The sequence below is a fragment of the Clarias gariepinus genome, chromosome 13, assembly GCF_024256425.1.
Source record: "Clarias gariepinus isolate MV-2021 ecotype Netherlands chromosome 13, CGAR_prim_01v2, whole genome shotgun sequence".
NCBI lineage: Eukaryota > Metazoa > Chordata > Actinopteri > Siluriformes > Clariidae > Clarias > Clarias gariepinus.
The window spans coordinates 21,765,439-21,816,056 of record NC_071112.1 but is presented as its reverse complement, the minus strand read 5'-3'; the positions used below and the strand labels follow the sequence as shown (position 1 = coordinate 21,816,056).

The window sequence follows — 50,618 nt, the reverse complement described above, 5'->3', positions numbered from 1 at the left end:
TTATCTGTGTTAATAAATTTATAGGCACTTTTTAGCAGGCTTCAAGCCACAATTTATGATCAGAGAGCATAAGGAGTTGTTTCATTGTTAACTTAATGAATTACAGTCTTAGTAATCTGAACATTAACATTAGACTATATTTTAGACTATTGACTTTATTATTTTAAGCTGTGTTTGCACTGTACCTTCTGATGAGCAGTGAGCCAGTGGTCGACCAGCTGGATTCGTGCTGTGAGTGCCCTCTACAGACGAAAAGATTAAACATGCATTTTGTAAAGGAAATGTAATCCTTTTAGTGCTGGAAATTAGGAAGGGTTTAAATAAAATACAAAATAAAAATTCTGTTGACGAACAGTAGTGATGAATATACATGCACTATTCCACGGAAAACATTGACAGGATATTGTGAATGCATGGTAAAGAACTTTACTTAAACTGATTTAAAATTGTGAGAGAGTGTCACGGTGGCTTAGTGATTAACACTGTTGCCTTGCATCTCCAGGGTTGGGGTTCGAGTCCTGGATTGAGTCTTTTTTTATGGAGTTTTCATTTTCTCCTTGTGTTTGGTGGGTTTCCTTCTGGTGCTCTGGTTTCTTCCCACAGTGTAAAGACAATGCAGATTAGGCTAACTTTCAAAATGCCCCAAACTGTGTTAGTGTGTGTATGTGTGTATCCCCTGCGATGGATTGGCATCCAGGGTGCATCCCACCTTGTGCCCTTAATCTTCTGGGTCTTTTTGCCATTAAAAATATATATTTTTTGTAAAATGTACTGTAATTTTTGCTGTTAATGAAGAAAGTGCATCAGACTTTGTTGTTGATGTTAACTTGTTAACTCAGTTTTAAAAAATTGAATATATTGTGGAAATACCTTTTATAACTGTACACTAATCCGTCTAGCTTATATTCAGTCTTATGAGATTATATTGGGATTTGATGACAATAATTAGTAGTAGTACTTGAATGCTAAAACTAAAACACCTTTTTTTGTTCCTTTTGCTGCTAATATTACTTAAAATAGGGTTTTATAATGATTATTGAGCTTACATTTCGTTTCAGTTTTTTCCCCTTAAAGTATATAACAGTCAGTAATCACTAGGTGTGTGTTGCCAGATTTATTCCTTCTACACCTCTTTAGCACTTGATTGGATTCTAATGCAGGTGTGAGGTCAATTTAAATACAAATATCTATAAAATACACACAAGTGGTTGTTGAAGATGCTTAATTTAATGAGAAATTGTATAATTGTATAAAAAAACAAAACAAAGAAAAATATTCACCCATATGCAGAGAAGACTTTAATCATGTTCGGTTACAACTAATAGTTCCACGGCATGTTAACAACTTGTACACAAACACTCAAACATACATTTTTAACACTTAGGTTTTACAAAATAAAACAAAATAAAAAGCATTCAAAATCTAAACATTCAGGTCATACTTGGCCATTCACTGAAAGAATTCCAGTAGAAAGGCAGAGGAATATCCATATCAACCTTTTTGCTGGTTATCTTTATATATGGCTGTATATGCTGTGAAGCGTTCTTTGTCAATTCAATAAAATTTTCAGCGCTAACTCTAAGGTGGTTCTCTACGACTGAAATTGATTCACTAATTCCTGAGTTAAGGTTCTCCATGGAGATGTCATTGAAGACCTCCTTGACCTTCAACTGTGCCTTGTCTTTGTACTCAGCTGCATTTGTTTTCGCCAACTGTATCTGCCTTACAATTTCCTGCATTGCTGGTTTATTGCTGGTCTCAGTGTAAATTCCCTTGAGATGATTCGAAAGCTCATCTAGTTTCTCTGCATTTAAAGAGGTAATAAACTCGCCTGCCCTCTGGATACAGAGTTTTACAAAGTCACTTATGTTCTGCAGCAGTTTCTCTAGCTTCAGACCTTCCCACTTCCTCATTGCTTGAATAATCCAATCCTGTGTAGACTTCACAGCAGACTTAAAATTCCTTAAAATATCTTTACCGTTAACAACTACATTTGTAGTGGGAATACTGAAATTTATTTTACTGACAAAACTTTCAATGGTGTCAACTATAGTCTCCATAAGGCTGGTAAATCTACTTGCAGCTCTCTTGACTGCTGCTGAAATCGACCGTCTCATCTTGTAGTACATCTCTTGACCAGTGAGCTTCTCTTCCAACCCTGGCAACTGAAACTTGGTCTCACTCAGGAACTTCATTATAGCATCTAATAGGACCCTGACATTGGACTCATAATGCTGAAGCAGTACTTTGACTTTGGTAGAAACCTTGGAGATCACATCCTGAAAGTTGATCTCTGGGATGTTCTTTATTGTTCTTGTCATCATTTCTTTACTCTGCTGGCTGAGGTGCTCAATTGAGTTCTGAATCGCATCAAATGCCCTCGGGATGTTACTGTAAGCACTCTCGATACTGTTAGCTACGGCATTCTTAAGTTTCAAAGCAGCACGATTAAGGTCAATGCCAAAATGAGCTTTGTGATATTTGTTGACAAAATCATAAATAGCCGCTGTCATATCAGGCAGCTTGACCTTAATCCCATTCACCATGTCAAAGAACCCATTAAGATGCCAGCTAGTTTGGAGATTCAGCTTTTGAGAGTTTTTAAGTGTAACCTTGACGCTCAGCAGGTCTGTGTCCTTGTCAGGAGTTGTCTGCATGAAGAAAGAAAGACAATATTTCGATTACAATAATCTTAACACATTCAACAATCTTAACAAGTTCCCCTTGATTTCAACCTTTTAAATTAAGGGAACTGTAACAGCGGGAACGGGGTCAAAATAGAAAAATGTGCATTTATCAAGTTCATTCTACTTCCTAGCTATGGAATTCCTTTGCAATCCATCTGTTATGTTGTCACTAACTTCCTATCACACAAATGATCATTTGCTCACCACGACCAATGAGAGCAAACCGAGGTATGTCCAATCAGATCGCACTACACTCTTACCAGGCGCTTATCACATGCTCACTATGTTCTTATTGTGTCTGGCTGTTTGGTATAAAGCATCCACAGTGCTTTTCATCACAAAATGATGGTGTGAATGATTGGATTGAGAATTTATAATACATTCTTTGAATGCGTTGCTAATCTGCGGCACAACCTGTCTGTGACATGCCTTTGGAATGGCAGTGAAGTCCCCATGAGTCATTGTTAAATGGTCAATCATATCATTAATACATCCTTATTAAGTTCTATCGCATATTGATTTAACTACGTCCTCACCAGGGATTTTTTGAGAAACACTGTCCAAAAAGTTGGCAGTTCCAGGTCAATACAATTCAACGCCCTTAACTGTTTCTATAGCGTTCTATCAAGTTGGATAAGTTCTTACTGCATTCCACAATTTTTTGCAGACATAATGGGAAGGTAGCTCAGTGTGTGGGAGGGTGTTGGTGAGGGATAAGTTTTGATATAGTAAAATTCTATTACTTGCCATATAACCCTAAACACATCAACCTAAAATCCAAAACAATACATTAAAATGCAAATGAAACAAATTCTTACCAACGATCTGGTGAAGAGTTTTGCGTAATACTGAGACGGTGACCTCTTAGTTAACTGAAATCCAACGAAGCCATCTGGGTAGGATACTGAAGATGTGATGCCATTATTGTGGGAAGCATAGCGAAATTTCATATCAGCAAAGGTTTGGCTTGTTACATCAATGTCCAGTGTGTGTCTTGGGGACCTGTGAAATAAAGTCAGCATTAGCTAATTTGTTTGAAAGTGATTCTGATAATTCTTCTAAAATAAGCCATAATACAGATTTAACCATAAAGCTTGATGGAAGTAATAATAATTTTGCACAGGTACCTTGAGGCAGGAGGCTCCTCACGTTTAATTCTACATGGAAGAAAATAGGCATAAAATAGGACATAAAATAGTATTACAGAAATATACTAGTGCACAATATAAATTCTAATATAAAAGTATCAATATGTCACTCACTCAATTTCCACCAATACCCGATTTTTTAACTTTGTGGTCAAAATTCAGTTTAAAAACAAATTTAAGATTTCAAGATTGAAAAGCCTCTATTTAGATCTTTCCTATTTGTTAGGGGTTCTTGAGAAAAAAAAGCTTAAAACGGTAAGCAACAGGAACTGTAGCAGTTCATAAGAGTTGACCCATTAATATGCCAGGCATGCTGCATTTTGCACGTACACATACAGTATCATTACCTTAGATTCTGATGGAGATCCTGCTTCCAGTTTACCTTTACATCATTATGGGAGAAGGTGCATTTCCCATCCAGACTCATAGCTCCATTATCAAATACGACGTTGGCAACAGCTGGATAAAGATTGTACAGAATGATAGTTAGCATGGCTGGAACATATTACTTGGCATTTTCTGTGCATATATGATAATATTTTATTGTTTAAATCAAACAGTCCTTACCTTCCAGGTCATATGCTAGGAAGGTCATGGTGGATGTGCATGAGGATTGTGCTGTGTAAACAAAGCCTGGGTCCTTGTTCTCTACTTTTGCAGTCCATGTATTGTTGTAAATTGGAGAGGAAACTTTCACAGAAGTGGAGAGGGCACCAAACGATGGTATAAATACACTGATAGGTATGTTAAGTGAAATCTCTGGGATCTCAATTTTTTGTTCTGGGATTGTTATAGCTGGCATCTCAAAATTGCATATTGCTTTAATGGGGTCATCCAGACTAAATGTGTATTCACCAATATTGAATGATTTTGGCAGGGTAAATGGTGAGATTGTGATTTCATATTGAGGTACCTTCAAAAGCAGGAAAGCCACTTTGTCCATCATGTATTTTGTGTTGATTTCAAAGCTGGGAACTTTAACTTTTGGCAGTCCGGGCAAAGTTATATCAAAAGAATCCATGCTGATAGAATCTGGAATTTTCAGGTTTTGTAGATCTAAGGTAAAGGATGGCACTTGAAGAGTTGTAAGCGGCACACCAAAAGTTGGAACAGTGATGACAGGTGGGATAGAAACAGAATCAAGCATGTCAACATTTTCAAATCTCTGATCCACTTCTCGTATCATCTCTGGAATTTGCTTCATCCAGTTGGGTATAGTCAGTGTTGTTTTTGGAATATTGAAAACAATTCCATTTTCGAATATGATGGCAGGCAGTGAAAATAGTGTTCCATCCATACTCTTGGTATATACCAAGTGAGTAGCAACATTAAGGAATTGTAGTTGGTCGGGGCTGGTAGCCTCATCAAACTTCATCACATCCCATACATTTTTCTGATAGATAGGCAGTTTGACAGACTTTAAAAATGCAAGATAACCTTCAACAGATTCTGCAATCTCCATGCGTATCTCAGATTCATCGTTGGACAGCATGATATTACTGGAATGTTTAATTGTTCCTAATTGTTCCTTGCCACTACAGCTTAACTTCTGTTTACTTGAGGTGATAGCTAGCTCCACATTCTCCATTATATTTACAAGACCAAGATTAGATGGCTGCGATATATCAATATTTAGACTAGCAGACATGGTCGTCAGTGGAACAAACTCAATAGTTCCCTTCGCAGTGTGCTTTCCATTAGTTGAGAAAGAAGCGATATTCACCTCATTATTATTTGTATAATTGACTGTGGCATAAATGCGTCTAAGAGAAGCCTCAAGTTCAAGGTTCTCGGCCATATCCACATTCCAGATTTTAGCCTTTTGGTAATCAAAATCAGAGATTAATCCTGTTTTTACAGTGAAACGTAGACCATTGGAATTTAGATATATTATTCCATTATTGTCTAAAGATTCTGTAAAATGCCCCTTTTCCATCAGCGTTCCATCTGCCTTTGCCCTCAAAGAACTCTCCACAGAGAAATAGGATGAGAGTGCGTCAAGCTCAAGATTATGTTGCATGTTTCCTTTTCCTTCAGTTTTTAATGATGGTAGAGTGTAAGTGTACTCAACCTTCATGTTTGAGGCAAGATTAGGCTTGGTCTTGGTATTTCCACGAAGTTGCTGATTCAGATCCATTGTAAAAACAGGCAGGTTGATTTTCATAACATTTGCGAGGGAAGTCTCTATACTCCTCTTGGTGAAACTGACACTGCTGTCATGGGTATATGCTGCATTTTTGTGCTCTAGTGACAGAGTTGTAGCCACTTTCAGACATCTTTTTCTAGTTATGCTGGTTGTACCATCAAGTTTACCCTTAAGGAACTCGAACACAGAGGTGGAAGATGCTCCCACTTTAACCACAATGTCAGACTGGTTGTAGAGGCCACCATTAGAATTTACAGTAATCACTGGTGACTTGAATGAGAAGTCATATGTCACATTTCCTAGAGCAGGTATCATGATGTGGTTCTGAATATCTGGTAAGGTGAAAGTAGGTAGCGTCAGCTCCCTGAGGGTCTCAGGCACATACAAAACAGGCAGTTCTAGAGATGGAAGTACTAGGGTATAGGAGGGCACTGAAAAACCCATCATAGGGACTTTAAAACTAGGTGTGCTCACTTCTTTAGGTATGAAATAGCTGGCTGCAGGCAGTTCAGCTCTAAAGGCAGATACTTCAATATTAAACAAAGGTACAGTGTATCCAGGAACAGTAAAATACCTTGGGGGCTGTTTGGATGTGTCAATATCGAATTTTTCAAATTGAGTCCTGGCTTGGTTATAAGAAGATGTTAAGGCATCAAAGATTTTGTCACGTCCAAGTTCAAAATGTACAGCCAAGATGTGAGCATTTTCATTAATATATTCGTAGACAGGTTTAAGATCCAGGTTAAAAGTGTGTTTGTCCATGTTTTTCTGATACTGCAGATTAAAATCAATATCAAATGATTGACGAGGTGTGCTCAGTAGCTTTTTTAGGCCAAAATCCTCCCACAAAGAAAAGTCTTTGATCTTGGGTGTGGTAGTTTCAAGCCATGGTAATGTCATCTCTGGAATAGTTAGTGGGACAGTCAAAAAGTCAAGATTAGCCTCACCATCCACTGATATATAGATTCCTGCATCTTTTTCACCGTTATCTAAAGTGAGGTTGTGGTTATATTTGTACTGGTTAAATCGAATTAGACCCACCCAACCCAAATGTTGTTTTTCAGAATTCAAAATCATATTATAGTCTTGCTGGAGATCAAGCTTTCCAGTTAGTTTAAAGGGCAAGACTATTTTAGAATGTCCTTTATTTTTGCAGTCAAGTGTGATCTCAAATGGCTGGGCCAAAAATTCACAAGAATTTGACAGGGTTCCACCAACTTTTCCAGTCAGTTCTGCATTGTGTGATGCTGTTAGTTCAATTCTGAGACCCTCCATTTGGGCTTTACCTGTCAATTTCATTACACTTGTCTTCATTAAGGGAGTCTCTGTCTCAGCACTAGCATCAATGATAATATGACTCAGGATGACAGATTCAGCCTTGACTGATTGTTTTGCTTTCAGGATTTTGCTGTTGGTCTCACCATCAAAGGTTAGCTTTGCAGTACCTACATTGACACTAAGTTCCAGATTGCTTTTATGGATGCCTTCATCAGCATAGTCCTTGATTGACCATTTTCCACTTCCTACATTTCTGCAAGTCACAGAGATGGTTCCAGATTCAAACTGAGCCTCAGCTTTTTTCGTAAACCTGGCCTGGTTTGATATTTCCATAGTGGGGATGTTTAGGTCATGGTTGTAGGTTGTGTCAATATTGACTGATATTCCATTCTTTAGGACAATTCCTACATTGTGTTTTAAGTCAGCCTCATATATTTGCGTTGTAGCTTTAGCATCTGTCTTCGCTGTTGCCTCTGCTGATGGGCCACTAAAAATAAGTGAACCTTCATGACTGATAGTAAAAGCCACGTGGTCGGCTTTTATGGTCTCACTGATCACCATTTTCTTCATGTCAGGGGCTTTAATTTGAAGCATTGCATCCAAAGAGTAACCAAGGACTTCTAGAGTTGACTTAACCTTTGATGTAAGAGTAGCTTTGAACTGTGGCTCTAAGATGGTAGTTGTTGTATTCTCAATTGCTGCCACTGTCATTACTGTGTAGTGTGGGGAATTTAACCGGAATTCTCCATGCAGCTTCCCAAAAGCAGGTATGCACGGTTCTAGTGTAAAGTGAGGCAGTTTGACTTCAGGAATAGGCAACATGGTGATTTCAAAATTTTCCATATTCAATTTTGGTATATGAATTTCTGGAAACTTGAGCTCCACAAGTCTGATCTCTTGGAAACTAAAGTCAGGCAGGTAATACCAATAAAGTGCTTTTAGGTCACCAAATGTGGCTTCGGGATCCAGCTCTGGAATTTCAACTGTTTTCAGTTGGTCAATAAACTCAATTATCTTCTGTTTAATTTCTTCAAAAGTAATAGAGATAGATGACACATACATGAAATCCAGAACTTTGAATTCAGGTATTGCAATGTCGGATGGAATATTAACATCTTGAAGCCTAGTCAGATTTATTTCAAAAGCAGGAACATGAAGTGTAGTAAACGGAATTGTAAAATCTGGCATTTCAATTACAGCGTTTTTGAAAAAAATGAGAACTTCTTCCATAGCTTGTTGAATCTGGGTAAGAATGTCTTGCTCACCAGATACCTTGCGTATCATCGTAATCAAATCATGCAATTTTGATGAGATGTAGGCAAGCATATTGTTGTAGGATTCACTTGCTCTTCCCAAGTAAACACGGATTTCATCTCTGATGTCCATGTCCTGGATTCTCTGTCTCATATCCTCAAGGGTGTCCTGGATCTTCAGTTTAATATCCCTGTAAGCTGTTCTGTCTATTACACTCTTTATCATCCTGTAAAGCTCAGATACCTTAGTGTTTTTTAGTTGCTCCAAATACTTAACAGTAGAAGCATGCATCTGTCTTAGAAAGTCCCTGGATGCCTCTATTTTTTGTGGGATCTCATAGAGCATTATTTGTTCATTAATGTAATTGATTACTTTTCTGACATTCTCATTGGCTTTGTCGACAAATTCATTATAATCAAACGTCTTGAGATACTTAATAATCATTTGAATATAATTATTTAAATCATCAATGTTTTGCTTAATATCAAGTAATTTCAGTTCACGCTCAATAGTATGAAGTAGTTCAATGATCTTGTCTGAAAAGTATTCAAATGGAATGGATTTAAAATTGTCTACCACTGCCTGAACTGTCTTGTGAATTTTGTACTGCTGGATAAGAATGGTTGCTTGTTCTATTAATATTTCCATCTTCTTTTCAATTTCATATCTCTGAAACAGCTCACCTATTTTTGAGTAAGCATAATTGATTTTTTCCAAGATTTCATATTCCTCAATCCAGTTGACAATGACATCCTTGATGGACTCTAACACTTTTTCAATGTCTTCAGCTGGGATGTGATCAGACAGCTCATTCACATACTGCCCCAGATCAAAGGCGCTTATATAGTTGATCAAATCCTGAACAAACGTTGTAATGTCAAATGATTCTATTGCTTGTCTTAGTTCCGTTAGTTTTATTTTAAGTTTTGCTCTAATATCATGTTTGGCATCAAGAGTCCTCAGCCAGGTCATGCTGCTGTCCTGCAACTTTTGAAGATCAATCTGACTGATTACATCTTCAAAAGCATTTATGACTTTAAGTATTGTACTAGTAATGCCATATTTTTCATCGAAGGTTTTGAGTACATTGCCAGCTTGTTCCAGAATTTTTGTCCATGATCCACTTTCAATAACATCTTTTATGTGGACCTTAATGTCTCTTATTTTGGTAGCAAAACCAATTAAGGTTTTTTCTAAAGCAATCTTTAGCTTCTCCATAGAGTCTTCTAAATCATCCAAGGTAATAGCATAGTCTTGTGCTAAGGAAATCACCTTATTCTTAGCCATGTTTAATTTGTTCTGTAGATCAAGTTCTTCCATGTAGTAGCGAACATTTTGTGGAGCTTTTTCCAAGTTCTCTCTGAACTGTCTGACTAAATCATTGATATCCAAACCATTGAGGTACTGCTGAAGGGACTCAAGAATATTTACAATTGTGGTTTTCATTTTTTCAAAGGCAACAGGAAGGCTCTCAATGAAGGGCAAATCAATGATGTGACAGTTACTGTTTTTATCATACTTAAGGAAACCAGAAATGCCGAATTCTTGCATTTCCAAAGAATTGTCACTTGATCCACCAGATAAGAGATTTGTGTGGAGCACACTCGAGAGCTTAATTCCCATATCTGCTTCCTTGTTGTAAATACTGACATCTTGGTTGTATGCATTGTTATTTAACTTTGACTTGAATATCCACAGAATGGACTGCTCATTGGGCATCAACAAGCCATCAAACTTGTTTTCAATATGAGTTTCTGCTGATTTCCCATTTGGTAACATATGTGTAGATGAAGCTCTCCAGTCATGAGACTTAGCAATTGCAAAAGGTTCGCCTTTCAAGAGGAACTTGCTATAGAATTGTCCAGTGTGCTTACCATACCAATTTACTGAGCCATCAATATTCAAAATGCTATCAACAGTAAGGCTGAATGGCACTGCCATTGTACGGATGACATTTTCAAGCCGCAAAGTTTTGGAATTTAAAAGGGTCTCACTTTTAAAAATAGAGGACAATCCAGCAAATTCCATTTCAGTGTTCTGGCTGATCTTGGATTCCAAAACTTTCCCAGTTGAGTCACATTTTACTGAACCACTCAAATCAGAAAAAACGATTCCACAAGTGGTCTTTATGGTATTCTCCTTATATTTTCCAGTAATGCTGCCAGTTCCTTCTAACTTAAATGGCTCCAACTTTAGAGAGCCATCATTGCTGAATGTGATGTCAAACATTTCAACTTTATTGTTCAAGAGCACAGATGTAACAAAAGGCTTCATGTTAACATTAATATCATGGTTGTACGATGCACCATCACAGATGAAACTGTCTGTTTTGGAGCGGAATGCCAGGGTCCATAGTGTTACAGTCAGTGTATGAGTGCTTTCAGTCTTCATCTTCTGTAAGTTGCCTGTCATAGTATTGGAGACACTCAGGCCCTGCTCATTCAGGGCCAAATTCATTGTGTTTCTTGTATCACCCCCAAAAGCATTGGCTTTTAAAATGCTGTTTAAGTTAACTTCAGTCTTAGAGATCTTGCCCTGGACATTGAACTCAGCTGTACTGTCCGGACCTAATGCTTTAGTCATAAGAGACAGGGAGGCTCCATCAGTTGCATCAACACCAGCATTTAAGACATTCTCAAATGTCATTGAACTACACTGTAAGGTTGTTGTACAACTTGTAGCCAAGCCATTCTCTCCAAATGTCAGTGTACATTTGTGTGTTCCATGGCTATTTTCCATGTTTAGGGAACCATCCAAGTTTACTTCAAGTCCTTTGTCATTCAGAGAGCCCATGAGCATGGCGTAGGCTCGATTTGTTGCATCGTGAGCCTGGGTCTCGAATTTTAAGTTGGCTTCTTCATTTGTCATACGTAGGTCAGCCTTCATCTGCAGTGCTTTGTTAAGTGCTGTTACTGTAGCATCTGATTTTAAAGACAGCTGGCCATCTTTGTACTTCACTTCAGCTACATGCTTCAGAACATCCCCATGTGCACTTGTTTTGGACAGAATGGATAACTCTTCATTGTGATATTCTATCTTGGTAACAGTTTGGCCCTGGGTAAATGAAGAGTTAAATCTCAGAACATACTCTGCTGTTTTTTTATCTTTAAGGAGATCAATGTTGTAGGATTCGGACAGTGCAGTGCTGGCATACAGGGGTCCTATTTGGAAGAGTCCTTCCAAATTTCCAACTGCAGTGAACTCATAGTCTGTTGCAGAAGCCTGAGTAGAATAATGCAAAGAAGTTTCTAATCCAAATGGGCTTTTTGCTTGTAGCTTGTAAGTTGCCATGGATTTGGAAGCAGTCATGCTTTCAAAGAAACTTAAGCTAGCATCAAGAAAACAGTGGTTCAAGGACCCATTTGCAAGTATCTTAAAGGTGTCAACAGCTGTTCCAGAAACTAGAGCTGTACCTTGATGGAAAAAAAAGAACATAATATAAAAATGTAATAGACATTATATTTAATAATAAGCAATTGTGGACAATTTATTCATCAACAGATAAAAAAAACATTATTTTATGGAAGCATTTAGCATGTTTTCAGAACTTCTAAATGTATATTATATATAAAATACCTTCAATTTTATGTGAAAGAAGTGTCACAGGACTGTTGGCTATAACTTTGTATTTAGCAATAAAGCTGGGAACATCTTCTGTGTAATTCCCCCCTTGGATTGAACCTTCCCAGTCGAAGAAGTTGCTATTTATTTTAGCAGAAATCTCTCCCATGCCAATCAAGGGCAATGAGTAGTCCAAGCTCTCGGGCACAGTAAAGGAAGGGATTCTGTACTTAGTTTCAGGCAAATCAAGCCCAAGCCATGGCACGTTGACAGATGGGAGTGTTATCACAGAGGGAATGTTTAACTCTGCAGAGGACATTCCACAGAAAGGAAGAGGCAGTGAGAAGAACATTTTGCCATTGTTGAACTGGTACCGGAAGAGTGCATCACTAAAAGGAACAAAACAATGAGTTTTTGTTATGATGATGTTAATGTTCATTTAACATTTGTTAAAATGTTTTAACTAAAAATTTAAATGATAAATCACTCACGAATTTAAATACAAATTCTCTGGTAGAGAGGGCAGAGTGAATTCTGGGATATTTCTTTTGCTTCTTAGAGTTTTTATATATGGAATATCCTGTCCGAATTTGTCAAGCCAAATGTTACCTGCCTAAAGACACACACACACACAAACACACACACAATGTTAAGATCTAAAAAGAATATAAATAAAAAAATATTAAATGTTGTAACAGTAATATAATCAATATTATATATTTTTATCGTTTCTGCAAAATAATTCTTCACATAAAATCAAATAATTACATAGTAAAAAATTCTCATTAAAATGATCAAGCATTTTAACTGTTAAAATTACACAAGAAAAAGAATCACAAATGCCTGTTCTATAAAAGCCTAAAATAAACAAAAATAATTTTTTATAACACTTACCTCTATAACTTTTGAAACAATATGTCGAAGTTTCATATCAGTCTTGGCCACCTTTTTATCAAGGATGTCATCAATTAATAACTGTAATTGGTTGCGGGTGTTTTCAATGTCTGGGATAAGTTTGGTAACCTCAGAGTTCATATCTAATTTCATTTCCAGCTCAATCTTGTTCTCATCTGTGGAAAAACGGTGCAGCATAGACAGTGATTAAAAAAAAAAACATCTTTTAATTTTTATGTTATAAACAGAAAAACAATATGCATTAATAATACCATATCTAAGAATGGCTTTCTGCAATGTTGAAGCCTGTGGGAGGTTAAAAGCTGTTTCAAGTTGTAAAACAAGGCCATTCAGTTTCTTTAGACTGGCTGTGGCAGAAGCATCCAACTGTAGGGCAGGTACTGACATCTCTAGTTCTAGCATCCCATCTGACATAGACTCCAGTCTGCACAAAGACAGAAAAATTCAAACATCATGAAATGTAACTCGACCATATTATAACAATAACATTTTTACTAATGAAAATATACATTTTTAATCAAGATTATTCATAATTAATCAGAACATCAGCTGAACCTATTACAATCAGACCTACGTAAAACAAATACATTAATTTTAAGATCGTATAATACAGTATGTGTCAAAAAGGTGGAATTACTTTGTATTAGTGTGATTTTAAATGATAGTAGCTTACACCGTACCTGGCACGTCCAACCAAGGACAGCTGTAGATTCTTTTTGTTGCTTACATCAATTGTAATACCATGCATCTTTTTCCCTTTGCCAGTGTTATCCAAGAGTGCCAGCTTAATACCCGCCTCAACATCAAAGTCTGGTATTTGAAGCTCACTGGTAAAGATTTTCTTGTTACGGTTATATTTCAAAGTAGCAGTAGCCACTGTAGGTGTAGTGCCTAAAAAGGCAAAGTTAAATTTTTGGCATTATTTTGGTATACAAAGAGAATGAACTATTTATTCCGAATATTTGGTAAAAGATCTTGGATGACTTACCGTCAGCCTTCAGAGAAGCAACCAGTGTGTCTACCTTATGGCGACCTTCCTTGCCCTCTTTCAAGACATCATACGAGAAAGTTGCACTGTATTCTGATACATCCCCAGTGGGCTGAAGCTCTAGTGCAAACCTGAAAGAAAATAGTTTTTTTTTTTTAAACTTTAAAAGTCTGTAAAATTTGAACTCGTAGACTGTGATCAATTTAAAAAAAAAAAGGTATTTTAAATCAATATCAAAATACCAATGATTTATGGTGGTGGTAATTCTTCAGCACAAAAGTGCTGGTCAAGTGAAGATCAACACATTTGAATGCATTACTAATGAATTTTGCAGTTGTTAGTCTTGCATAATGATCATGGTTTTAAAACAGGAACGAGTTTGTACTTGTGTGTAGTGTTTTATCAATTATCATATATTGTTGCGTTCAGTATTTAAAATGCTCAGTATTTTGAATCCTCTCCCCAACTATATTTCAGATCTGAGACACAGTGAATGCAAAACACAAAATGAAGGTACAAGGTGTGTGATGTTGACTTACCTGCTTTCTCCAGTTAGGGGGAAATAGGGGGAATCAGCAGAGTTGGCATTATAGTAGCGAAGTACAGTGCAGTACTTCATTCCAGGGAAGATGGGGCTGCATTGTGTGGAGTCAGTTTTATCTTCCTCATTAGGAGACACTTTAGTGGCCGTTGTGGAAGTGATTGAAAATAGCTCATTGCTGTTTTTAGAGAACATCATATAAGATTATAAATTCAATATTGTTTACTGTAAGTTATATCTTATACTATCAAGATCATTTCATTTTCATGTTTCTTAGTCATAAATGTCTTTTACAGATAGCAAAAAGGCCATTATGTTATTTAAACTAGGTGTGGCATGTGCAAACTGCACATCTGTATAGCGACCTATTCCACTTTCTCTCTTACTTTTTCCTTTTCAGTAAAACAGTTTATAGTATACTTATTATATATCTACAGAAATGTGTTGTTAGGGAAGCAACTGCTACTGTTATAAATATGGATTTTAAATATGACTTTTGTCGTACCTGATACTTAGGAGATTGGTGTTTTCCTTTGTCACAGGGAAGGAAAACTTGACTTGATTGGGCCTCAATGTTATTTCGGAGTCCAGGCTACTCTCATGGTACATATTTGTGTGCATTCTAATACCAGCATCTATAAATTCTGGGAAATAGACACCCATCTGGGTAACAAACTCCACTCCCATTGATGGCTTGAATGCAAGTTGTCGCTATTGACAATAATAAAAAATATATAAAATTACATGACAGCTCCAGTTTGTATGCATGCGCATATTCATCCAGCATTCCCAAATATCTAAGTAAAAGAATACCCAAATATACACCAATCTGCCATAGTGTTACAATGCAACATATTACAGTATCAAAAAATATTCTGCTGTTTGTTCATCTTTGAGTAGATTAATGTTGTAGGATTTGGACAATGCAGTGCTGGCATACAGGGGTTCTATACCACTCCACAAGGAATCTGACACTAGGAGGTTGACAGTGTATCCTTCGGATGCTGTGGGTTGTGGGGTGGAGCACCCGTGGATTAGACTTGTTTGTCTGCCAAATCCCAAGGATGGTCAATCAGATTGGGATTTAGGGACTTTGGAGGCCTTGGTCTCTTTGAGTGCTAGGCCTCATAGAGGTTACGATGCACTTGGTCTTCTGGTGCAGTACTATCATGGCCAGCATTGACTTTTTTGGGCAAGTTGTGCTGAATTAGTTGTTCTGTGGGTTTGGACCAGACAGGTTAACCTTTGGTCCCCATAGGCATGGGTGAGCCTTGGGTACCCATGATCCTGTCAACAGTTGACTGGTACAGTATATAATTGATAATGTTAATGTTTTGTGAAGTCAACATTATGGCTGATAGGTGTATAATTGGCAATTATAAATGGTGTTATTATATGCACAGTAAACTTAACCTCATATAGTAATTACAAATATATATTCTTAACACTTCTTAACTCCTTAACTACAAACTACTAAGTATCGATTTACTAAGTATGTTATTTAGTTTTTTAAATCGAGTTAAGAATTGAGAATTTATTAAAAAAACTTACCATGCCAGCTTTTAACTTCAGGCCTCCAGTTGCACCAGGGGCAAAAACTCCAGCCAAAGAAAACTTCAGAGGGAAACCAGAACCTGTGGGTAAGATAAAGGCTTCATCCAGGAACATGTAGTGGGCATAAACCTCATTATCTGTTGCAGATAACAGTTTCTGTAGAGACTGCAGACATTGGAGAAGTATGATGTTAGTTTTTAGGAAAAGAAACACTTAAGATTTAGAAATACTTGTATAGTGTATCAGCTGGTACAGTGGAATTTTTTGGGGGGATTCTTATATTACATACTTGTGATAAAATGTCCTTGATGAAATGATTTGTGTACACCATCATATTTTCAAGAATGCCTGTAAGTTCACTTGTCTTCAGATATCCCAATTCTGTTCCCATCAACTGGAGGTAAGCCATGGCTTTAGGGGCATCTTTGTTCTCTTTGAGGGATTTGAGGTCTTGTTTAAACTTCTCAAAGTTGTTCTTAATCTGCTCCAAAATGTTTTGGGAAATCTGTAGGAAAACTAGTCTGTAAAATCTATTCAACATGAAAAATATATCTCCACTATACATTATGTTTTTTGTTATTAGTATACCTCTCTCTTCTTTCTGCTGTCTTTCAAAGGAGCAATCCATTTTTCGAGAACCATGCTGATTTGAGGTGGAACCTGGTCTTTTGCCCAGTACATAGCCTTGGAGATGGTATCTGGAAATAATCCATTTTCACCAAACAGGGCCTCAATGGTTGGCTCAAAACCTTCTCCCTCCAGACCAATCTTAAATAAACAAGATGACATTAATTTAAGGACATTTAAAAGCATTATTTAACATAACAAACTGGAAAAAAAAAATACCTCCAGTAGCTCAAAGTTGAAAATGTCGAGGGTAGTTGCCAATGTGACTTCTCTGGGCATATAACTGGTAGAGTCAAAGATGACATTGCTCTCTACAGAACCAGTCCATGGTACATTAATCTTGTAATTATGAGAAAACTTGGTGAAATCCATTGGAGATAAGTCATCACTTTTCAAAGCTTTCTTAATGTAATCCTTTGCTCTGTAAGACATGAAGACAAAACAGTGTGAATATAGAGTGGAAAATGGAAAAATCTTTCCTGTAGTTGTAAGGCATTTCTGTGTAAAACATAATAAGATGTATAGGCTCGTCGAACATACGTCTGGAGATTGGGATCATCTGTGTTCAGTAGGTTGGTGATGTGAGACACAACGAAGCTCTTGACCTGTAAATCCTTCTCATCTTTCAGTGTCTTCAACACCTCTTTTACTACATCAGGGTTCTTCATTAACATTAAATATGCAGCAATACGTTTCTGAGCTGGTGCTTGACGGTCCTTGTACTGCTCTAACAGGGCGTTAGTTACCTGAATGCCATGACAAGACACATGTTTTGGAAATGAAACAATAATGTAAAAGATATTGTTCTGGAAATGACTGTACTGAATGTATGAGCATTATTTCCATCAGAGTCTTACATCAGAGTCAAGTTCCATCAGCCTGAAAGCATGGATTGCTGATTTTTGTACTGACAAGGAAGCATCCTGCTGGCGCATACAGCTTAACAGTTTAGATTTTAGTGATGGAAAGCCTTCCATATATTTCCCCATGACACCAATGACCTGCAAAACAATTCTGTTTATTTTCAGGGATTCTTATCTAAATTATAATTCTACTACAATTTTTTGACTAGAAATGCTAGTGTGTACCCTCAGTGTAAGAAAGGTTTTATCCTCATCTCCTGAGCAGTCTCCCAGCATAAACTCCATAAAGTCTGCTACATCTTTCACCCCAGGAGCATTAACAGTCTGGGAGATTCTATAAAATCACACATTTAAACATACTCAGCAAGACATTTAAATAATCTTACATAGTATAATTTATCTTTCATCATTAACTACATGTTCTACATGTTAAATAAATCTGCATGAGGAAAGTGTTAAACAACAAAAAAATATAATACTCACTCTTTTACTGTGTTAGCAAGAGCATACATGATGGGCTTGCTCTGGCGGTACTGGGCCATGCTAAGCATGTCTTTAAGGTGCTGTGGACTTTCTTGAGGCAGAAGACTCAAGGCATACGTTATGGCATCTACCTCCCACGCTGGTTCATCAGTACCTCTCAGGACCTGCAAAATGGCACTAGTGCATTCACTGGTTCCACACTGGAGCAGAGTTTGCCAGGTCAGCCATTTGGAAATCCCTGTCATCTCCTCAACAGCTAACGACAAGGTCTTGTTCTTCATTCCACGGATCTGCGAAACAAGTTTATGAAATAGACGTGCCCTCTCCCGGTTCTTTCCTGAGCGAGGCAGGTCATTGAGGGTTTTCATCAGGGTAACAATGTCCTCTTTGTTCTGGATAAAGGATGTGTCTTCCAGTTCTTCTTGGAAAAGTGGTTTAACAGATTTACCTGTTCAAAAAAGAAAGACAGGAAAAGGTGGGTTTTAACTTCCTAAACAGGTTCTACTTAGAACATTCTCTGACAGGAAAACAATGTTACAATACCATTAAGAGGTTCCACTAGATGGACGGAATAGAACACTTAACACTTCTAAATTTAAATCTTTTTAAATGATGTAGATATATACAGGACATAGGTGACAAATGGGCAAAAATGTGCTTAATGAAATCACAAGCCTATGGAAAACTACTGGAAGATGGAAAAATCCTTATGGTGTTGATCACTTTATATTAATCTAAAATCTCCCACTGGTGTTCACATTGGTTGACGAATGGTGACTTAAACGGTCACCGCATATGATTTCCATTTCCATTTTCATCCTCATCAAACCTTCCAGTGAGTCACTGAGATTTGGTGATGGGAAATGTTTAATTACTGGTTTAGTCAGAATAACTTTGCACCTATTTGCACATTTAAACTACATGTAGGGTATGAATAATTCTTATGTCCATTTCAAACCCTCGAACCTTTTATGCATTTGGAATTGAAACTTCTTAATAACAGAATACAAAGATAAACCAAAATGATTACATTTATAGTTGGGCTTATGACAGGAGCATTTGAATACATTTGGAACAACAGGACACAAACCATAAGAGCACAATTATCCTCCTTTTTTTTCTTTACATTGTCACCCACATGTAGCGAGGTACTTATAAGATATAGGAACACTTTTTTCCATTTGAGATTACATACCATCTATGTTGAAATATCTGTTGTTAATCTTCACTGAATCTCGCAGAACCAGACTCTGTTTCACCTCAGAAGAAATACCATACTGGCCCCTAAAGAAAATGGATTCGATACTTTGATATGATACTTTTATTATAAAGGGGATGAATAATGACTTGTTATTATACTGCAACAAGTGGAAAGATATGCTGGCACTTATTACTCACTCGTGAGAGAATGGAATGAAGATGTGCTTCTCTGTGCATTGGGCCTCTGTCATGTGCTTTTTCTTGTTGTCAAACTTGTAGTTGCAGGTTTGGGTGCTAGTGATGAACTTGGTGAGAAGTTCATTCTGGAGAAAAAAAATTGTGGTTGGTCAAATTTATACATATATAGAAAGAGAAATTAAGATTTTAACATTAGAAATGCTTTCAATTTTTTTCTTTGTATATAAACACTTTAACGATCATTAAAAAGTTCAATCTTACCAGATCAAGCAGAAGAGATAAAGGACTAGTGGGGAGGTTGGAGGGATAAAAGTGACTGCATGTTGACAAATCTCTGACCGCGGTGACATCAGTGTCTATGTCGTTCCTTGAGTTGACAGTGAGGTCAGTTCGGCACTTGCCATGAATGGTACTCTTTTAACAGGAAAAGTGAGGCATTCATGAAATGATGGCACAGTAATAAAACATAAGCATCACATTCCATAACAAGACATGATTGAAATTTACACATAAGCCCTCAAATAAACAATACAAATAAATGAAGAGGTCTAAATATTGCCCAAATCTTACCATTATCTTATTGTGCTCCTCCTCAATGACAGGCACTAATAGAGCAGAGATGATTCCCTTCTTTATGTTCACTATATTCTCAGGTTCGTCCTTTTCAGGATAGACGGAAACTTGAATCACCTTCTCCACCACAAAACTCAAGGGGCTCCTAAATATACCAGTAATTCACTCCAATTAGTAATCAGTCAACATTAGTAAGGATCATTCACATTATTCACTCATCCTTTGGCTTCGTTGTGAAAAAAACACAAACTGATTGCATTCACCTCTCCATGGCGGCCTTGAAGGACTCAGTTCCAGGAGCTGATGTGTAGACTGGTTGGCCCTGAGCGTCGATGTCAGTCACCTCGCTCAGTGCACACTCAGTGGTGCGCAAGACAAATTTGCAGGTTTGAGGAACCTCAAGTTCTACCTAGATAATAAAACAGGTAAAAAAAAATAAAATTAAAAACATAACTCCTAATAATATAAAATATATTATGAATATATAATAATATTCATTGTTTTTTCACTGATATGGTGAACACCTCAGGTAACAAATATTACACAAGATGTTTTTACACAAGTAAAACAGATAATTACACAAGTACATTTGAGTAAATTTACTCCTAGATGAAATTTTTACTACTATTATATTTTATATTTTCTTTTAGACACTTTATGGAAAAATACAGGTTCCATTATATAGGTACCAAATATTATAGCATTTTCATACCTTACAGGATATCCTGGGCCCATTTTTGGTGTCAGCAGTTCCAGGCACGCCATTGCTGCTTTCAGCTGTATACTCATAATTATATTTTCTGAAGTTCCTATATCGTGTTGCCACTATATATCAAAAATAATGTAAAATAAATAATGTCATGTAAACCTTTTGCACATTATTATTCTTATTCTTATTCTTATTATTATTTGCTGATCATACAGCAGCACAATGTATTTTTTATTATGAGACAGTGTACACCCGATTTATCTACTAAAGTCAGGCATTTCAGTAATTTCATGTGATGTGTTTATGGGTTTCTTAGAATCACTAAGCAGTTCCAAATCAGCATTTTGACCCAAGAACTTTGGACTATTAACTGACAGAGTGGCACCGATGTGAGTCAACACATTCATCAATACAGGCCGCTTATAAACAACAGAGTACAAAGGTTAAATGTTGATATCTTTTTCAGTGTGACAAAAACAAATCAATCCAAATTTAATTACAGTACCAAAGTTGAACTGGTTTTATATAGGATAGCTTTGAGAAAAAACAATTACTTATATAATTTATTTATAATATTGATATGATTTTTATTGATAGCTTACGTGGGCATATTGATGCTTCTCCTGCTGTTTCATCAATCACTTGAGCGCTAGACTCTGGACATTAAAAAAGATAAAAAATATATTTAATAAAATTAATTCAAAAACTTCTAAAGTTAATTTACAGTAAGTGGTAAATTTCTAGGTGATGTCATTCAGTTAGATTACATTTATATTTGTTCATTGATTTGATCAACAAAAAACATTACACAGATCAAAACTGAATCCAAGTTCAACAAGTCACAAAGGTAGGAGCAAATTTGGAGCAGGGATATAAGTGTTAAAATAGATACTTTGTAAAAACTGTCAAGTTTTCTATAAAACCTTTATAGAAAAAAATTACAATTATGTTACAGGTATATAGGTGTAACTGTAATCTTTTTCCATTTAAGGTGCGTCCCCCTAAATATTGTAAAGAACCTTAATATGTTATCATAATATTTGCCATTATATAATATGTATCCTAGTTGAAATAATATGATACATAAAATAAACATATAAATAAACATTGTTTTAATTAACTGTCAATACAGATGAAAGTTTAGAACAATGCTTTAGAATTTATTTGATGTCAGTAAAAGTCAATACAGTAAAGTCAATAAAGTTGTTAGCATTTATTGTCATATCCTAAAAAAAAATTTAACACCTTAATTTGTTAAATAACTAAACAAATTAAAGAATTTATTCATTTATGGAAAAAAGGAAGGAAGAAAGAAATAATGAATGAAAGAAAAAGAAAGAAATTATAATATAATTTTAAGAAACATGCCTTAATTAATTAAACAAAAACAATTCAGGAATCTCTAATCTATATGCATGTATAATTATTGTAACTATATCTATAGTACATCCTTATATTTGCAAAAGATTGTAAAACAACTAATAGATTTAAAAAAAAAATTATTGAGATGGAAAAAACATTTTCCTTGACACAGTAAAAGAAAATCCTAATCATATATTCTCTTAACATTTAATCACAACATTCAGCTATGCAATTTAAAGAAAAATATTAAGTTATTCTCAATTTGATAGAATTTCTACAAAATACAATGTAAATATTACCAGCCACGGCATAAGCGCTGAGTAGAAGATACAGGCAGAGCTTAGTGTCTCCCATGATGGACACTGAAAGCTCAGGTGCTTGCTCTTCTTTTTTCTATTCCTATCCCTCGCCCAGCTGTTTCTGACTTCCAGACATCTGTGAGTTTTTATATGCCTCTCCTACCCTTCGCACTCTCCTCCAATCAAAAACAGTAGACTGATATCTATATAGTGCCAAAGTCTTCTATTATTCCAGCTTTTGAGAATGAAGGGTTACTTTTTAAAATAAATCACAAAATATCTAAGATAATAAAATGTATAATGTATAATCAATAATCAAAACCATAGATAGGTATAAATTTTATGTAAAAAAACATGTGTATCTGTATGTTAAGAATGAACAATATGTGAAAATATAGCCCAGATAAAATGTACTGCAAACAATAAAAATGTAGTTCATCTATCAGTTTATAATTAGGAAAATAGCTAAACTACATTTTAATAAATGTCTTTTGATCAATCTACAGTATTATGGTGGGTAATGTCAGGACAATGTGATGGATAATATATATATCAGTCTGTTGATTTCATCATAGATCCAGTATGTACATGCTAAAATTTAAGGTAGATTAATCTAGTAAATATTTTTGTGTACTCGGTTTGCATCCGGAAATTATGTACTGCCATACTATACAGATAAAAAAGTGTGTTACCTTTAAGTATCCTATATATTTTATACTTTAAAATACCTAAACACACTGATTTAAGCCTAGTAGATAAAATACTTTGTTAGCAACAATTAAAATGAAGACAATAAAAATAAAACAGTATAGCAACAGCTTATAAACTGTATCTTAATGAGCTCAGCTGGTAATTTCTAGTTATTTCTACACTGTAAGACTCACAGTTACTGAGCTCATACATAATATTGAAGGTATCTGTACAATGTAATGAACTTTGCTCAGGTTCTCTATGACTAAATACAAACTTTGGTCTGTTGTAAAAGGTGATAAAACATGCTAACACGGGACTTTGCAAGGCGGAATACAGAATCGACGTGCTTGATTATCAGTGTACTGACAGTTATCTGGTCTGACTACAATAAGCAATCTCACAGATACAAGCTGCTTTAGTTATCTTTAGTTTCCTTGAGACTTAGTGAATCATACTCTATAATTATGTTTTGTTTTTTATTTCTAAAATATTTAATCTATTAGCCATAATATTACAATGCAAAACAATATGCCCAGTATTGTTTGCGTTCCTCTTGTACCAGGAAATTGCCAGCAGCACCTTTGGGTGCTGGGGGTTGGGGGTGATGCCTCCATGAACCAAAATTGCTTGTTTTGCGAATGCTAAGAAGGAGCAATTGGACTGGCATTAGGGGAATTTGAAGGCCAGGTCAGTGGCCTTGGGCTCTTTGCCTACTTGACTCCATGCATGGTGGACTGTGGTGCACTGGGTGTTCTTGTGTCTTTCTAATTGTAACCAGTGTTGACTTTTTTTTATTGATTTGTGCTGCCTTCATTGGCTTTTCTGTGGGATAAGATCCAACAGGCTGGCTTTTGGTCTTCACAGGGCTGGGTCAGCCTTGGGTGGTCATGATCCTGTCACCAGTTTACTGGTATACCTGTATAATACATAAACAATGTTAATGTTTTGGCTGATCAGTGTATTAGTATTAGTTCATGTTCAATACATTATCTATCAACATTTTAGGAAGCCAAAATGTTATGTGTAAATAGTAAATAACTGGTAGGGCAATTTCTTTTTCATTAGTGCAATTTTTTCAGTGCACTTATTTATAAGGTACACTCACCTTGCAAAGTACGAACAGCAACTTACCTCACCTGTAAACCCTGTAAAACTCTCCTCTTGTCATCCCAATTAACCTGTGTGACCAGTTAACCTGGTGTTTTTTTTTACTTAATTGCAGCAACATGATTATCTACAGTACTACATGTATACTTCTGCTATTCTTCCTTGTGGTCTGGACCATCAGAGCTGTTTCTTTGTCTATAAGGTAGTGAAGAACACATATCAGAATGATTTTATGCATTCGTAATACTTAGAACAGAAAGATCCCATAATAATATCTGATGGTACAGTATATTTTGAGGATTCAATCCACTCAAAATCATGTTCTTGTTTTCTACTGCGAATGAGAACCACTCTAAGATGAGATATTCAGGTAAAACTCAATTTAACTAAACAAGCTGTGTGATAAAGAAACAGTAAGTCTAAAAAAATCTTCCACCCCTCTATTATAAATGCACCCTGAATGGAGACGGACCGGTCTTGAGTCTTGTGTTTCATAAAGTTTTTGTTATCACTTTCTTTAACCTTTCTTTATGGTGGTCTCCAAGCACACAAACAGCTGGTTAGTGATGCAGCAGTTGGTAGTCGCTTCAATTTAGCACTAGGTTCGATGTTCTAAAATATTTCCCTTTTCAAAAGCAAACAAGTTTATATGTTTATTAATATGTTTTATTAAAAGGTGTCAATTGGTGGATTTGACTACAGCAAGTCAAATCTGAGATGCTTGACCTCTGGTCTTCTGGTCTTGAAAGTAGACATTGCATGCTCACTAATAACATGTAAAAGTACAATTCAGTCTCATCTGGCTGTACTGATAGCCAAAGCAGTAAAAGATTGTCTGGGGGTGAAAACACGTATCTGCATGTTCTTTGGTTCAAATGGCAAATGACACAATCTTGCTTAGCAGCACGTCTGAATCCTAGTGCTGCACCTTTATTCTGCATGGACTTGAGAGTCACTGCATTCTCTTGTCTATAGCATGCAGACAGTGCTGCCTTAGCATCTACAGCTTTTTGTTTAGGTGTTGTAAAGGTGCTGACACCCCCTGTTTCATCGAGCCGAGCAGCTGTGCCTTCTGTCCATTTCTGTTTCTGCTGATTTAAGGCTGCTAAGAAGCTCTGCAGATGTCCGCTGTTCATGTAATTCTCCAAAAACAGAGTAAAGAGTTAAACATTATATTTTTTGTTGGTCTGCAACTGAGGGTTGTGTAAATCCCGAGAACAAAATTGGGAAAAGATTAAATATATAATACAAATGTGATGCAGCAGGAAGGTTGGAGCCAGTGGTCACAGTCAAGTGATGATAAGATTGCTATTGCCTTGAAAATATGCACATTATATGCTACAGTTGTTCTAAAGAAACCTGCTTTGTTTTTTAAATTTGATATCTTTTAAGTAAGCAGCATGTTTGCTTAGTGTTTAGCATAGTCAAGCAAAGCATGGTTAGAACCTGGCCTCTAGTCTCTGTGCTTGGAGTTTGCATGGTTTACATGGCTGTGTATGGTGGGTTTTATTCCAGTTTCCTCCCACAGTCCAAAGACATGCAGTTTGGGTAAACTGGCAATTTTAAATTGCATAAAGAGTATAACTGAGAGTGTTGCGTGTGGATAGAATGGTCCACTTTGATGGAAGCAGCCCCAAGACTGCCAAAAATCTAAAAAGCACCAAAACATTATACATTAAATTTTTATAATATTTATATAGACAGTATTGTACAACATGGCCATCAGAGGAAGTGTATTTCACTATCTAGGTGCCAGAACAGAAATCATTCTAGATCCCTGAGAGGTGTTGGGACCAGTCAAGCAGTGTTAGAGTATCATAGGAAATGTGGGGCAGTGCGGGGTGTGATTAATGCTTTGAGATAAGTGGGTGCTGGATGGTTTTGGCTTTGTGGGATAGCATCAGTGTTTTAAATTTGATGCAAGGGCAGCTACAGGAAGTCAGTGTAGAGAGCAGAGAAGTGGTGTGGAAAAATTTAGGATGGTTAGTATGATTGGTCAGATGAATGCGTGTTAATGTGCATGTATGTGCATGATGCACTACAATCCAACATGACCTCAAGTAGGAAAATGAATATTTTTGAAACAGGGTTCATATTTACAGCCCAATCATATTTAGGTATCAATTAATTATGTACAATTGACAAATGAGGGTCCACACTGTACACTTGGCCAAAACATGGTGCTAAAAAGTGTTAGTTTTAGATAGGATCAAATAACATTTTTCATAATACTTTATTGTAAATATGCATGCATGTTTATATTTTTATTATACAAAAAGAAACAAATTTGCTAAATACAATTTTATGCCCTTTTTGTAGTGTCCTTTTTTTTCTTTAAAAATATATATATATTTTAATGATCATTATTGTCATTTAGGTGAACCTTGGCCAATTTAGATTTCACGTGAAAAAACATAAACCTAAAAAAAGTGTATTATTCTCAAATACTAAATTGTTAAAATATTGCAACATGAATTTGCCATGGTTACACACACTACAGATGTTTTGGGGAAAAAAATCCTTAATTTTGCACAGAATGCTTTAATTTAGGCAACAATTATTACAGGTCATATGCTTCTAGAATCTCACATTAATACGGAAATATAAATAATTTGCATTTTAAATGATCATTGTATACAGCGAGACTGTATAAACCTAAAAATGGGGCACTTATAAAATCATCCAAAACGGTTGGCAACTTAAAATTTTTAGGGAAGGAACATTGGTCACAATTGGTAACCATATGTAGGTCACAATGCCTACATATGGTATAAACTTAAAATATACATAAGCACTTATACTTTGTTTAAGCCGACTAAATATCCCCCAAATCTATCCGCCTCACAAATCTGTTTAAAACCTGCAATGCACCGCGCATGCGCGCGAGATTGGTTAATCAGTAAAGTGACAGCGTTGGTTTCGCTGGTCAGAAAATGTCGCGTAGGAAACTTCGCAAATTCAAACAGAAGCGAAAAAGCAAAAACGAGGACAAACTGAAAACCATCAGCGGTGTTAAGGAAGAGTGTGTGGTAGAGAAGTGTGAGGAGTTTACCCCGGAGCGGAGTGTGTGTGAGCGCCAGCGGCAAAGCCAGTCCAGTGGCCGCAAAAAGAAGTCCTCAAAACAAGTGCACTTCGCCGTGCTGCCGGACAAGTACGAGCCTCTGGAAGAGGACAGAGCCTCGGACACAGAAACGGAGGACAACAACAGTGGAAAAGAGAGGAAATATAAGAGTTTCAGGAAAGTATGTGCACTTCTGTTAAGTTTTGTTTTATTAGGTTTTAAAACTTTTTAGGGAGTGAGTTAGTTGAAGTCACGTGAAGAAATTATCTGCTCTAGTTGGGATACAGTATCAGCACTGAGAGGAGGCCAGGACAAAGTACTGTACAAATATGCCATGTTCTGGTTTAATATATATAAAAAGAGTTTGTGGAAAGAATTAAAATGTTGAAGCTAAAAATAAGCTTAATAGCTTTATTATAATTAGTGATATTATTATTTCACGTTGAAATAAATGCAACAAAAATTAACCCCTTAATTTTTTTTCTTAATTCTATAATTTTACAAAAAAATTGTTTGGTGTGACATATGGTTTCCACTGGATTGGTGGCTAAATATTAAGAAATTGTACAAAATTTATCTAATACACAGCAAGATTTGGAATCTACAGTACTGTCAATTTATTTTATTACAATCGATGGGAAAGAGAGGAAAAAGTTATGGTTACACCTAGTTTACGTTAAATTGTACTTCTTTCATCATCAGCTAAATACACACAATTTGGGAGTGAATCACAGATTCAAAAATCAAAAAAGTATATCGGATAAAGATTAAGTTTTATCTTAACACGACTCCAGCGTGTTAAAATTCACTTATACCACTTTAACATTCAGATGTGAACTATTTCCAGTAAACATGTTAAGTTAGGATTTTCTAATAAATATCTGTTGGTGCAGGTGTGTTTGCATTTCGCAAGTAGCTTATGAGAACTTTATTTTTAAGTAAAAAAACAAAACAGTACAAAACTGTTTGAAACATGTCTTTTACTTAACATTTTGATTTTATTTATGGTGCATGTTTAAATTCAGGCAAATACCTAAGTACTGTAAAAGTTTCATTAAATTCTGTTCAACCAGTTTTGCATGACCAAGAACGTTCTGTTCTGACCAAAAACGTGTGTGTATACAGTTTAAATAATTTAATTTAGCTAATACAACACACCATTGGTTGTTATAGCAGATTTTGACTTATTGTTCAACTGTAATTGCTTAGAATACACGATTTGGCCAAATGTTTTAGGACACCCGACCATACGTGCATGCATATTTCCCCAAACTGTTGCTTGTTGCTGCAAAGTTGTTCAAATAGTCTGTGCATGCTGTAGCTTTATAATTAATCTTAATCAAGGAGCTCAAACACAAAGTGAGATCTGTGAAGACGTAGTGTGTCAAATATGGAACGAAGAAAAGTAAATGACCTGCACAAAACTTATAAATGTTTAATTTGGAAAGATGCCAGATCTTGTAACACAACAATAGTGGCTGACTTTACAAATGCTCTTTGGGTAACCTTGTACCAGCCACAACCATGTACCAAAATCTACTGGAAAGCCTTATGAATGAGATAAGTCCATATGATTGTGGTGTTAGGGTATGTAAAAAACTTTTGGCCATATAGTGTATAATTATATAAAATAATCCTACCCTTGGCAAAGGTAAAATGTACACTTGTTGTGTAGCTATTAATAGGTCTACAGTGATGGGGGCTGTGGTTGGGGGCACAGATGGGTTGCAAATGGTAAAAGGGGATGCTTTTAATTAATGCTGATTGGATTCCTTGACTAAAAGTGAAAAAAAAATTGCTTTACATAGTTAAACATGTTGTTGACATGTTAAATAAGCTTTGACATTTTTTGCAGGAGTTAGCTTGACATTTAGTCTCTCTTTCTCTCTCTATCGCTCAGAACTTTGGAAAAGCTATTCGCTATACCTGGAAATGTCTGGTTGTTGGACTGCAGACTTTCAGCACGTCCTATTCCGGGCCTCTAAGTGCAGCTTCCACACTGGTGCCTGATATCCAGAGAACAAGACCTAGAGCATGATGGAGTGAAAGCTATTGTTTTTTAAGTTTTTATTTTATTTTATTTTTTTAATTATTGTGGCTTCATGACAATCCAAAAGGAATATTTATAAATTATTATTACGCATTATTCCAGGTTGACATGAGGCAGACTTATCACAACTGATATCCTCTCAAATATCTTTTCTGCTGGGATTGTGGTTTGTTAGATTTTTCCTTGATCATGATTTAAGCTGTTGTAGATATGAGGAAAAGAATCATGATGAGTTAAGCCTGTGACTTTTCACCTAGTTCCCTAGTCTAATTTGTACGTGTGATTTCAGCTGTTCATCTCAGATCAATAATAGATCTTTGAATGTATAGTACTATAATTTATTTGGAAATAGCTAGATGGAAAGCTGTGCATTTTTTAAAATTTATTTATTTTTTTATAATTAAATTTTATGGAGATTTTTTTTTTGTTAGAATTTGTGCAATAAATTGTTGGTAATGTTGGCGATAAAATACTGGTTTATACTGTAGAATAAACTTTTGGGATTGTATCTATTTTTTTGTTTGCTTATTCATCGACTCTGACATTTTTAAAGGGTGAATAATTTACCAAAATTTAAAAACATTAGTCTTTTTCTTTTAAAACATCTTACATAGTGTTAAATTTGACCATTTAAATTTATAGCACAAAAAAACCCAAACTGACTATAAATTATAAAAATGTAAACTGGAAAGTATATGGAGTAAATATGTATATTATAAAACAACTTGTGTATTAATTGTGATATTTATTAATAATTTTTTAATGTGTCTTGTCTTGTAATGACTATCTAAAATGTCATTCTACTTACAGTACATGTAACCTATATGACAATAAGATTAAATATACTGGAGAGTCTCACAGTATTAATAAAATAACTGAAAGGTGACTGTCACATCTTAAAATGTCTCTTTAATTTCACTGTTGTTTATTATTTGTGGTATTTTTCTTCCATTTTAAAGACGGCTGCAAAACATTGTCATGCTTCACATAAACCGCAAGTAAAAATAAATGATTTAATCCTGTAGTCTTGCATATTGTTGCTGCTATCTTGTTTCATCAGACTTATTCAGAGGTTTACCATCAGACTGTAAAAGATTTATTTACAGTATAATTTTATGAATGTTATTAAAAGAGTAACCGCTGATACAGAATAAAGATACTGAATATTTCTTTAACAGGACAACTGGACACTGTTGCATATTACTATTTCCTAAAATTATACACTGTTGAGCCAAAAAGAACTTGCACACACTAATATTTCATCGAGCAACCTCTTGCTTTGATTACACTACAAATTCGCCTTAGCGTCGTTTTGACAGGCTTGTGTGATGTAACAACGTTTATTTCTGTTCAGGGTCGCATTCATTTCTCTCTGTGATCCTGTATTGATGATGGGAGTGTCAGACCACGGCTTATGTCTGAACTTTGTGGTGGCCAATTCATGTGATGATGTCTCATGCTCCCTGAACCACTCTTTCACAATTTGATCGTGATGAATACTGGCATTGTTATCTTGGAAATACCCATGCCATCAGGGAAGACAAAAAAAATCTATGGAAAACTTAGTTAGTACATGTATATATATTTAGGTAGTCAGCTGACCTAATTTTTTGGTCACATAAAATTGCTGAAACAAAACCTGATCAAGTGAAGTGACCCCAGAACATAACACTGCACTGCTGGCTTGTACGGTATAGGCATTAGGCTTGAGGGGTGCATCACTTTGTCTGCCTTTTTTCCTACCCCGACGAGGTGACTCATCAGATCACATGACCCTTTTTTCAATTAGCCTCATTGATAAGTGGCTTTCTTAAAGCTACACAGCTGTTCATTCCCAATCCCTTCTGTTTGCATTGTGGAAATTCTCTTACTTTCGCTATTAAACATAGATGTGAATTGTGCTGTTTTTTTATGATTTGATTACCAAATATTTAAGTGGTCTCCGGTTCTTATTCAAAGATGATGGTCCACGCCATCCTTCTACATTCTAATAATGCGTTGGAAGTTTTAAAACGCAATATAGTATTGTGTTACTTTCTCTTGTGCTGCCTGGGGCATGACTTTACAAAACCTTTGAGGGTGTGCTGTTGTGTTTGGCACCGGGATGTTAGTGGGTGTTGTGGGTTGCAGGGTAGGGCTTTCATAGATCTGACTGGTTTGTCTGGTGCATTCTGTGAATGCTCTGTCAGGTTAAGATCTGGAGGGAGAATTTGGATTAACAACCCTAAACTCCCATATGTGGCAGGTTGATAATCCTGTCACCAATTTACTGGCATAAGATTGACAATCAATATTATTTAATATACCTGGCAGTGGTGTTGAAGTTATGGCTAATATACCAGTCAAAAGTTTGGAGACAAGCTTAAGTTTATTTTTCCATTCTAGAACAATACTAGATTTTTTTGAAAACTATAAAATAGTTGATTAAGTAACAACAACAACAACAACAGTAGTCAGTTGTTATTTTAGGACATGAAAGTCAGCTGTTCTGAAATAGTTTCTGCAAGAACAGTATTGTCAAGTGCATTTGCAAAACCCATCAGGCACCTTGATGAAACTGGCCCCCATGAAGACCATCCAAGGTAAGCAAGACCAAAACTTACCTTTGCTGCAGAGGAGAAGTTCATTTGGAGTTACATTTTAATCTTCTAGTTTGACCCAGGCCTGATTATTATTGAATCAAAAATCACTTAAATTGAACCTGTTTGAGAAAGTAAAGCATGTTAAAAAATCTAAAAAAAAAAAGAAAAAAAGAAAAAAAGAAAATCAAGAACAGATGAGAAACAAAGTAATTGACATGTATCAGTCTGTAAAGGACAATTATTTGAAACAAACCAGCAAAACCACTGGGTGGAATGGCGTGGCCTAGTCAAAGGCCTGACTTAAATCCAATTGCGATCCTTAAACAGTCTAAATTCAAACAATCCTGCAAAGAAGAGTGGGCCAAAATCCTTCCACAGCGGTGCGAAAGACTCATTGCCAGTTATCACATGCTTGATTGCAGTCAGTGCCGCAAAGGGTGGCACAACCATTTAATAAGTTTATGGGCATTTACTTTTTCATATAGTGCCAGGAAGGTTTGGACAGCTTTTTACCTTACTAAATGTAATCATCAATTAAAAAGTGCATTTTGTATTTACTCTGGTTATCTTTTATTAACAATAAAATTTGTTTGAGAATCTCAATCATTTAAGTGTGACAAATATGCGAATAAATAAAAAAAAAAACCCTGGAAGGGCAGACTGACTTACCTACAAGCAATAATAATAATAATAAACTGTTTTATTTATCCGGCTCATATTTAAGCTTCCATTTAGTACACATTAGGATGATTTCCCTGAGGGGTGACTGCTTATCATCATGCACAATCATCAGTTTCTTACATGCATCCTTCTTTTGTTTTTGAAGTGTTTTTTTATTCCATATCTCATAATCTGCAATATCTTCCAGGGTTTTTCCTCTTACTCAATTTCCAATCATAAAATCATGCATCTGTGCCAACATTTTTGCAAAATAATATTATACGTATGCTATGAAGCAGAGTATTTTTAATTTGATCAAATAAAAATAAATAATAATTAATTGCCTGCTACTTTGACTTAGCATTTTAGATGCCCTAAATGAAACAGTTTTTAACGTTATTCCATGCTCACAGTGCATGACTAGTGTGTGATCTATGACCTAGAGGACATATAACTTTATGACCATATTAAAGACATTCACTCCCTTTCAGAACGTCACGTCCAAGATTATGATTAATAAGTGGCGTTGACCTCCCAATTATATGATAAGAACATGCTTTGATTATGAGTTGACTGGGATTTCATGATTGTATTATACATGGCAAAGAAAACAGTGTTTAAGTTCTTTTCCTCAGCTTAACATTAAATGCTGCTAATAACAGGGTAGAATGAAAATAACCTCATTCTCTAATTGCATACCATCAGAATACAATATACCTATAGTTTTTTTATTAAATAAATAAAACATTAAATTTGAAAATTTTAAACTTATTAAAAGCAAATATATGTTCTGTACAACTACATTATGGGTCCAGAATGCTATGACTAAGCTTAAATCTAAACTTAATTTTAAACCAGTTTTATGTTGTACAATTTACTTGTATTACTGTACGGGATGATTTCAATAAGAATTCTGTAACAGAATGTGAAATAGCGTACTCTTCTTTGCCAGATTAAACATCGAAGATAATTACTACACTTAGCCCTCCTTTTTTTTTGCACAGTGATACAATCATAAGCGGTTTGAAATCTTTCCGTGGAAGCAAAACAATGGTTTCACATTGTCATAACATTAGATTAACTCTATGAGCAAACCTTTTGCATGCTGTTTTGACATATTTACAGTAATACACACCTGAAAGCTGTGATTCCTCTTTTTTTTTGGGGGGGGGGGGGGGGGGGTAATGTCTGATAAGACATTATAGAGACATTCTGTCTGCTGCTGCAGTACAACAAGCTGTTTTTCTTTTTATATACAGTGCATGTACTTGTCGCATGAATTTTGTCACACCTGATTTACATATTCAGCCGATTAACAACCTTTTTGAAATTAAGTAAATGTGAAAGAGCTGGGGAAACATGAAAATTTGCCGGGCAAGGGGTCATCCAGGACCAGGGACGAGAAACACTGTTTTGTATAATTGTGATAGCGAACATTAACATTAATTAATATACTTGCCGATTAGCCGCATGCCCAGAAGGTCAAAGCTGTCTGATATTTTAGTTCTTGTTTGTGACTTGGTTCATAAACATACACATTCATACACACAGCCACTAGTCAGGCCACAGACAAACACAGTGGTTGTAGTAAGTGTTATTACTGAGACGTCCTGTCAGCTCTAATTACAGTACAAAGGTGTCAGTCAACATACTGTATGAATGAGCATCCATTATCATGGTTTACCATCCACACAGCAAAACACTCTCACCCACTTACTCATCTTCTACAGTATACCGCTTAATCTTGTATTCAGGGTCAAGGGGGGCCTGGAGACTATCCCAGGAGACTAAGGGCATGATGCGTGGTACACCCTGGACATGGTGCCAATCCATCGCAGGGCACACAGACATACACACACTCTCACACACACTATGGGTAATTTGAGAACACCAATTAACCTGTCTTTGGACTGTGGGAGGAAACCAGAGTACCAGGAGGAAACTCCACGCACACAGAGACGGGAATCGAACCTGACCAGTAATCGAGCCCAGACCCTGGAGGTGCAAAACAAGTTCAAATACAGTAAATGAAAGGTTAAAAAAAAACAATAGTTCAGTTTTGCAAAAGTGTAAAAAAGAATGTTTCATTATAATAAATAATTTAATTTATTTGTTTTAGGATAACTTCGCCTTTAACTATGATTATGAAAGCTTTTATCTAACTTGTTTATCAATTGACATGGATCATTTTTTTAAGTTCATTCTTTGATGAATTATTATTTCCTGGATGGGACACCAGTTCACTGCAGCCTTTTTGTAAATCTTTTTTGTAATTCATATATTTTGTAAACCCTAAAGCCTAAATCCTCCTGGGCATGGAAGAACTGTACATGTTGTTGCTGGGATGCTCTTCCCCTCCTCCATAATGATATCAAGGAGCTGCTGAATATTAGAGACACCTTCAGCTTGAGGATGCCCCACAGGTGCTCAATGAGGTTTAGGTCTGGAGACATACTTGGCCACTAACAAACATTTTTCCTGATAAAATATGAGGAAGATATTTTATCTCATTTGGTTGTTGGTGGCAGATGCGTTAAAATATTTCAGAAATCTCCTTGAATTTTTTCAACTCTCCAGAGTTTTCTCAGAACAGTGTGAAAAACAAAAAGCATCCCATATAGGAAGGGTCTGCAGGCTCAGTCACCTTGTTGGCACAATGGAGACAGACAGCAATAAACTCATTGTGCACACAAAGACATATGTTAACAGTTATGTAAGAAAAAAAGTATACTTGCTGAGCTCTTTATTAGTAACTCTATACTAATACAGAGTGGGGCTTTCATAAAAAAATAAAAAAAAAACTTTGTTCTTCTTGGCATAGATTCCACACCATGTTGAAAATATTACGTTGAGATTGTGGTCCAATATTCAGTGATATGATTGCAAATTCTGCAGTTTTTACAGGTGCACTTTCATGGTGCAAGTCTTTATCATATCACATCCCAAAGATTTTATTACATTTACTGTAAATTCACTGACATTGAGGTTAATATAATCATTTGTCCATTATGGTGGAAGTACTAATAAGAAGTTGGTCATTTGTGGCCCCGAAGGGATGCAAATAGTCAGAAAATATACTCAAATAAGCTTTGGCTGTGGCCTCAATTATTGATTGGTATTAACAAGCCTAAAATGTGCAAAGAAAACATTCCTTACACACCATTACACCACCTCCGCCAGCCTAGACTGTTGACACAAGGAAGGTTGGGTGCATGAATTCATGTCGTTGGCACCAAATTCTAACTCTACCATCTGTGTGGCTCAGCAGAAATAAATCAGAGTTGAATCAGGCTATGTTTTTCCAGTCTTTAACTGTCATTAATTTAGTGACTCGAGTGCATAAATATCAGCAGTTAAATAAATACAATAACAAAACTGTTTGGCACTAACAATCATTCCATGGTCAAAATCATTGAGATCATATTTTCCCCCTATTCTCATGGTTGATTTTATGTGTTGTACTGAGACCACATGATTGGCTGATTAGAATAAGTGGTTGTACAGGGTTTCCTGATAAACTTCTCTTTTAAGAGCCAATGACACTTTAAGGTTATCTTAAATAAACATATTGTGAAATTTTATTACAAATGAATCACTTTTCAATTAAAATTGATTACTTCATTTTGCACAATCACAGAGAAAGTTAACGTCTAGCCATTAACTCAGTGGTTAAGGCATTGAACTACGGTTCGGAAGATCCCAGGTTCAAACCACCAAGTTGCCAATGTTGGGCCCTTAACCCTCAACTGCTCAGATGTGTAATGAGATTAAAAAAAAAAAAAAGTTTAAGTCGCTCTGGATAAGAGCGTCTGCCAAATGCCTAAATGTATGTAAAATGTCTAACATGGACAATTCACTGCTACACCACCAGAGGGCAACCTTTCCTACGTTTTATTGCTTTTTCCCTCATTTGTAACAGTGACGACTGTTGGTGTTGTATAAAGCAGATAAACAATTAGCTAAGTAAAAAGCTGTGGTGATTACTTAAGGTATGTTCTGACTGCGTAAAAAAACATTTAAAAAGCATTCATTTACAAGTTACAGTATATACTGCCTGACCCCAAAAAAGAAGGGACCATTCCAGAAGGAATTAAATTATCAAATAATTCATTATTTAAATTAATAGAATTATTGGGCTGCACCAAGCAAAGGAAACACCTAAAGAGATTTGAAAGTACTAGAACTGGGTTAAGAACCTTTCAAATCTTTTTAAAATCTAGAAGGCTACTGGAACTTTGTGGAAGTCAACTTTGTGGAAAAAAAATTGTTAAAAAAAAAACATGAATGGAGATCATTTAAACAGCGACATTTGCTTGGTCAAAAATCAAGAATGAAAATCATAGCTACAGTATGTTTAATAGTGAACGGAAGAGCATTTTCATACACACACAATGTCATGAGGATAATTCAGTATAACCAAAAAAAAAAAAAAAAAAGGCTTTAGTTTGCTAGGGAGAATAAAGATTTTACTTTAAAGCCATGTAAAAATATCATCTGGTCACACCCACATAGCTGTGTAATGTCAAAGGGATGTCTTAAAAAAAGATTTTTAGTCTTTGTAATCTTTTTAAATCATTGCAGTATGCCACACACATACAGTATACACACACACACACACACACACACACACACTACAGACAGACTAAATCATTAAACATGTGACAGATGTTTCTTATGTGTTGAAGTTAAATTGACTTTAGCACATTTATAATTCAGAAGGATTATTAAGGTAAACACTTTGTAAAATTAATTCATAATGTCAAATGTTTTTTTTAAAATATATATTCTTAAGTCATATTAACAACGTGACAAGTAGAAATTACTAGGTGGTGAGACAAATTCTATTAAACAGGTAAACCAATTATGTAATAGTATTCAAGAAGGTTCAAAGAAAGGACTAGTGCTTCTAGAGCAAGGGTGATGCACCAATAAATTATCCAATATTTTCTACATTTGCCAAGGTTTGTACACAAAATTATCAAGAAATTCAAGGAAACCCATTAAATTCCATTGCGTAAAGGATTAAAAACTACTTCTGAATATAATATAAAAAAACCTTTGTCCATTAACATCATTGAACACTCATTAACAGCTGAGTCCCTGTGTAATGGAAGAATGGTGCTTAATGTAACCAACTTGCGTCTTCAGTGCCCAAATGCTATTAACAGAAATGGTGTTGTTGCACATTGGTAAAGTGTTAATCATCCTGATGTTGCAGCCACCTCTTCTTTTTGATTTTATTGCCGAATTCCATACTATATAGGTTGCACAGTGGCTTAGTGGTCAGCACAGTTACCACAGAGTTTTCATGTTCTCCACATACTTGAAGAGTTTCATCCAGGTTGTCCATACTGCCTGATTGTGTGTGTTTGTGTGTGTTTGTCTGTGAGTGTGTGCTTGCACCCTGCAATGAGTTGGCACCCCAACCAGGGTGTACCCTGCCGTGTACCCTTCCTGGAATAGGCCCAAGCTCCCCACAATCCACAGGACAAGTAGTATAGTAAAGGATAATAAAATATAATACAACACAACACACTAAACAGGAATGTTTTCTATTTCAGGTTAGGGCAAGACCAGTGAAGGAACATGGCAAATATGCAAAAAATACCAGCAACCTCTATGCTCAGGTGCCACATAAATATATACAGTGCTGACCTGTCAGAGTTATCTGACAAGATTTTCATATTAAGAGGGCTACATAAACAAAACTGCACATGCACCATATCAAAGGCCAAGCTTTGTTTTGGCCCTCTGTCTTTGCCGCTGGATAGGTGATGATATGGGAGGTAAGGACTTGGAATCTTCCCAGGCCTGGAGCACTGCCATAGATATGGGTCTGTATCTTTCATCATGGTTAAGTTTCTTTCCAACTGTCTCAGAGGTGAAGTGAAAGGCAAGAGATTATCAGTGATTTAAGAATAAAAAATACTAACTTATTTGAGCTTTAAAGGCAAAGGCATGAAGCAGTGGTATTTCAGAGATCTCATATGATTAGATTACTGGCACACCTCATTTACTGATTTACTGATTACATTATCTATCCATGTACTCTTGTTCTTTTTTTGTTTAGCTTTTTTCACAAGGGTTAGGGGATATGTTTAAGCACCCTAGACAGCTTGCAGTCCTGGTATTCAAACTGACAAGCCTCTAGTCAGAATACAATAATATAAAGAGTAACTTTTGGTATCAGAGTACAATAATACATTTGGTTTACAGTGGAGTAAATTTGTTATTGGATATCACATCTATTTGCTAGAAAAATTTTACAACCTCTGGAATTTGTCTGATTTGTCTGAATAGCATATGACAAATACATACATACAGTATAGACAATTTTTTACAATTAGACTTACTGTAGAATAAAAAGCATTTTAAGAAAAAATGAAAATATCTAGATTTAATGAACACAGGACACAATTGTATGAGAGGATGGAGAAGAGAATAAGGGGGCAGTATTGAGTGCCCCAGAATGACCAAGTAAACATGCAGGTAGATATTGTAGGTAGATCAAGATACTGTACTCTTTGTTGATGCACACTTTCTGCATGCCATATCTAAATTAGCACTACAGTATAACTACAATGAAAAATGGTGGTGGTAGCTTTGTGCTCTGGGGATACTTTTTCTGGGTTTCTTGTCAGAATTGGCAGGATGATACGTGGAGCAAAATACAAGGAAATTTTACAAGATAACCTGCTTCGGTGTGCTATTAATAAATGAATGAATAAATAAATAAATAAAAACAGTTACATTTCACCAGGTGTTTGGTTTCTTGTCTCAGCTTCTTTTGTATGCGGAAGGCCAGGGATTGATTCTTAGCTGGTGGCCAAAACCCAGCTCCTGGATGCAGTGCCGGTCCCAAGACCGGATAAAATGGGAGGATTGTGTCAGGAAGGGCATCTCATGTAAAATCTTTGCCAAGCTGTTGTGCAGATCAGTTGGTCTGCTGTGATGACCCATCAACAGGAGCAGCTAAACGACTTTGTATGGATGTTAGTTCTGTGCAATGATATTTGAAAAGGAAGAAAAAAAAAGTTTGAGGAAAAAAGTTATCTGAAAAGAAAAAAGATATTTGGTGAAAGATATGTAAAGAGAGGAAAAATGGAATCTTTATTACTGAAGTTTTTAGAGTTTTATTTTACACTTTGCTTCTCCTGAGAATTATTCATATATTATTTATATTAAGATAAGTTCATTCTACCTATTATTCTCTTCTACCCAAGCTTACTGCATGTATGCATACAGAAAAGGATTCAGGGTATTCCCCTTGACCTGTGTGTTTTTGCTTAGTACTGAAATAGTTTTTTTTATTGTTTGTGTTGCTTTATTGTATGTTTAATTTGATTTTTATGGTTAGTTCAACAGTCAACTTGTGAATTGACGGTAAACGTAAAAACAATGTATCATAAAGTGCTACCATTGTTAAAACTATAGGGATTATATTCTGGTAACAATAAAAAGAGCTTATCACAAACTAGCGGTATGTCAGAAAATGCTACCTCTGATAAAACTATTTTTGCAGTGCTTCCATCATGCTAACCTCAGTCACTCTTTCTCTCTATCATTATCAATACCACTTTATTATGTATTCAGGGATGAGAGGGAGCCTGCAGCCTATGGCAGGACACAAGGCAGGGCAATTCGGAAATGCCAATTAGCCAAATCTATACGTCCTTGTAGTGTGGGAGGAAACCATAATTTTCCATGCCAAAGAACCGAAGTGGGGATCAAACCCTCAACCCTGGGGGTGCAATGCCACATTGCTAATCCCTAAATCTCTCCGCCATCATTCAGGCTAAACTATAGCTGAAAAATCTTGATAAAAGGAATACAGAGTATTCTAGTATTTTAATATATAGTATACTAGTATAACTATATATTTTTGCTAGCTGTAGAAAATAAATGATAGAACAAAAGAAATGAAAAAAAGTGATAGAACATCTGGTATACCATTAGCATATGCAGTTCGCATCCCCCAACTTTAGATACTTTCACTCTGCCATTCATTTGCTCTGTGTTCTATCAACAGTTCATCCCAAAAGGTGTAACTTTGTGCTTACACAAGAAGCTTCTTATCTTGTTGGAAAAAAGTTCTTTTACTTGTATGCACAAGCTGTTTTCTTGTCCAAGCAAGTTAATTATCAGCATAGGTTTAAAGGAATGCTTGCCTTTTACATGAAAACACCTTATTATACATTATATTCATATTTCGTTTATTAACAAAGTACAGCATATTTGAAACTGAAGGTTTTTATTGCTTTACCTGATCAGTACATTGCTTTGTGGTTAGATGGTGAGCTGTACGCACAAGATAATTTGTTCCCGCAAGATAAATAAGTTGTGCACACAAAATAATAACTTGTTCCCACAAGACAATATCTTGTGCAGACAAGTTAAAGAAAAATCAATCCTTTCTGAACATTACAGTAGGTTTGCAATGAAATACTGGCTGGAACAACCTGTGTGATGTGTGATCCAGACAAATGCACCTGGTTCTACGTTTGTGCATATGCAGACACAACACTGAAATATCAGTTGGCTGTAAGCCAGTTTTTTAAGGTAGTGTACAGCTGCTATTTTTGTGGTCAAAAATGAAACCATGTTTCCTGAAGTGGGTGGACCAGCACAACAGGGTTTAACACTCAAAATCTGGCAGGTATTTTTAACCTACTATGGTTCACCTACAATCTTTCTCATCCAAAATTTTTTTTAGCCATTGCGGTTGGCTGGAGATAGATTATTTTTTTTAATGAATCCTCAGTGCAAGCCCATATAAGTTTATAACAGTGCTATATAATTTTAAGTCTGGTTTCATATATTGTCTGGCCAAAAGACTCTTAACTCTTGATTTCATTCAACTGCCTTTAGCTTCAATTATGGTGCATAACGTGACCAATTCATGGTTCAAACATGTGCAACATGGTTATTCCTAATGCTCCTGCTCTCAGCTCCACTGAGAGAAAAAAAATCCATTGATGGCACAACCTGGTCATTTCTACTGTAATTTTTTTTACAATGTAATGTGAAGACATCTCTGCATGGTGACTCTTGATGCACTGACTTCAGCCTCACTCCACTGCTTGTGAAGCTCCTCGAAGTTCCTGAAGCAGCTTTGTTTAAAAGTTTTTTTTTAAAGCTGCAGTCAACATTTTGCTTGTGCATTTTTGTTTTTCATTCACTAGCTGAAGTGCCTATTGTAGACGGGAAAAAGATTTTGTTAAAAGTTAAAAGGCTGAATGTAAAAATAAGCTGATTAGTTTTAATATAATTAGTGATATTATTATTTCAGGTTGACGCCCACATAGGCCTCACAGTGGTGTAGTGGTTAGCACCGTCGTCTTGCACCTCTCGGATCCGGGTTTAATTGACGGACCCTGGAGGTGCAGGCTTGATTCCCCATCTTTGTGTGCATGGAGCTTGCATGTTCAAGGTCCAAAAACCTGCAGATTAGGCTAACTGGTGTTCCCAAATTCCCAATAGTGTGTAAATGAGTGTGTGTGCGTGCCCTGCTATGGGTTGGCACCCTGTCCAGGGTGTACCCCACCTCATGCCCTAAGTCTCCTGGGAAAGGCTCCAGGCCACCCGTGACCCTGAATAGAGGATAAAGCAGTATAGGTGGGGAGTGGATGTCCACATACAGTACATGTCTAATTTTGAACCTACTGTACTGTTATTTGATTCTATTACAATTAATAGGAAAAAAGAGAATATAGAAAATAAATGTTTACACTATTTTCTTTACATTGTGCTTCTTTCATTGTCAGCCAAATACACCTGTTTGGTAATCAGAGAGTGAAGCACTGATGAGCATTGGATAAAAGTTTTGTCACAAAATTCACTTATACTACTTCTGTCATGAACTAACCCGGATTGAACAGAAGACGTAGCGATTAGCGGTTAGCCCTTTGTAGCGTGGATGGTAAACCCAAACGCGGAAGCTAGCGAGTAGGCAGGATAACCACGCGAATTAGTCTAAGGACTCTCTCGGAGGGAGAGCAAGGGAAGAACACAAATTCAACCCGCGCCCTACAAACACACACTCGAATCAGAAAGTAAACCCAAGAAAGTGAGTACTCACGTAATGGCAGACGGATGATCTGAACCGACATGGGCGAAACTCAATGACTGAGCAATGTGAAGCGCCATCTTGGCTCCTCTTATGCTTCCTGTTTGTCGACCGTACTACTTCCGGGTCCTAGTGCCGGTCGCAGAACGGGTGTGTGTGACAGTACCCCCCCGTCCAGGACCGACTCCTGACGGTCCTGGGGTGGAGGATACCCGACGACGGTAGTCCCTGATGAGTTCAGGGTCGAGAATAAACCGGGCCGGAATCCAAGATCGCTCTTCGGGACCGTAGCCTTCCCAGTCAACCAGGTACTGGGTGCCTCGGCCCCTAGGTCGCGAATCAAGGATCCGGCGTACGGTGTAAGCAGGGCCACCGTCAATGATCCGGGGAGGAGGAGCAGGGGGGGCGGGTGGAATCATGGGAGAAGTGGTGAAGGGTTTTAACTGAGAGGTATGGAATACCGGATGGATTCGGAGCGCCGCAGGCAGCTGGAGCCGGTAGGTGACAGGATTGATCCGGAGGGTGATGCGATAGGGGCCGATGAATCTGGGTGAGAGTTTCCTAGTTTCTGTGTGGAGGTGAAGATTCTTAGTTGATAACCACACCTTGTCACCTACATTGTACAGTCGTCCCGGGGGGTGTCGGCGGCGATGTTGAGTGGCGTAGCGGGCGTTGGCTTGTTGGATCGCGTGGTTGGCTTGTCGCCAGAGCCGCCGACACCGGCGGACCAACTGTTGGGCTGACGGTACGTCAACCTCCGGTTCCTGGTGTTCGAACATGGGAGGTTGGAAACCGTGGCATACTTCAAATGGGCTTAGGTTAGTGGCCGAGGAGGTGTGGAGGTTAAGTGATAGTTCCGCCCAGATGAGGTAGCGAGCCCAGGAGCGCTGGCGGTCGGCGATGAAACATCTCAGGTAGCGCTCCAGTTGTTGGTTGGTCCGCTCCGTCTGACCGTTGGTCTGGGGGTGATACCCAGAGGATAGACTGCAGGTAGAGTCGATCAGACGGCAGAAGGCCTTCCAGAACCGGGCAGTGAACTGGGGCCCCCTGTCCGAGACGATGTCTTTCGGGAACCCATGCAAGCGGACTACGTGTTCTAATATCAGCTCGGCTGTTTTTTTGGCTGACGGGAGTCCGGCGAGAGCCACCAGGTGCACAGCCTTGGAGAACCGATCGACGATGGTTAGGATGGTGTTCTTTCCCTCGGAGACCGGCAGGCCCGTGATGAAATCGACGGCTATGTGTGTCCAGGGCCGACGCGGAACGGGTAGTGGTTGGAGTTCCCCTGGCGTTGGCTGGTTGTTGTCCTTGGCCCTGGCACACACAGGGCACGCCTGGACGAACTCGTCGACGTCCTTCTTCATCGATGGCCACCAGAAGGCACGCTGAATGAATTGGAGGGTGCGACGAGTGCCCGGGTGTCCAGAGAGTGGCGATGAATGTCCCCACTGAAGAACTTCCACTCGCAGGGGTTGTGGCACGTAGAGTCGTCCAGGTGGCACACCTGCCGGTTCGGTTTCCCCGGTCTGCGCCTGGCGAACTCTCGTCTCCAAATCCCAGTAGAGTGGTGCGATGATTTTTGATGCAGGAAGGACAGGCGCGGGGTCCGCCCGGGGGACGTCTTCCTCGTGCTGTCGGGAGAGAGCGTCTGCCTTGGTGTTCTTGGATCCCGGGCGGTAGGAAAGATGGAAATTGTAATGTTCAAAGAATAATGCCCACCGCGCCTGCCTGGGGTTGAGTTGTTTCATGTTCCGGATAGTAATGAGATTTTGGTGGTCGGTCCAGACAATGAACGGCTCCCTGACGCCCTGGAGCCAATGACGCCATTCCTCCAAAGCCCACTTTATGGCCAACAGCTCGCGGTCCCCTACCCCGTATCGCTGCTGAGTGGAGTCAAACTTTTTGGAGAAGAAACTACACGGGTGTAGTTTCTGGTCTGGACCTCGTTGGGAGAGGACGGCCCCGGCGCCCACATCCGAGGCATCCACCTCCACAACGAAAGGTTGGTTTGGATCTGGGTGAAGAAGGATTGGTGCGGTAGTAAATCGATGACACAGTTCGTGAAAGGCGGAGATGGCGGCCGGGTTAAGGGTGAAATGATGGGATGAGGGGCGAGTCAGAGCGGTTAGGGGTGCTGCAACCGTACTGTAGTCCCGAATAAAGCGACGGTAGAAGTTCGCAAACCCGAGAAATCGCTGAAGCTGCTTGAGGGTCTTGGGTAGGGGCCAATGACGCACAGCGTCCAGCTTCTGCGGGTCCATGGCCACACCCTGGGGCGAGATGACAAAACCCAGGAACGTGGTGGAGCGCTCGTGAAAAGCGCACTTCTCCAACTTACAGTACAGTTGATGGACGAGCAATCTCTTTAGGACCGCCCTGACATGTTGGACATGTTCTTCGACTGTGCGTGAATAGATTAATATATCATCTAGATAAACAAACACCCACCGCCCTAGCATGTCTCGGAGGACATCGTTGATGAATTGTTGGAAGGCGGCGGGTGCATTGCAGAGACCGAAGGGAATCACCAAACTCTCATAGTGTCCTGTAGGTGTAATGAAAGCCGTCTTCCACTCATCGCCCTCTCTAATGCGCACCAAGTTGTAGGCGCTCCGAAGGTCCAACTTCGTAAAGATGGTGGCACCAGAGAGGGCGTCCAGGGCTGAGTTAGTAAGCGGCAAAGGGTGTCGATTCTTGATGGTGATGTTGTTGAGCCCCCGATAGTCGACACACGGGCGAAGTTCACCGCCCTTTTTTTTTCACAAAGAAGAACCCCGCGGCGGCGGGTGAGGAGGAGGGCCGGATGGTGCCTTGGCGAAGGGCGTTAGCTACATACTCCTCCATCGCCTGCGCCTCTGTGGTGGATAGGGAGTAAAGGTGGCCGCGGGGTGGAACGGCACCCGGCTGAAGGTCTATGGCCAGGTCGTAAGGGCGATGAGGAGGCAGGTGTGTGGCACGCTTCTTACAAAATACTTCAGCCAGGTCCCGATATGCGGTGGGGATGGCGTTGGTGTCGACGTCGGGGGCCTCGGACTCCCTAGAACACGTCCCAGCCGGTGCCCGTAGACAGAGTTCGGTGCAGGTCGGCCCCCACTGTAAGATCCTGTTCTGTGTCCAGGAGATGAGGGGGTCGTGTTGAAGGAGCCACGGATGTCCAAGGATGATGGGGGGTGACGAAATGGAGGTGAGGTGAAACTGGATTGATTCGTGATGCTGGTCGATGATGAGGGTGATAGGTTGAGTCTGAGCAGTAATGGGGCTGGAGGAGAGGGGGCGACCGTCTACAGACGTAATCCGAACAGGCTGGGATAACGCCTCGATTTTTACCCCCAACTCTTTGGCATAGTTAGAGTCAATAAAGTTACCTGCGGCACCAGAATCGATGAACGCAGTACTTCGGACCCGTTTGTGACCAAGTTGGAGGTGTACCTGGACCGTGAGACGAGAGACGCTGGAGGTCGTGGCAGAGAGGTGAAGATGGCCCGGTGAGCTGCTCCCATCGCTCACCGGGCCTGGGCGTTTCCCGGGCGACGAGGACATACGGCTCGGTGGTGCTCAGCTGATCCGCAATACGCACAGAGCCCCTCTCTGAAGCGCCGTTCTCGTTCTGCAGCGGTCAGGGAGGCGCGTCCTAGTTGCATGGGTTCCCCGGCTCCGGTGTTAACCACGGCAGGAGGTTGAGAACCAATGTGTTCAGGCATGATGGAAGTGGCTGGGTTCGATGGTCGTTGAGTGGTGGCGGCGAAGGTGGGTGCTGGCGGCAGGGTCCTCGGGGCTGGCTTCGGACGAGAAAGAAGGCGCTGGTCGATCCGGAGGGCGAGCTGAATCAGCCCCTCCAGTGTGGCAGGAAGTTCTCGCCCGGCTAGTTCATCTTTGATCCTAGAAGCCAGCCCCTCGTAGTAGGATGTCCGGAGCGCGGCTTCTCCCCAGGTGGTCTGTACGGCGAGAGTGCGAAAATCAGCTGTATAGCGGCTCACGGACGATTCCCCCTGCCGCAGGTGGTATAGCTTGGTGTCAGTTTCCACCTCGCTCGCAGGATGTTCGAAGGTTAGCTTTAGCTGGCGTGTAAATTCCTTATATGAATGGGCGGTGTCTGAATCGGAACGAAGGACTGCCGTGGCCCACTCAGCTGCCTGCCCCGATAGCAACGAAACGAGAAGTGCAATGCGCAATCGATCTGTGGAGTATTTGGTGGAATTAAACTCGAACACCAGATCTAGTGCAGTTAAAAAAACACTACACCTCCCGTCCGTGCCGTTCCATTTATCCGGAAGGGAGATAAACACATCAGAAGTTGAAGGAGAAGAGGGGGGGGGCGGAGCTGCAACCCCCGCGACGGGAGGCCGGTTAGCCGCGCTAGTAACAGCTTCGCGGAGAGCCGCGTTCTCCCGCCGAAGCTCCGCCACCTCGCGGCGTAAGGCCGCGACGTCTTGGACGCTCCGGCGAAGAGTAGCAAGCTCCCCGGTTAGCTTGTCGATTAGCTCAGCGTGCCGGTTCACCACATCGTAGAGGTGCGAGTGATCCGCTGGGTTTACCGCTCGTGGCTCAGTCATTCTGTCATGAACTAACCCGGATTGAACAGAAGACGTAGCGATTAGCGGTTAGCCCTTTGTAGCGTGGATGGTAAACCCAAACGCGGAAGCTAGCGAGTAGGCAGGATAACCACGCGAATTAGTCTAAGGACTCTCTCGGAGGGAGAGCAAGGGAAGAACACAAATTCAACCCGCGCCCTACAAACACACACTCGAATCAGAAAGTAAACCCAAGAAAGTGAGTACTCACGTAATGGCAGACGGATGATCTGAACCGACATGGGCGAAACTCAATGACTGAGCAATGTGAAGCGCCATCTTGGCTCCTCTTATGCTTCCTGTTTGTCGACCGTACTACTTCCGGGTCCTAGTGCCGGTCGCAGAACGGGTGTGTGTGACAACTTCAGCAGTGAAAATATTAAGTAATTCCAGGGAAAAGTTCGGTTCTGATTTTCTAATCAATATCTACTGGTGCAGATGTTTGTTTAAATTGAGCAAGTACTGTAGCTTATTAGTAGCCTATTTTAAAGTAGATTATTAAATAAAGTACAGTACATACAACTGTTCCATCGCTTTTACCATATAACACAGGACTCTGAGACTGGGTATTTTACACAGACCCAGGACCCCCCCACACACACACCTCGTACTGCTGTGGATATGTTTGCTCTATTGACCTGTGTTTTATCTCATTGTCTCGCTTCACATTACTGCTTGTTATAACCGCCACAGTTTTGTAACATATGAGACAAACTGGGTTTAAACTTCCAGCAGGAAGAAGATTAAAAAGCGTTAGATTTACTCTTTATTATTGTTGTCTTCTGTTTGCTCCTCTATGTTTTTACATTTATAAAACCCACAATTTATTGTTTTATTGCTTTATAATATTTTCCTTAAATGACATGCTTTAATTCTTGGTGAACTTAAACAATGTCCAAGTACATGTTTTAAGAAACCTGTGATTCTGGCAATCTTGGAGGCACAGGAAATTTTAATAATCTAAATGCTCTGGCAGGAAAAATTCCGCACTTAGCATAGCACTAATGTAAATACTCAAAACTTTCCCAATTTATATACTGACACCTGTTTTAAACTTAAATTGTCAACTCTGTATTTAACTATTAGTGACCATTTCTCTGGTTATCTATAATAAAATGACACTTGAAACTAAGGATAGTTGCAGCTAAAACTCTATATACAGTATGCTATATAATTCAGATTTATTTTTTTCCAGTTAACTATTGGCTGGTCTCTGTGGCTTTTTGGACTGTAAATAAAGACAATTTTTTTTTTATTTATTTCAGTGGAGCTGACAAATGTTCTCATTATGGGCGGCACAGTGGTGTAGTGGTTAGCACTGTCGCCTTGCACCTCCAGGGTGCGGGTTCGTTTTGGCCATTCCTGGCCAGGCTCGATTCCCGTCTCTGTGTGCATGGAGTTTGCATGTTCTCCCCGTGCTTGGTGGGTTTCCTCCGGGTACTTTGGTTTCTTTGGATTGGTGTTCCCAAATTGCCTGTAGTGTGTGAATGAGTGTGTGAGTGTGTGTGCCCTGCGATGGATTGGCACTCTGTCCAGGGTGTACCCCGCCTAGTGCTGGGTACCTCCTGGGATAGGCTTTAGGTCCCTGCGACCCTGAATACAGGATAAAGCAGTGAGGTAGTGTACAGCAATGAGTGTCTCATTATGTGGACCACAAACATCCAAATGATGAATAAAGAGGTATACTGTACCATATATTAACTGTTGGGACAGTGCCACCTATTGCACAAGAATTATAGCATTTTAGCCAACGCAGCACATTGTAGGGCCAAGGAAAAATTCTGCCTCTGCCTTTACATAAAGTCAGGTTTTAGGATTGTAGTTTGTTATAATGGAAAGAAGCAGAAGCCATTAGTTTCTCTGCTGGTTTTTGACAAAGTATTTAAATTTTCTCATAATTAGATTCTATGCTGGTCCAAGGAGTTTAATGCTGGTTAACTGTTTCTGCATAACATACTTCATTTTATCTCCACTTACTCCATGATTGACAGCATATAATGGCAGGGTTGAAACAACAAGTATGTACTGTATGTATGTATGTATGTATGTATGTATGTGTATATATACTTTTGCACTTACTGATACGATATACTGTATATTGTGGGGGTAGGGGTAGCTGAGTGGTTAAAGTGTTGGACTGCGATTGGACCGCCACTGTTCGCGTGAGCAAGGTCCTTTACCCTCAAGTGCTCAGACACAGTTGGGACATTAAGCTGGCAACCCGACCCTGTAATTACAGAAGATATATATATATATATATATATACAGCACAAGGCTGCACGAGCAGTCAGAGGAGCACCAACGTCATAGGTCAGTGTGCTAAAAGGCATTGTCCTGTGTACAGTACATTGGTAGCTGTGCAACTGGTGCTATTCTGACCACGTGTAACCATGTCTGCGATTTCGTCAGAGACAGCAACGTTAGAACAAAGAGCGATTGTGAAATTCTATGTGATACTGGGAAAATATGCCACAGAGACATTTGACATGGTACAGCAAGTTTACAGCGTTGCTGCAATGAGTTGTTTTGAGTGGCACACGTTTCAAGAGTTTAAGACCATCACTGGAAGACAACAAGAGATCAGGAAGATCTTTATTGAGCTTAACCCTTGAAAATCTTAATACTATTTGGCATTTTGTGTATAATGATCATTAGAGAACAATCCATCACACTGCTGCCTTTGTCTGTGTCATATGAAACAGTCCAGGCAATGTGATTTGACCCATGTGCCAATTTGCTGCCAAGTTCAACCCCAGGCTGCTGATCCAGGAGCAAAAGGAACATCGCGTCGAAGTCTACAAGTTTGCCGTGGATGACCTGTCCTTCATGTTCTCATCGTTTTTTGACGTCAGTAGTGAATGAATATATACTAAATCATATATACTAAATCAGTAAGTGACAAAATAAGTAGAAAAGGCTTTAGGGGAATTTAGGGAAAAAGGCAGCGGCAGAGTCTGATGCTGCTGCAATCATAATAATTATGCAAAAAGATTTTACTTAGGGCACATCAGATTGTGCCCCATTTCACTATATGGTTTGGAGTGGTTTAGACAAGCTTGCATATTTTTTTCTTTTTCATAAGAAAGGGCTTTTCTGTATTCCCTTGTCACTGGACGAATAAAAAGAGAAATTGTTGTCACATGCATGGATACTCCTGTGGCTCCTTTAATGCTGCTGTAGGTCTCTTTTATAGGTTACTTTTGTAGATTTATCTCATACAGGAAATGATATAATTGGCAGCAGTTTGCCAGGTACAATTTTTCCATTACTTTCTGTAAAAGTAAATGAGGAAACCATTGATGCTTTGGAGATGGTTCACTGACGCCCACAAGTTGAGAAATGAAAAACTGACATCAGGTAAAAAGTTGATGACCAATTATGTGAAAGGTCAAGTGAAGATTTTTTTCAAGTTTTATGGAACCTAGTTGCTAAGAAAACACTC

General features: G+C 38.3%; 2 protein-coding genes across 3 annotated transcripts; one reads left to right on the top strand and one right to left on the bottom strand.

Annotated features, from left to right (window-relative positions):
• Window positions 1–1,208: 1,208 nt before the first annotated feature.
• On the bottom strand, window positions 1,209–22,515 carry apoba (apolipoprotein Ba). The gene is made up of 29 exons (XM_053510255.1): window positions 22,387–22,515; window positions 21,328–21,381; window positions 20,729–20,841; window positions 20,280–20,425; window positions 20,014–20,161; window positions 19,705–19,857; window positions 19,444–19,568; window positions 19,241–19,329; window positions 18,046–18,493; window positions 17,788–17,896; window positions 17,557–17,700; window positions 17,240–17,445; window positions 16,919–17,120; window positions 16,661–16,840; window positions 16,362–16,577; window positions 16,070–16,237; window positions 15,024–15,229; window positions 14,517–14,696; window positions 13,978–14,108; window positions 13,670–13,880; window positions 13,241–13,413; window positions 12,969–13,144; window positions 12,566–12,687; window positions 12,090–12,463; window positions 4,403–11,926; window positions 4,183–4,294; window positions 3,815–3,844; window positions 3,506–3,689; window positions 1,209–2,651 (listed from the first exon to the last, which is right to left on the bottom strand). The coding sequence occupies exons 1-29, from the start codon at window positions 22,439–22,441 to the stop codon at window positions 1,431–1,433; spliced, it is 13,200 nt and encodes a 4,399-aa protein (XP_053366230.1). The 5' UTR covers window positions 22,442–22,515; the 3' UTR covers window positions 1,209–1,430.
• Window positions 22,516–27,093: 4,578 nt separating this feature from the next.
• On the top strand, window positions 27,094–30,354 carry c13h1orf115 (chromosome 13 C1orf115 homolog). Of its 2 annotated transcripts, XM_053510280.1 has the most exons (3): window positions 27,094–27,428; window positions 29,148–29,289; window positions 29,400–30,354. In XM_053510280.1, the coding sequence occupies exons 1-2, from the start codon at window positions 27,120–27,122 to the stop codon at window positions 29,283–29,285; spliced, it is 447 nt and encodes a 148-aa protein (XP_053366255.1). In that variant the 5' UTR covers window positions 27,094–27,119; the 3' UTR covers window positions 29,286–29,289; window positions 29,400–30,354. The 2 variants fall into 2 exon arrangements, with proteins under 2 accessions (XP_053366255.1, XP_053366254.1); XM_053510279.1 differs by having other exon boundaries at window positions 29,148–30,354.
• Window positions 30,355–50,618: the final 20,264 nt, after the last annotated feature.

Coding starts and splice junctions, on each gene's coding strand:
- c13h1orf115 (XM_053510280.1), top strand. CDS start 27,120: ATGTCGCGTAGGAAACTTCGCAAATTCAAACAGAAGCGAAAAAGCAAA. Junction 27,429..29,147: donor AATATAAGAGTTTCAGGAAA/GTATGTGCACTT, acceptor TCTATCGCTCAG/AACTTTGGAAAAGCTATTCG.
- apoba (XM_053510255.1), bottom strand. CDS start 22,441: ATGGGAGACACTAAGCTCTGCCTGTATCTTCTACTCAGCGCTTATGCC. Junction 16,841..16,918: donor TCAACTTTGAGCTACTGGAG/GTATTTTTTTTT, acceptor TGTTTATTTAAG/ATTGGTCTGGAGGGAGAAGG. Junction 2,652..3,505: donor AACTCTTCACCAGATCGTTG/GTAAGAATTTGT, acceptor TTCTTCATGCAG/ACAACTCCTGACAAGGACAC.